General features: G+C 33.1%; 5 protein-coding genes across 9 annotated transcripts; 3 read left to right on the top strand and 2 right to left on the bottom strand.

The window, feature by feature from the left end:
* The first annotated feature begins 11,051 nt into the window (after positions 1 to 11,051).
* On the top strand, positions 11,052 to 18,868 carry LOC134700888 (uncharacterized). Its single transcript, XM_063562040.1, has 3 exons — positions 11,052 to 12,254; positions 12,531 to 17,380; positions 17,991 to 18,868. Exons 1-2 carry the CDS (start codon positions 11,052 to 11,054, stop codon positions 16,377 to 16,379), a joined length of 5,052 nt encoding a protein of 1,683 aa, XP_063418110.1. The 3' UTR covers positions 16,380 to 17,380; positions 17,991 to 18,868.
* Positions 18,869 to 27,368: 8,500 nt separating this feature from the next.
* On the top strand, positions 27,369 to 33,231 carry LOC134700858 (uncharacterized). Of its 3 annotated transcripts, none has more exons than XM_063562016.1 (2): positions 27,369 to 27,562; positions 31,669 to 33,231. In XM_063562016.1, the coding sequence occupies exon 2, from the start codon at positions 31,672 to 31,674 to the stop codon at positions 33,196 to 33,198; it is 1,527 nt and encodes a 508-aa protein (XP_063418086.1). In that variant the 5' UTR covers positions 27,369 to 27,562; positions 31,669 to 31,671; the 3' UTR covers positions 33,199 to 33,231. The 3 variants fall into 3 exon arrangements, with proteins under 3 accessions (XP_063418086.1, XP_063418085.1, XP_063418087.1); XM_063562015.1 differs by lacking the exon at positions 27,369 to 27,562 and adding an exon at positions 27,580 to 28,098; XM_063562017.1 differs by lacking the exon at positions 27,369 to 27,562 and adding an exon at positions 27,581 to 28,155.
* Positions 33,232 to 36,436: 3,205 nt separating this feature from the next.
* On the bottom strand, positions 36,437 to 50,877 carry LOC134700885 (G2/M phase-specific E3 ubiquitin-protein ligase-like). The gene is made up of 8 exons (XM_063562038.1): positions 50,807 to 50,877; positions 49,924 to 50,027; positions 48,051 to 48,134; positions 46,445 to 46,749; positions 45,134 to 45,309; positions 43,936 to 44,108; positions 42,313 to 42,533; positions 36,437 to 37,952 (listed from the first exon to the last, which is right to left on the bottom strand). Exons 3-8 carry the CDS (start codon positions 48,056 to 48,058, stop codon positions 37,711 to 37,713), a joined length of 1,125 nt encoding a protein of 374 aa, XP_063418108.1. The 5' UTR covers positions 48,059 to 48,134; positions 49,924 to 50,027; positions 50,807 to 50,877; the 3' UTR covers positions 36,437 to 37,710.
* Positions 50,878 to 51,362: 485 nt separating this feature from the next.
* LOC134700883 (uncharacterized) lies at positions 51,363 to 57,595 on the bottom strand. Of its 3 annotated transcripts, none has more exons than XM_063562034.1 (2): positions 57,225 to 57,595; positions 51,363 to 54,848 (listed from the first exon to the last, which is right to left on the bottom strand). In XM_063562034.1, the coding sequence occupies exons 1-2, from the start codon at positions 57,504 to 57,506 to the stop codon at positions 52,329 to 52,331; spliced, it is 2,802 nt and encodes a 933-aa protein (XP_063418104.1). In that variant the 5' UTR covers positions 57,507 to 57,595; the 3' UTR covers positions 51,363 to 52,328. The 3 variants fall into 3 exon arrangements, with proteins under 3 accessions (XP_063418104.1, XP_063418105.1, XP_063418106.1); XM_063562035.1 differs by lacking the exon at positions 57,225 to 57,595 and adding an exon at positions 56,865 to 57,015; XM_063562036.1 differs by lacking the exon at positions 57,225 to 57,595 and adding an exon at positions 56,846 to 56,997.
* Positions 57,596 to 57,728: 133 nt separating this feature from the next.
* Positions 57,729 to 62,846, top strand: LOC134700884 (uncharacterized; the record flags this gene model as incomplete). Its single annotated transcript, XM_063562037.1, is given in 5 exon segments — positions 57,729 to 58,091; positions 59,300 to 59,974; positions 61,010 to 61,125; positions 61,799 to 62,005; positions 62,712 to 62,846. Coding segments are annotated over 5 exon segments (1,311 nt in total), but the record flags the coding sequence as incomplete, so codon positions are not given.
* Positions 62,847 to 63,207: the final 361 nt, after the last annotated feature.

Raw genomic sequence — 63,207 nt, 5'->3', positions numbered from 1 at the left:
GGCTACAACAATCTCGGCCTATACATACTCGAGCGGCTTTAAAAATCTCGGCCTATATATACATACTCGAACGGCTTACACAATCTCGGCCTATACACACTCGCACAGCTTTATACAATCTCGGCCCATAATACCCGAACGGCTTTAACAATCTCGGCCTATACATACTCGAACGGCTTTAACAATCCCGGCCTATACATACTCGAACGGCTTTAACAATCTCGGCCATACATACTCGAACGGCTTTAACAATCCCGGCCTATACATACTCGAACGGCTTTAACAATCTCGGCCATACATACTCGAACGGCTTTAACAATCCCGGCCTATAAATACTCGAACGGCTTTAACAATCCCGGCCTATATATACTCGAAAGGCTTTAACAATCTCGTCCCATACATACTCGAACGGCTTTAACAATATCGGCCTTTACATACTCGAACGGCTTTAACAATCTCGGCCTATACATACTCGAACGGCTTTAACAATCTCGGCCTATACACTCTGGAACAGCTTTAACAATCCCGGCCTATACATACTCGAACGGCTTTAACAATCCCGGTCTTTACATACTCAAACGTCTTTAACATTCTCGGCCTATACATGCTCGATATTGGCTTTAACAATCTCGGCCTATACATACTCGAGCGGCTTTAACAATCTCGGCCTATATATACTCGAGCGGCTTTAACAATCTCGGCCTATATATACATACTCGAACGGCTTTAACAATCTCGACCTATACACACTCGAACAGCTTTATACAATCTCGGCCCATAATACCCGAACGGCTTTAACAATCCCGGTCTATACATACTCGAACGGCTTTAACATTCTCGGCCCATACATGCTCGATTGGCTTTAATAATCTCGGCCTATACATACTCGAACGACTTTAACAATCTCGGCCTATACATACTCGAACGGCTTTAACAATCTCGGCCTATACACACCCGAAGAGCTTTAACAATCTCGGCCCATAATAACCGAACGGCTTTAACAATGCCGGCCTATACATACTCGAACGGCGTTAAAAATCTTGGCCTATACACACTCGAACAACTTTAACAATCTCGGCCCACAATGCACGAACAGCTTTAACAATCTCTGCCTAGGCTATACATACTCGAACGGCTTTTACAATCCCGGCCTATACATACTCGAACGGCTTAAACAATCTTGGCCTATACATACTCGAACGACTTTAACAATCTCGGCCTATACATACTCGAACGGCTTTAACAATCTCGGCCTATACACACCCGAAGAGCTTTAACAATCTCGGCCCATAATAACCGAACGGCTTTAACAATGCCGGCCTATACATACTCGAACGGCGTTAAAAATCTTGGCCTATACACACTCGAACAACTTTAACAATCTCGGCCCACAATGCTCGAACAGCTTTAACAATCTCTGCCTAGGCTATACATACTCGAACGGCTTTTACAATCCCGGCCTATACATACTCGAACGGCTTAAACAATCTTGGCCTATACCTACTCGAACGGCTTTAACAATGCCGGCCTATACATACTCGAACGGCGTTAACAATCTCGTCCTATACATACTCGAACGGCTTTAACAATCCCGGCCTATACATACTCGAACGGCTTCAACAATCTCGTCCCATACATACTCGAACGGCTTTAACAATCTCGGCCTTTACATACTCGAACGGCTTTAACAATCTCGGCCTATACATACTCGAACGGCTTTAACAATCTCGGCATATACACTCTGGAACAGCTTTACCAATCCCGGCCTATACATACTCGAACGGCTTTAACAATCCCGGTCTTTACATACTCAAACGTCTTTAAAATTCTCGGCCCATACATGCTCGATATTGGCTTCAACAATCTCGGCCTATACATACTCGAGCGGCTTTAAAAATCTCGGCCTATACATACTCGAGCGGCTTTAACAATCTCGGCCTATACACACTCGAACAGCTTTATACAATCTCGGCCCATAATACCCGAACGGCTTTAACAATCCCGGTCTATACATACTCGAACGGCTTTAACATTCTCGGCCCATACATGCTCGATTGGCTTTAATAATCTCGGCCTATACATACTCGAACGGCTTTAACAATCTCGGCCTATACATACTCGAACGGCTATAACAATCTCGGCCTATACACACTCGAAGAGCTTTAAAAATCTCGGCCCATAATACTCGAACGGCTTTAACAATGCCGGCCTATACATACTCGAACGGCGTTAACAATCTTGGCCTATACACACTCGAACAGCTTTTACAATCTCGGCCCATAATGCTCGAGCAGCTTTAACAATCTCGGCCTAGGCTATACATACTCGAACGGCTTTAACAATCCCGGCCTATACATACTCGAACGGCTCAAACAATCTCGGCCTATACCTACTCGAACGGCTTTAACAATGACGACCTATACATACTCGAACGGCGTTAACAATCTCGGCCTATACATACTCGAACGGCTTTAACAATCTCGGCCCATACATACTCGAACAGCTTTAACAATCTCGGCCATACATGCTCGAACGGCTTTAACAATCTCGGTCTATACATACTCGAACGGCTTTAACAATCCCGGCCTATACATACTCGAACGGCTCTAACAATCCAGGTCTATACATACTTGAACGGCTCTAACAATCCCGGCCTATACATACTCGAACGGCTTTAACAATCTCGGCCTATACATACTCGAACGGCTTTAACAATCTCGGCCATACATGCTCGAACGGCTTTAACAATCTCGGTCTATACATACTCGAACGGCTTTAACAATCTCGGCCCATACATGCTCGAACGGCTTTAACAATCTCGGCCTTTACATACTCGAACGGCTTTAACAATCTCGGCCCATACATACTCGAACGGCTTTAACAATCCCGGCCTATACATGCTCGAACGGCTTTACCAATCCCGGCCTATACATACTCGAACGGCTTTAACAATCCCGGCCTATACATACTCGAACGGCTTTAACAATCTCGGCCATACATACTCTAACGGCTTTAACAATCTCGGCCTAGGCTATACACTCTAGAACAGCTTTAACAATCCCGGCCTATACATACTCGAACGGCTTTAACAATCTCGGCCCATACATGCTCGAACGGCTTTAACAATCTCGGCCTATACATACTCGAACGGCTTTATACAATCTCGGCCTATACATGCTCGAACGGCTTTAACAATCTCGGCCTATACATACTCGAACGGCTTTAACAATCCCGGCCCATACATACTCGAACGGCTTTAACAATCCCGGCCTATACATACTCGAACGACCTTAACAATCCCGGCCTATACATGCTCGAACGGCTTTAACAATCTCGGCCTATACATACTCGAACGGCTTTAACAATCCCGGCCTATACATACTCGAACGACTTTAACAATCTCGGCCTATACACTCTAGAACAGCTTTACCAATCCCGGCCTATCCATACTCAAACGGCTTAAACAATCTCGGCCTACAGTTTCTTATATATAGAAATAAAGATAAATACCCCAAAATTTCCTTAAAATAACTTCAGTTAGCTTAGCCGGACTTACAAGACATCAGTTTTGAAGGAAATAAAATCTAAAGTTGGTTCAAATCAAAGTGCTGCATAGCACCTCTGGAAAGTTTGCAACTGTAGCTGTGTTTAATTCCAAAAAGGTTACAGACAAGTATTATTATAAATATGTATTTCATCACAGCTTTGATGTTTTAAACGAAACCACTGTCTCGTCAGTAATTATCAACAAGAGTGAACACATTGAAATGTTTCGCCTTCTTTACTTATCGTTGATATTATGTTGATATTCCGAAGTAAAATGCTTTGTTAAAAACTGTCACATAAACTTAACATTAACCAAGATAACTAAACAAAGACCAATGAACCTGGGAAATGAGGTAATTGTCAGATGAACCATGCCAAGCACACATGTACAGCTAACAATGCGTCCATACAACAAATACAGTTGACCTATTACTTATAGTTTAGAAAAATAGACCATAACACAAAAACTTAACACTGAGCAATGAACCGTGAAAGTGAGGTCAAGTTCAAATAAAACCTGCGGGACTGACATATAGATCATAAAATATTTCCATACACCAAATATAGTAACCTATAGCATATAATATTAGATAAAAAGACCAAAATTCAAAAACTTAAGTTAAAACTGTGACCATTCAACCATAAAAATGAGGTCAAGGTCAGATGACATCTGCCGCTAGACATGTAGACCTTACAATCATCCATACAAAAAATAAAGTAGAGCTATTGCATAAAGTATGAGAAAAACAGACCAAAACACAAAATCTTAACTTTAACCACTGAACCATGAAAATTAGGCCAGGGTCAGATGACATCTGCCAATTGGACATGTACACCTTACAGTCCTTCAATACACCGAATATACTAGCCCTATTGCTTATAGTATCTGAGATATGGTCTTGACCACCAAAGCTTAAGCTTGTTCACTGATCATTGAAATGAGGTCGAGGTCAAGTGAAAACTGTCTGACAGGCATGAGGACCTTGCAAGTTACGCACATTCCAAATATAATTATCCTATTACTTATAATAGGAGAGAATTCAACATTACTAAAAATCTGAACTTTTTTTCAAGTGGTCACTGAACCATGAAAATGAGGTCAAGGACATTTGACATGTGACTGACGGAATTTTGGTAACATGAGGCATCAATAAACAAAGTATGAAGCATCCAGGTCTTGAACCTTCTAAAATATAATAAAGATTTTAAAAAGTTAGCTAAGGCCGCCGCCGCCGCCGGATCACTATCCCTATGTTGCGCTTTCTGCAACCAAAGTTGCAGGCTCGACAAAAATCCTTTTTTTTATGTTTATCATAAAAAGTTTTGAGATTTTTTATTGCAACCTTAAACTGTAGATCTAAAATAATGAAATATACATGCAGAAAGCTCTGTTAATTTCTTGAAGTACCAATGCCATGTCAACTTCAAAGGCCTGAGAATTAGTATTTTTCTATTGGTTTAGGTCCTTCATATTTGTTTTAAGTAAATTAACAAGTTTTCTTGTTTGAATTGTCCCACATGTTTCATATCGGGGCCTTTTATAGCTTTCTACACGTATAGCATGTATATGGTACAAATATTTCTCATTATTGACGACCTTGTTGTGGCCTATAGTTATTAATACATTTTCCTTCTTTGAACTCTTTTGGATAGCATTCATTTTGATTCTTTGCAAAAACTAATGCATTCTTTTTTTTATATATAAATAAGACAGTTACAGTAACTTAAACCAATACAACTATAAAGAAAGTGAATTTATATTAAAGGCTTTTATTAAAAATAGGGAACATGTCAATGGGATACAAATGATGCCCTCGCTAGCATTAATGTTATAAAGGGTCACAACTCAAGAACTGAAAATGTGACACTACCAAAATTTTCACTTGATCTTAATTATGGGGTACTAAGCATTGTGTATTCATTCTAATAACACAGTATTGCGCAATAGATTTGTAAGATCTTGACATATGGTTTTTTGTCAGAAACCTATATGTTATGTCAAAAATTTGATCGCAATCCAAATCCAGAGTTGTATCAAGCTTAAATGTTGTGTCCATACTTGTCCCAACCGTTCAGGGTTCGACCTCTGCGGTCGTATAAAGATGTGCCCTGCGGAGCATCTGGTTCCATTTGTAACATGGCACAACCCTAGATCAGTAAATACGACTCCACCAAAATTCAAAACTTGATCTTGGTTTTATGGTTAAAAGTATTGTGTATAAGTTTCATAACATTTGGTTGAGAGAACTAAAGTTAGATAACTGAAATGAAAATATTTAGCAATTTTAACATACAATGTATGTAAAGGGGCATAACTCTAGAACGGTATAGCTATCGCCACCAAAATTTGATCAGTGTTTGTTGGTAATGAGAATTGTGTATAAGTTTCATAACATTTGGTTAAGACAAACTAAAGTTAGAAAACAGAAACTAAAATTTCCAGCAACTTTCTATTTGTAAAGTAGCATAAAACGCTAGAATGGTAAAAGTGACGCAACTAATACTTTGTCTATAAATCTATATCGGAATCCATCACAAATTTTTTTTTTCCTTTGTTCGTTTCAACAACTTTTAGGATTTTTTGGTCCTAAATGCTCTTAAACTTTGTACTCTGTTTGGCCTTTTGAGCATTTTCTAATTCAAGCGTCACTGATGAGTCTTTTTCGGACGAAACGCGCGTCTGTCGTATAATATATAAAGTTTTGATCCTGGTTTCTGTGATGAGTTAATTTGTATTTCCATGATGAAAATATATTCAAGCAGGTAAATTTTCGCTAAATGGGTTATCGAAAATACAGGTGAGCGGATTAATCCAGCGCTTAAATGGGCACTAATGCTGGCGCTCAAATGTCCCCTAGTAGTAAAATGTAAAATGTAAAAACCCTTGACACAGTAGGATGTCCATTTGGTTATGAAGCATGTGTGTATAAATTCACATCACAAAGTAGGATGTTCTATTTAATATATCTTTTTCATCTTATTATTAAAATTACAAGGCTCTCTGCATATACCAGGGGTGGATCCAGCCATTTAAAAAAGGGGGATCCCAATCCAGGACCAAAAAAACGGGCCGGCGGCGAGAATTCCAACTATATGTCCCCATTCAAATGCATTGCTCGTCCAAAAAAGGGGGTTCCTTCCCCTGGAACCCTCCCGCTGGATTCGCAACTGTATTAGGACCCATTGCCGAGGTTCGAGCGTACATGTTCACACTCGTCCGCCCGCCCCCTTAATCAACCTTATTTACCTTACCAAGTATCATGATTAAACCCATCAAAACAACTAAAAATACTTTGTCAAGAATCATGATTAAACACATCAAAACAACTAAAAAATACCTTGTCAAGTATCATGATTAAACATGATTAAACAACGGATGTCAAGTTGGTTCAATATTCAACATTCAACATTCAACATTCAATTTTTTATTTTTTTTTTTTAATTTTTTTCTCGTATCCATTTTCAACATTCAACATTCGATTTCAACATTCAACATTCGATTTCAATATTCAACATTCAACATTCAAATTTTTTTTAATTTTTAATATTTTTTTTTTTTTTCTCGTATTCATTTTCAACATTCAACATTCGATTTCAACATTCAACATTCGATTTCAATATTCAACATTCAACATTCAAATTTTTTTTTTTTTTTTTTTTTTTTTTTTTTTTCTCATTTCCTTTTTCAACATTCAACATTCGATTTCAACATTCAACATTCGTTTTCAACATTCAATATTCAAAATTCAATTTTTTTTTTTTTTTTTTTTTTATCATATCCATTTTCAACATTCAACATTCGATTTCAACATTCAACATTCGATTTCAATATTCAACATTCAACATTCAATTTCAATATTCAACATTCAACTTTCATTTTTTTTTTTTTTTTTCTCATATCCATTTTCAACATTCAACATTCGATTTCTACATTCAACATTCGTTTTCAACATTCGATTTTCAACTTTCAACATTCGATTTCAACATTCAACATTCGTTTTCAACGTTCAACATTCATTCTCAACATTCGATTTTCAACTTTCAACATTCGATTTCAACCTTCAACATTCGATTTCAACATTCAACATTCGTTTTCAACATTCAACATTCGTTTTTAACATTCGATTTTCAACTTTCAACATTCGATTTCCACATTCAACATTCGTTTTCAACATTGAACATTCGTTTTCAACATTCGATTTTCAACTTTCAACATTCGATTTCCACATTCAACATTCGTTTTCAACATTCAACATTCGTTTTCAACATTCCATTTTCAACTTTCAACATTCGATTTTCAACATTCAACATTCGTTTTCAATATTCAACATTCAACATTCAAATTTTTTTTTTTTTTTTTTTTTCTCATATCCATTTTCAACATTCAACATTCGATTTCAACATTCAACATTCGATTTCAATATTGAACATTCAACATTCAACTTCAATATTCAACATTCAACTTTCATTTTTTTTTTTTTTCTCATATCCATTTTCAACATTCAACGTTCGATTTCAACATTCAACATTCGTTTTCAACATTCGATTTTCAACTTTCAACATTCGATTTCAACATTCAACATTCGATTTCAACATTCAACATTCGTTTTCAACATTCAACATTCGTTTTCAACATTCAACATTCGTTTTCAACATTCAACATTCGTTTTCAGCATTCAATTTTCAACTTTCAACATTCGATTTCAACATTCAACATTCGTTTTCAACATTCAACATTCGTTTTCAACATTCGATTTTCAACTTTCAACATTCGATTTTCAACATATAACATTCGTTTTCAACATTCAACATTCGTTTTCAACTTTCAACATTCGATTTTCAACTTTCAACATTCGATTTCAACATTCAACATTCGTTTTCAACATTCAACATTCGTTTTCAACATTCGATTTTCAACTTTCAACATTCGTTTTCAACATTCAATTTTCATTTTTCAACATTCGATTTCAACACAACATTCGTTTTCAACATTCGATTTTCAACTTTCAACATTCGATTTCAACATTCAACATTCGTTTTCAACATTTAACATTCGTTTTCAACATTCGATTTTCAACTTTCAACATTCGATATCAACATTCAACATTCGATTTCAACATTCAACATTCGTTTTCAACATTCAACATTCGTTTTCAACATTCGATTTTCAACTTTCAACATTCGATTTCAACATTCAACATTCGTTTTCAACATTCAACATTTGTTTTCAACATTCGATTTTCAACTTTCAACATTCGATTTTCAACATTCAACATTCGTTTTCAACATTCAACATTCGTTTTCAACATTTGATTTTCAACTTTCAACATTCGATTTCAACATTCAACATTCGTTTTCAACATTCAACATTCGTTTTCAACATTTGATTTTCAACTTTCAACATTCGATTTCAACATTCAACATTCGATTTCAACATTCAACATTCGATTTCAACATTCAACATTCGTTTTCAACATTCGATTTTCAACTTTCAACATTCGATTTCAACATTCAACATTCGTTTTCAACATTCGATTTTCAACTTTCAACATTAGATTTCAACATTCAACATTCGTTTTCAACATTCAACATTCGTTTTCAACATTCGATTTTCAACTTTCAACATTCAACATTCGTTTTCAACATTCAACATTCGTTTTCAACATTTGATTTCAACCTTCAACATTCGATTTCAACATTCAACATTCGTTTTCAACATTCAACATTCGTTTTCAACATTCGATTTTCAACTTTCAACATTCGTTTTCAACCTTCAACATTCGTTTTCAACATTCAACATACGTTTTCAACATTCAACATTCGTTTTCAACATTCGATTTTCAACTTTCAACATTAGATTTCAACATTCAACATTCGTTTTCAAAATTCAACATTCGTTTTCAACATTCGATTTTCAACTTTCAACATTCGATTTCAACCTTCAACATTCGTTTTCAACATTCAACATTCGTTTTCAACATTCGATTTTCAATTTTCAACATTCGATATCAAACTTCAACATTCGTTTTCGACATTCAACATACGTTTTCAATATTCAACATTCGTTTTCAACATTCGATTTTCAACTTTCAACATTAGATTTCAACATTCAACATTCGTTTTCAACATTCAACATTTGTTTTCAACATTCGATTCTCAACTTTCAACACTCGAGTTCAACATTCAATATTCGTTTTCAACATTCAACATTAAATTTTCAACTTTCAACATTCCATTTTAAACATTCAATATTCGTTTTCAACATTCGATTTTCACCTTTCAACATTCAACATTCGTTTTCAACATTCAACATTCGTTTTCAACATTCAACATTTGTTTTCAACATTCGATTATCAAAAACATAACATAAAAAACGAGAATGTTTTCATTGTTCGTTTTTGGTTTCTCGAAAACCAAAATGAAAAACGAGTGTTTTCGTTTTTCTTTTTTTTCTTTTTCTAAAACCTAAAAGGATAACGAAAGTGTTTTCAAATTTTGTTTTTTCCCTTCAATAAAACCAATTGAACATGAAACTTACCTTTAAAGCAGCCGGGAAGCCACGGAACGAATCGATCAATCAGATCATTGGATGTCAAAATTCGCGGGCAAAGTGGAGATAATCGGCAATTATCTTATAGGTGGCGCTGTTTCGAAAACAAAACAAATCTCTCGCTAGCGTCAACAGTCGGTAATACGATGATTACACGTTACTACCTTGTAATCGTGCCTGTTTGTACGTGTTTTTTTAAAGATAAATGTCACAGAAACCAGACTGCACAGCTGAAATGTTATTTGTTTTGGAAAACATTGAAATTCAAGTCGTTTTCTCGAGTCAATTTTCCTTTGACTTCTGTGTCTAAATTTATGGCGGGTAAAAACCCAACCTAAATTTAACTGGCACACTTGCATCCCCCTAAACCAATCAAATGGTAGAAGCTAAAAATAAATGAATTATATATAAATGCATCAGGGAAACCTCAAAACTACCCAGCATTCATCCCCAGCTTCCGCAATTTCACCTTCAGAAAGCAGTTTCAAGATTACAGATATTTTCCATTATTGCACCCGTTTTGAACCATTTATAACAGGTTTTTTTAGGTTTCCTTACAGATACAGTTTACCTTAAGATAAATATATAATATATTATTATTTTTAGATGTTTTAAGACAACAAAAAACATTCCCTTACCCATTTATTAGCGAGGTTACCCCACAAACCCGTGGCTGAGGCCGTGAGGGGACGAACTTGATAAAAAGTTAATGTGAATTTTCAGTATTTCAGACCAGCTCCTCACTAATATTTTTTCAATTAAGTGATTTGTTCCTTTCTTACACATGAAAGCACGATGTACAGATTATCTGATGTATTTTTGACTTTCTATATTAGAGTAGCACAGGTTCTGCTGACTAATGATCCTATTTACATTTAGGAATACTTTTTATTTGTTCATCTGTTTTTTTTGGTTGCATATATGTTTTGATGACTTTCTTCATTTACCCATAACCATGTCTGGTCGTAGCAGTTGTAGTAAATTGCACCCAGAGAGAAGACCAGGACCATGTGCCTATTGTAACAATGATCATGTATCAAATAGATATATTCATTTAATTCAGAAAGCGAGTGACTTGCCAGATTTTACCAATTTTGTTTCTTTAAGTTATAAACTTTCTGATTTAGACTGCATATGCAGAAAATGTGAGGGCAAGTTAAAAAAAGCTTTTTCCAGACAACAGAATGATTCCCACACTGTCACTGAACCAGAGGTTTCCCCATTTAAAAAAATATGTACTGAGACTGATAAATGTTTTTTGTCCAATTTTGCAGATGCTGAAGAGTGTACTAGTTCAGATATTCATCATTACACTGAAATCAATGTTCCAGTTTTTGATAAAGCTTTTTCAGTTTCTATCCATACACAGTTTCCAGAATACAGTACCAGTGATACCTTTTTTTCTCATCTTTGTCATTCCCATTATAATAAATTAAACAAATGTATTAACTTAACTGTTGTACAATGTATAGTCTGTGATAAATTTTCTGGAAAAAATACTGGTTCATTTAAAACTGTCAGTGAGGATAAACGGGAGCTATTTACTCGTTACTTTAACTTTGATATGCATGTGGAAAATTTAATTTGTTGTCCATATTGTTACAATAATTTTAATTCATTTTCTAGATCAGATGCTGCAGAGGACCAGTTGTCCAAAACCACTGAATACTTATTCAATTGTTTGGAAAATTTTACCATTATAGACACTGAAAAGGTTACATCAGAAAATATAGATATATTTTCTTTCAGGTCTGTCCTAGAATCTGTAATAAATTCTTTTGTAGAAGAAAAAGCCTTGCTTTTACCAAATTTATTTGAGCAGTACAAATGTATTTTACACAAAAATGCAAACAAATTAGGCTTATGTGTTGAGCAGAAGGTTTTTCATCGTCCACAGTGGTTATTTACCATGTTAAAGTCGTGCCTTGGCAGAGCCCTAGCATATTATGTGCCAAACAAGAAAAATTTAGGGAGGATGATATATAGGAATGGTACTGATATATTTGCTTGTTTACATACACTTGTTGTTGAAAATAGTAAATGCATTGAAGAGAATAAAAGATTAAATAAAGAAAGCATTATCCAAGCAGAAAAATTGGCTTCTACTGTATCAGAGGAAAAAAGAAAAAACAAACAAGAGCAAAGTCTAGAAGATGCTGTAAAAATCTTAAAAAATTATGTCAAAATATATGTTTCAGATAAAATCAAGATGGACGGACTTCCTGACATAGACAATTTTAATTGTAAAGATGAAATTTTGAAAATCCCCCCTATATTATGGAATTTTATTTTTCGAATTTGTTCTACAGATAATGAAGAGAAAGTACTGAAGAAGTCACAGTTTACTTGGAGTTCGCATTATTCTGAACCTCTTTTTAATATTTTCAGAATGATGCCACGTTTGTACATTTTGAGTTGTATTTTTCATTTACAGAATTCTCAGTGTGTGCAACCTTTGCATTTGTTATGTACAGACATAGCTGACAAATTTTCTAATTCATCAAGTACGTTTCTTTCTATTAATGCTAGATTAGGGGCTGGTATCTCTAAGGACTCTCTTAGAAGGTACATCACTAACAGGTGTAGAGAGTTGGAACAAAAACAGAGGTATATTTTATCAGATAGTTTTATTGTAGCCTCATTTGACAATCTTGATAAAAACCAGGCTTACTCTGTAGTATGTGCTGGAAAAGATAGAAGTGGCTTTCATGGAACCACAATACAGACTGTGGTTCCAAAGCCCAGTCAAAAAATTAATATGTTTGATGACTCTAATCTGATTTCTAATCTTAATCATGTTAATCAGACCAACATCGAACATGACATATCTGAAGTTCCCAATTCCAGAGACCGTAAACTGGAAAAAGGAATTATTCAGAAACTTGTCAATCCAGAAGACAAATTTGGACTACCACCTGTTAAAAAGCAAAACAAGTTTTCTGACATGTCACCATCAGATTTAGAAGAAACAGCTGCAGAGATTTCAGCATGGGATGAATTTTATAGAAGTATTACTAAATATGGATTTTCTAAAAACTTTTTTAAGAAAGAAAATATTGTTTTACCAGGTATTAAAACCTTTTTTTCTATTCCTGTTGAATCCACTGAAAAATCAGATTTTTCATCAGTGGCCATATTGGACGAAACAGCAGATAGCAAAGATACAGTATTAAAGGTTTTGAATATTTTATATGATAAATTTCAAGTTGGTCAGTTAACAAATTATGTTATTGTTGTAGGTGATGGAAAGAGTTACGATCATTTGATCAAACTGAAATCTGAATATGGGGAACAAATGGATTGGGTACTTGCCTACCCTGGGGATTGGCATATTTTAAAAAATGTCCTTCCCATATTTGTAAAGATTTATTTTGATGCAGGATTAAAGCAACTTGCTACTAAACATCATCATGGAGCTACATTAAAAGTTTTAACTGAGTGTAGCAAGTTTGCTGTAACTCATAGGTTTTTTATACAAGCTTGGGAAGCAGTTATGAGACATCAAGTGAAATCCTTTTTTGAATACAAATCATGTGAATCACCTTATGATATTCAAATTTCAGATTTAATACTAAATATTATTTCAGATATGTCATTAGATGAAGAAGAAGATGAGGTTTGTAAACCTGATGTCTGGGAGAAGGTATGTGAGAAAAAAAAGGAGATTTTTGCTTTATTTACAGATGAATTATTAGAAGACTATAAAACTTGGCGTCATGAGAACTCCTCAGTCAACCAAACTTTTGCCTTTTGGGACAATTTTGTACATTTAGATTTTATGGCTTATCTTGGTTTGTTCTTCTCCATACGTAGTAGAAACTGGCACTTGCGCAATGTTTCGCTGAAAAAAATTACTTGTCTATTTCATGCTTTTGATAGGCAAAATTATCAGAGACTAATACCATACCATCTTGCTGATCTCCACACCTTTCCAGAACCTGTTATTCAACATTTTACAGCTGGCTGCTTCTCAGTTTCAATTTCAGGTAAACATTTGTATTCTGTAGCATTAGATGAAGCACATGAAATGGAGATTAATTTAAAGTCAAAAAATGCTCTTAACTCTTTCAGCCAGTCTTCTTTAGCTAACCTCACTTTTTATTTACCTTACCGAGCAAAGACATTGCACAACCTTAAATCAGAATTACAACTTGAAAGAGAAGAAGGTTTATATCAGAGAGAAGGTACAATGTCTTATGTTAAAAATGCAGAAAAAACAGTTTGTGAATACATGTGCAATTTAGAAACATCATCTCTGTTTGACATAAACTGTAATGAACATTTACACCATATTTTTACTAGAACTGAAACTGATCATGAACAAACTGACAGTTTGATAAATTACAGAAAGTATGGCGAGGAAGACATGGCTAACTATTTGAAATGCTTTTTATTTAGGACTTATGAAACAGCAGGAAAGCCTCCCTCAAGAAAAAGAAGAAATTTAAAAACTTTTGCCCCTATTAAAATAACTATTCACAAGCAAAAGAAAGAAATTAAAGATCAAAATACAGTGATTTCTTGTTTAAGAAAAAAAATTGCTTTTTCAAAGCATAGTGGTAATGCAGTCAAAGATTTAGACCAGTTTTTACAGTTACCTCGTGCTTTGTGCGATGCAGAAGGAATTCCAGAAAAGGGTCAAAAAGCCACTGCAGCTAATGTCTTTAAAAATATTTATTCTGATGCTTTTTTATTACAGGTTCCTAAGGCTCCAGTATCAAGTAAAACTACTGTCATTATTGATGGTATGTTTATTATTAATACCAGTCCACTTGCCTCACACCAGACCTTTGGTGATTATGGTGATTTTCTTTTTAATAGATGGATTATAAAGTATTATAATCAATATACAGCAAATGAGGTTCATTTACTGTTTGATGATCCAAATAGGAATGGTGTGAGCCCAAAAGACATTGAAAGAACACGAAGGAATACAGTTGTACAGGAACCAGTGGTACGTACATGTATTTCCTCTGACACCCCATTGCTATCAAACTGGAGAAATTTTATTGCAGTTCGGCATCAAAAGCGACTTTTGGTTAACTTTTTGTCTGAATATTTTTTATCTCTTTCATTGACTTATTTCTCTACTAACCAATGTTGTTTTGTTACAGCTGGAGGATTCGACGATGACAGAAAAGACAGAGCAATTTCCATATTAAAGGGTCAGGTGGTAGATTATGACTTGGCATCTGGCAATCATGAAGAGGCAGACACTAGAGTATGGTTACATGCATCAGTAACAACAGCAGATCAAGTCATAATCTACAGCCCTGATACTGATGTATTTTTTATAGGTTTGCCACTTGTACCTGCTTTGAATAAAACTGTATATGTGCAGTTGAGAGATTCACCATACAACAATTCATTTCTTTCCATGGACAAACTGGTAAAGTGTATTACTTTAAATGATTCGCTTTTACAGGGAATTGACAGTGTTTTGATATGTATGCAGTTACTTTTTATCTATAGTGGATGTGATTTTGTGTCATATTTCAGAGGTTGTGGTAAAAAGACATTTTTTGATGTATTTAGAAAGCATGCCTCTTTCATTGTGGGAAATGGAAGCTTTTCAGATGTTCAGGGTAATAATGGCCTTTATTCATTTTACAGGTTGATATGTTCTGTTTATTTTAGTAAACATCGTGCTGCATTTCAGCCTTATTCTACCCCTAAATCATTATTTGATTCTATTTCAGAGGGGGACTTACATGAAAAACATTTATCTTTTATTTCAGCTATCAGAGAAAAGCTGTGGGAAAGAGTGGTCACTGAAGTGGAAATGATGCCAAACCATGAAGCCCTCAAACTACACTGGATGCGGTGTTGCTGGGTGTTTGATTATTGGAGTCAGAGCACCAGCAATACCCATGCACTACCTGATTTGTCAAAATGTGGATGGCAAATCACTGATAATAGATTAGAAATTGTTTGGGACACTGTTTTAAATTTTCAGAAAGTCGAGAAAACTGTAGAATGGTATACTAAAGGGTGTGGATGTAAGACTGGATGCAAAACAAATAGGTGTAAATGTAGAAAGGCACAAAATGAAAACTGTGATGGTTTTTGTGGTCCAGGTTGTAAATGTGTAAACTGTTTTAATGTTCCAGGTAGTGGAGATCAAGTACTAGATATGTCTATTGACCTTGATGATGATGTCATTTTAGATGACACAGAAGAGTTTGAAGATCCAGTTGAGGTTGAACAACCTGAATTAGATGGATTAGTAGAGGAACTTGATCAAACAGATGATTATTGGCTTTTCAGTACTGAAGAGATTTAATTTTTATTCCTTTTCAGACAAAAATACTTAGATGAATGTTTTTCATGGCAAATCTGTTCAGTTTATCACAGACACAGTGCTTTCAGATGAAAAGTGGAATCAAGCTTGAAATATTGTAATAGGTATTCTTTTAATGTTCTGCATATTTAGTTTTTGATGTTCTGGAAATTTGCATTGGTGGGTTTCTGTCAAAATAATCTATATCTAACCAATGCTTTTACTGAAAATGACACTTCTATTTTGAAAGAATGTTTCATTAGAGAAGCCTTGAACCTAAATTTGATAAAAAATTTGCAAGTCTTGAAATCTTGCTTGTCAATATTATTTGAGTCAGTTATCTAACTGCATTTGTATGAAATAATTTGATAAAACTTTGTGTATATAATGTTTAGGATTAAAGTGTTATGTTTTTTTTTATATTTTTGTATATAACTTTCATGTAAATTGATAATATTCACTGATATTTTTTTGATTTTATTAATATTCATTAGTCGTATTGGTCTTGTTTAACAATTGTTTTGTTTTCAAATTCCTATCGCTAAATTTGCAAGTTCCACTGTTCAAATTTGTTATTGTTAATTCTAATTTTGAACCTCATCTTTTTGTGCATTTCAGGTATATTGGGGCTTGATATATTGAAATCTTATCAAAGAGAGATAACTCTTAAAATTTGAGCTATTGGAAAGAACTGCATTAATTATAATCACTATATTTCTTTTAATAGGACTAATGAATGGCTGTTCTTGATGTTTATTTTAACTAGACACCAAAGGAGATTAGCAAATACTTATGTATAATGCTAGATCTGTAATGTACATGTTTTTATGCCTTTTTTTTCAGATAGCATCATCTATTATCATAGATATTTTTCTGTTATTATGTTTGTACCACAAATGATCAAGAACAATTATCTTCACTAATTTGCTTTATGCTTTGTACAAGTTTCAGATCTGTAAATACTGGTTTGAGAAAATTTTATGTTGGATGTACAGATAATAAAGGTATGTATATTATATAAAAATGGAAAGGGCAGATACAGGAGTTTGAAAATACAGTAAAATATGTTATCGCTAATTTTCACGGCAAAGTATATCAACAATGTGAATTATCAGTTGCCTATTAATAGCAACATATAACATTCAAATATATTTGAATGTGGACTTAATCATGTTAATCAGTACAAAGATTAATGCAATTTCACAAATAATTTGACTAGCAACTTTTAGTATTAACAATATTGATTAGAAATACACATTTACTTATTATATGAATTGAATGGACTAAAGATCTGAGTTTTCTAACTTGTTAACAAAATAAGGCCTTGTAAATATATAATTTTAAAAGGATTGAATTGTTATTTCTTGCAATTGAATATCATTGTTCGTATATAAATATGTATATTAGTTACTAGGTTTTACAACTTGTGTAACTTTTACTTTTATGAAGCTAATTTTGAGCAAAAAAACTGATGGAGTTGTTTGATTTAAAATGAAAAAGTTATGAAAGCTAAGCAGTTTATTATATTTGTCTGCATGCTATGATAATAAGAGGGGCATATTGATGCTTGCCTTGCAAAAAGTTATAACATGTGTTTTTTTCTTTTTATTTTAGGTAAGTGAATTGGAATATAGAGATATTGGTTTGCTGTCTTTGAAGGATTTTCCATGGATAGTGAATGAACATTTTAATCAAAAATAAGATATATGATATCTTGCATAGTATTTTTCTCTATATGTTTTTGTAATTTGCCACTTTAAAAAAAATAATTTTAAATTCTTGGATAATCATCTCTGAGAGACAAAATTAAATTAATAAAAATCTGAAGAGGTCCAAATGTGCTCAAAAAATAATTGTGAAAAAGTTTAGTACATTACAAGATATTCTTTGAAAAGTTTAAAGGATAGAAGTTTTTAAAGATTGAATGTTTAGTATAGTTAGCACAAACATGTGTTTACTTAGAAAGATGTGCTTATTACATGTCATTATTATTTCATGTTTTAATGATTCAGGTAATATTTTGTGTTGTCTTATTTGTGAATGCTTGTCATTCTGTATCGTCTTGGGAAAGTTGGTATTGCACCTTTAGTACCTCTATGTGTGAATGCTGGTCATTTTGTATCGTCTTGGGAAAGTTGGTATTGCACCTTTAGTACCTACTGTGAATGCTGGTCATTCAGTCTTTTTTTGTGAATATTACCAGTTCATTATTTATTGATGTAATAATCTTCTTTTCATACATCATACATGTATACATTTGTGACCAGATCTGGCAGATCATCAATTTTCTTTTCAAAAAGAATTTGCTGAAACAGGACAACATACCTTTTTTTGTGTTTTATTCGAAAAATAATAAACCTCTTATTTGGTCCAACAGATATTTGGCGCTTTTTAGGTGATCTTCTGAAAATGTGGCAAGTTGTATAAGATGTGTATAGTACCATGTGTTTCAATTTACAATGTTCTTGTAGTTCAATAAATTGTTCATCAGATATTCTCATTCTTGTTTTCTTTTGTGTATGCATCAATACATACATGTATATTTAATAAATATCCAGCAGTGATTAGAAAATGAGTACACACCAACTTTATATGACAATTGAAGTTAATCTCAGCTACCTGGTAGATATTAAGACTTTGAAATTGGTTTAAAAAGTATTGGCTGCTTTTTTCTGCTTCTTTATTTTAAGATTGGAAAAATCAATTGTAACCTGTTCATTAATGGATGTGAACTATTGCTGTATTTGATATATTTTAATCATAAACCATAGTTTGTGTCTTCTAGAATTTCTTTTGTTCTATAAAAGAAACATTTCTGGTAATTCAGTCTTTTTTGGTGAAATAAAAGGAATTGTGAAGAAACAAATATTTGGTCTATCATAAGAAGAACTTTTTACCATTTCCATCAATTTTATAGATGAAGGTGAATGTGGTATGATTGCCATTGAACAAAAATTCCACCAGAGACCAAAGGATGAGCAGTAAAAAAAGGAAGGCCACTGAACTGCCTTCAACAATAAGCAAAACCCCTACCATATGATTAGCTACACCAGACCAAAGTCTTGCAAATCTTATCATAATACAAGACATTATTCAATTGATGCCTATAACTAGACAGTACAAAACTGGATTTCAAAAGAGACTCACTGGCTTCTGTTTGGTTAACTAGTATGTTATATGACATTCAAGATAATTAATGTCAATGTTGTATGTAAAATCTGACATGATTTATGAGTAAATATTTACATGGTAGCTCTAAAGGTTCTGCCTACTATTGTCTGCTCTTAAGACTACTAAATGGTTGATTTTGGCTGAGACACAGAAAAGAATGTGAGCTGCTGGAATTTTTCTACATTAAAAAGAACCTCAATAAAAAGGTTGTTCCTGAGAAGATATTTCCTAGATCTTCATAATATTATTTATATTTACTAACCAAATATTGCTGTACATGCAAGCATAGAAAAAAAAAACATATTCAAATGACAGATTAATTTCACAGCACCACCCCCTCTCACACACACACATAATATGTACAACATGACAGAACACAAACAAACACAACTTGAATATCAGAGAGTTGGGAAATCAATATGCAAGTGTTCAAATTCTCAGCCTGGGCATAGTTGATACTGATTGTGAATTTGATATAAGAACAAATAAACAATAAAAAAAAAACACCATGTGTGTATTTGTACTAAAAATATGGAATTAATAAAAATTATAATATTCTTATAACTTTTTAAAACTGGTTGTGTCAAAATGTCTTGCTTTAAAAGGAAAATTAAATACCAACAGTTGTCCCAATTTAATTTTGAGTAACTGTGCAGTGCCAAATATGTAACAAAACGCCATAGAAGGTTATTATATTGAAAGAAATTTAAGAAAGGAATAATATTTTTTTCATTTCGGGCATCATTAAGGAAACGTATTTTTCTCACGAGTATTAGGGAAAATCCAGAGGTGTTACGAAGACCTGGATTTCTACCGCTTCGAGTCAAATTCTGACTCTAGGACTGGCACTGATAACTGACACATTTTCATCCCTGAACAAATATCCGTCTTTTATTAACATAAACACAATCTGTAATAATTTTTCTACTGAAAATAAATGAAATACGACCAGCATATCACGATTTAAGGGAATAAATAACTATTTTCTAGGGTGTCAACGCCGGAAAATACTGATTCAAATTTTGTCAGGACATCATTTTTACGTCACATTGTGAATTCTGAGCGGAATCGCTTAAAACGGAGATAAACATTGTTCATATTAAACATTGTGAAGCTTCAATACCAACATAGAATCAACACATGAAGAGAAAAAACGGAAAATTCATTCCCGATTTTGCAGATCAAAAACGTCATTTTGTTTACGTCTAAATCACGTGATCAAAAACGTCTAGAGGAACTCTCCTGCGTCACTGGCTTCCCGGCTGAAAGAGCATGATGTTCTCCCAATGAAGGGCAATGACAACACTCTAGTTCATGTGTACATAATGTAGAGGCAATAAACCGCATGACTTCTGAATTGAAATACGGTGATAAAGTAATCAAAGACTTTCAAATTACCTTGTTTATACCTTTGATAAATAATAAATGATCATTTTTTGAATATTAAACGAATCACAAATTTAAATTGTACAATATAATATTACGATACATAAAGATGGTACAAATAAATAGATTTGTTACAACATGACACTTATAAGGGAGGTAATTACTTTTTAAAACTGACGAGAAAACTAGCCTGGTCGTTAAAGTATACATGCACAGCGGTTGTCAGATCAAATGTCTTTAACAATCTGGAATCGGGAGCGTGAACTTTACTTTTAAGTTTAGAAAGGTCGATCTAAGATTATTAGAATTGATAACCAACGTCCATCTGCCAGTATTTTCAGTACCGTGAACATCGAGGTCGATAATGTGTTTTTCTTGATAGATTGATTAAAAAACAAATTTCAAACCTGGACAAGCATTCAATTATTTGGGAATTCGGAGCCTATAGGGTTTTTGTTTTGCTTGTTTGTGAAGGCTATATATATATGGTGACCTGAACTAGAGGGCGTTGATGGGGAATTATGTAATTGAGAATAGTTGACAAAAAATATAAATAATAGAGACAATGGACCAAGAAATAAATAAAAAAAGCTAGAATAATGGTGTTAAAATAAAAAGAGAAGAGAACAATTGTCAAAAAGTATAGAGAATAGAGAAAAATGGCCTAAAATATCAAAGAATACAGAAATTAAGAACCCTTAATCCAGACCATCATACTAGTTGCCTTTATCAATGTAAGTTTGTCTCTGGGAGATTTGTATTAGTTATCATACCATTTCTCTTTATTTCGATGTCTATTAATTAAGATACGAGCTTTCATTATTTGCCAACATATTACATATCACATTATAACAAAAAAAATATTATTTTTTTGCAAACTACCATAAATTTGCGGGTAATTGTTTTTCATAAAACCACATTGGAGGCCACTTTTTTTTTCAAGTGGACTTCAGCTAGCCACCCTACCTTACCATTACCGAAAATATGATCAAACACATTTCAACGGCCATACTTTTGTCCGCACAATGTGTAAATCGAATGAAAATCGAATGAAAAAAATCAAGGTTGCAAAAATTGTCCGCACTATGCTTGACAGCAGAGGTTTACAGTAGAACAAATCCAGGGTGTTGTTCTGCTTAGTTTTTTTCTTCTAAAGTAGGTCTCAACTTGAGGTCGAATACCCAACCCAACCCTTACCGGATAGTTGATAAAAGCAATTCTGCGGCAATACTTTTATCTGCACTAGGCGAAAACGTAAGCTAGAGATATAGAGCCTACTTGATCAGAATTAAAAATTTGGGTATAACTAGGATTATTTTTTTTAATCCAAATAATAATTTTCTTGTCCACCATACTTTGAATACAAAATATAAACCTTTGGTCTAGTCATAATTAAGCGAATCCACTATTCCGGGGTAGAATGTTTTGTAAAATCAGTTTTGTGTGGCCTAAACAAGTTAAAAGCAAGAGTGCAACTTTCTTTTCTTCTAATGCAGAACAATTATTACTGTTCATGAACTATTTTACAGGATGCCGAGAATATGGAATTTCCAAAAGCTTTGTATTTCACAGAATAGAGCAATTTGTCATAATTTAAAAATAATCATAACTATTTACAATTCTATAAACACACACAATTGTTGACTCTTTAAAATGTAAAGCGTGCTGCACGTTGTATAATACTAGTATATTGAAAGCGGTTTCTATTGCCTGCATATGACTAATGAACCATAAATGAAATTTAAAAAAAATCATTAAATGGTGTCTTTTTTTGAAGTACGTTTGAGTCTTATGCAAAATTTATGCTTATATATATTTGAAAGCTGGATGCTGCCGACGGGCTGCTTGAGCCTAGTCTTACAAACTCCGCATTTTCATTACAGCCGATTGCATTGAATGTGAAGACAAAGGTAATATCATTTGTTACCTTTCTTGTTAAACCGTGAAGTCATTTTTAGGTAAGGTATACTACCCTTGTGTGGAATTAGCCTAGTCCTACAGACAGTTTGATTGGTTATATGTCGATAGTTATCAAAAGTACCAGGATTATAATTTTATACGCCAGACGCGCGTTTCGTCTACATAAGACTCATCAGTGACGCTCAGATCAAAATAGTTAAAACCAGTCTACTTTTAATGGAGGGTAGTTTACCTAACCTAATATTGACTTCACCATACAGCTAGCAAGCAATTTGACCAAGAATACCACATTTGCCTACACACTCACTGAATCGGCTGTAAAGTCTTTACACTACATGTTGCAACACCTTGCAAAATTATTGGGCTACAATAAATGTTTGGTAAATTGGGTCAATAGGCTTTCCCAAAGGGTTTTATGCAGAACATTTTCCCGGAAATCTATAATGGTAGTTTGTAAAAACAATGTCGAATTCAAATGTCAAAGAAGTTACATACATTAAAAAAGGTTGAGTTTTTTGGTTTTTTTTTAATTTAATTCTAAGGCAAAAGTAAATTTAGAGTTTTATTGGTCAAATGATCAGGACTTTTGTTTGTAGTACAATGAGCAAATCAATCAATCAATCAATCAATCAATCAATCAATCAATCAATCAATCAATCAATTATTCAATTAATACAACTGAGAATGAAAACACCATAAAATAACTAACAAAGGTTAGAGTCTCCTGACTTGGGACAGGCGCAAAAATTGAGGCGGGGTTAAACATACTTTGTGAGATCTAAATCCTCCTACTATACAACTTTACAACTATACAACTATAGCTAGCCAACGTAGAATAAACAAACACACAGCAATTGCACAGAAACACTCAGTTTAAAAGAAATCCTAGTCCGTTGTCGGAATAGGTACCAACAAAAAAACTACGCAAAATGAAACTGATTCATAGATTAAACTACTAGCAGTAACTGACATGCCAGCTGAAGACCCCAATTAAACCGACCAAAAGATTATATAGATATAAGAAGGTGTGTTATGAGTGCCAATGAGACAACTCTCCATCCAAGTCACAATTTGTAATATGGAATATGTGTGCTGTGTTTCAATTCGACTGTAACTTCATCAAAAACTACCTTTATCAAAAACTTTAACCTGAAGCGAAACAGACGGATAAACGGTAGAACTAACGGACGCACAGAACGAACAGCATAATTTAAAAGTCCATAAATGGAACGTAAAAAATGTGCTGAAATTGAATGAAGATCTGGTAAATCTCAATGAGACCATAATCGGCATATCCAAATAAATTTCCCTAAGGTCACAAACAACATGTTTCACTTAAAGATATATTGCCACTACTTCTGCAATATAGTATTAATCAATAGATATGTAAAAGAAAGTGTATGCATGCCAATTAAAAAAGAATGGGGCAGCAAACTTAGCAGTCCTTTCAATACCAATCAAACACTGTAAAAATATTTTTGAATATTGTTCTCATTGGTATAAATAGTAATTTTGTTATCTGTAACTTAAAACCATATTAAATATTATTGTTTTACACATCAAAATACTACAATGTGTTGTTACCTATGCTTTGGCATTGCATGAGGTGTGTTTTTCATTTATTGTTAATAACGTCTTTATACTAAATCCACTGGATTTGGATTTGCACTGATTGACATTTTGGTCTTAGATTTAATTTATGATTTTTGTATTTGTTTTTATTGGCCTTGAACTAGCTGTCAGTAACTGCGATTACTCTCGGGTCTGTACTTGTTTGTCCCTTTTACAGCAGATGACCGTGAAGTCATTCCGATGTATTGTTGCGAGAGAGCTTTCCTTTACGTAACTTGCGTGTTGGACTTGTAACCGATCTATAATCTATAAATTCGTGGAAACCAGAGCTCACACCGTGTTGGTTGTTAGTTGATGACTATATGGTAAGCTCAGGATGTTTTTTTCAAATATTGCATACGGTGACTTGGTGATGTCTTCATTCCATGCATTGTCCCATTACTTTATATAGACAGCTTATCAGTCAACCTGATCTATTAGTTAAAAAGATCAAATTCACTCAAAAAGCCTTTATTCATTGCTTATTAGTAGTCAATTAAAGCACCAAAAACAAACAAAAATGTTATTCTAATATATCTTCTTGATATACGAATCTTGTTGTCCAAACAGAGTTAATACTATTTATTTTCTTTTAACAGTACAACTATTTTTGGCACTGTTGTGGTAAAATCCTGTTTTTTTTCTGTTACATGTTCCACTCCCTTTTCACTTTGTATACATTTTACTTTTTCCTACTTACTTTTTTTTATCAGTCATCCACGTCCTACTATTCCTATCAGCTGTCGTCAGTCACTGTTGCCTCCAACACACGATCCGATTATAACCATTATTATACTATAAGCACACTAAGCCCCCACGCGTGTCCTATATTACACAAAGTATCTACTATAATAATACCGTTATGTCAAACGTTGACCTAATTACATATAGGGCACGCGTTGGGTCAAATTACTCGCGGTCTACTCGATTGCCTAAGCATCTACGCCTAACTATAGATCAACTTGTGTTATTACTGATCATAACAAAGTACAAATCTTTTGGTGTACATTTATATGTCCTATGTCGAATAATATGTAACATTGAAATAACAATGTTATTTTATGCTTTACTTAATGTTAGATTAAACTATTACTCAAAACAAAAACATAAACTTGATGATTTTCAGAATATGAATTTGAGTGTATTGTCGTCGTTGGTGATTTTACTGACCATCTTAATTATTGCCACGTGTTTATGGTTGTTTTATCTCATGTATAGAGCTGGTGATATAGAAAAAAATCCCGGTCCAATCTCTAATTCTACAAGTAGTCCAAGTATCTGTTCAACACATTCCGACTCCTGGCTCACTGGTAGTCAGTTCCTAACTTTTACATGTTTAAATACACAAAGTTTCCTAGCGAAACGAGACTTAATTGAAGCTGAGCTTAGCGACAGAGATGTTTTGTTATTTACCGAAACCTGGTTTAATACACACACTGATGACAGCAATATCAAATTGGAATCTTTTAAAAAACCATACAGAAATGATAGAAATCATAAAGCAGGAGGGGGTGTGGCTATTTATGTGAAAGAAAATATTTTTAGTGAAGAAAAACCTGAATTTAAAATAAACGGATTGGAATGTGTTTGGGTCAAAATACATGTTAAAGGAACAAATATATTATTTGGGAATTTTTATAGACCGCCAGATTCAGATAACCAAACGTGGGAAAAAATAAACTATTCAATAGATCTTGCCATAAATTCGAATGCAGATAAAATTATAATTTGCGGTGATTTTAATGATGACCAACTTAATCATAGCAAACAAAATCTTAGAGAAATTTGCAACCAAAATAGCTTATATCAAATAATTACTGATGCTACATATGTAACATATTTTTGCGAAAAGTCAGTGTCGCTACTTGATCTCATTATGGTAAATGATCCGGATGTAATACTGTACTCAGAAGTTGGTGAAAACATCCTCGAAAATTCTGTACGTTATCATTGCCCTATAAGTGCAGTAATAAATATCGAAAAACAATTAACCAAATCCTTTAAAAGACAAATTTGGCAATACCACTTAGGCGATTATGACTTGTTTAAAAACGAACTCCTTAAAATTAACCGGGATTCTCTAATTGATAATCACAACATTAATACCGCGGCAGTAAATGTTACGAAAAAAATTCTCGAAGCGGCAGCAAAATCAATCCCGAATAAAATGGTTCAGGTTAGGAAAAATGATCCACCTTGGATGAATTCGAATATAAGAAAAATGATTCGGAAGCGTAAAAGATTAAATAAAAAGGCAAAAATAACAAACGATGAAATTGATTGGTCAAATTTTCGACGTATAAGAAATAAATGCATAAACTATGTTCGATCAAGTAAAAACAAATTCTTAGAAAAGCAAATAAGTAAAGTTGATAGTATTCACACATTAAGCACTAAACAATGGTGGAAAACCATAAAAAATTTGATCGGACTACCAAACAAAAAATCAGCATATCCAACTTTAATTTTCAATAACCAATATATAGAAAGTGATTACGACTATGGCATGGTATTGGTTGCAAAAATTTGATATTTTTCATTCAAATGCAATATTTTTCATTTAATTGGTATATTTTTTCATTTATATGCAATATTTTTTCATTTATATGCAATATTTTTTCATTTGTATGGTATATTTTTTCATTTATATGCAATATTTTTTCATTTATATGCAATATTTTTTCATTTATATGCAATATTTTTCATTTGTATGGTATATTTTTTCATTTATAAATGGTATAATTTTTCATTTATATGCAATATTTTTTATTTTAATGGTATAATTTTTCATTCAAATGGTATAATTTGTCATTCAAATGCAATATTTTTTATTCAATTTGTATAACTTGTCATTGTAATGCAATATTTTTCATTCAATTGGTATAATTGTCGTTTTTTTATTTATATGCAATAATTTTTATTTATATGCAATAATTGCATTATGGGAAATTGTTTGACGTCACAAGGTCAAATTTGCAACAACGTTTGTGATTGGTCGATATAGTCGGGCAGCCCCTGCTTGACTCACATGTTGAAGTTGGCACGTTCTCTATGAACTCCCCTGGTTTGATTAGCTGTTGATATCTATATATGAGAAGGTAACGTTTTGTATAACTGTTTGCATTCCCCCTTTCTTTCTCAACACGAATGCATGACCAAGAATTAAAAAAACGCGTCGCCCCACTAACTAAATCTTGCGTTCATGCGAGTCCGGCATTGCAGGCTGATACTGTTAGTGTTACTGTTAGGATTATGTACCCTTGTGTTGATTCAATACTAAACATATGGAAAGTTTATAGAAAATCCATAGTCCAAATAATTATGACGTCTGGCAAGGCTATTTTGATTTTTTTTCTTGGACGCCTTCCTGCGACCAAAATAGCCTTGCCAGACGTCATAATTATTTAGACTAGAACATGGATCCACAGCCTTTTCTTTTTAATCTTGTTCCCTCAAATAAGGCAATTTAATAACTGATAGATATCGGAGTATTGCTCGAAATTTCCTCAAAACAAGTTTATTACTGTAGTTATAATAATGGTTAAAACAAATAAAAAATGAGCTCAAATTAAGTACACCTTTTAGGGTGCACTTGACTGGCTCAGCACCACTCCAGATGTTTGGGAATTTACAGGTTGCTTATATTTTTTTGTAAACAATTAATAAACACAAGCAAATTTTCGAAAAGCAAGTGAGTAATCTATGTTTGAAATTTTATAACAAAAATCTCTGTATTGAAGGCTGTGGATTTTCTATAAAATCTTGGTTTATTTGCCACAAAGTACTCGCTTTGTTTATAAAAAATCCGTAAACCAGAACTGGAAGTTGACAGCAGGTTCATCAGATGGAAACACTTGTTGGAAACAGTTGGGGTACATCTAATAACCAATGTAAAAAAGTGCCGAAATATGCACCACAATGGCCGTTTATGGAAAAATTGGAATGTGTTCTAGTTCCCATCTCTGAATCCCCGAATTAGATTTTTTTTCAACGTCCCACTGTAGTTAATAATTACTATATGTCTTCGCATATTTCAAAACATATTTTTCTTCAGGAATTGTTAGCTCTCTAGAACTTTTATTTGTCAGCATATTTTGTTCATATTTATACACATAATGCAAGCTATATATATTCATAGCCTCTCATACACCTTGTATCATCTTACAGCGAATATAGGTACTATCCAAGCAGGCGTGAGCGATTTTGATCTTACACGGTAACGACAAATCTTTCTTTTGTTCACATAATATCAATGTGACTACTTCAATCTAAACATAATTGCTGTTTTAAGAAATGATTTGATCGTAGCTTGACTAATTAGAGATGTCTCATTATTTTCCCAAAACAAGAGGGATTACTAAAAGCATGTGCAAATACTTGTAAAAGAAGTTGGCCCTCGTCTCATCCGATAGAATGTCAATGTGTGTGTATAATAAGTATAGCTGTTTCAATAATTGGCACTGAAATCTTTTCGATATTTTATCCCTAAAGAAGCCTTGTGTATGGTGTTTGGCTGACCACATACATCCTTATGTACGGTGCATAGTTAAGTTGTTGTACACCGTACACAAAAACTTTATTTTCATACTCGTTTATTACCCAAACAGTTTCAAAGAATGAGTAATCACAGGTAGCTTTATGATTGGTAACCATTACTGTTACCCTGTAATAGGTTTCTTTCAGATAAAACATGTAAATGTCTCAACAACTGTATCGAAATTGAAAGTGGGTGTTGACTTTCACAACTATTTGCGCATGTTATTTGTTCTTATTTGAATATCAAAGTTTTTTTATGAATAGGAAAAAATCGATGCAAAAATTATTTGGGAGCAGGAATTTCAAATGTTGAGAAATGTACATTGAATAATGAAAAAGCAAAACAAAGATTTCCGTTACCTTGTAAGGTCAAAATTGATCATGCCCGCTTGGTTAGTACCTATTTCCAGTGTACTGATGATACACGGTGTCATAGGACAATTTCGAATTTCGGCCAGATTCACTTTTATTTCAAGGAGAAATTGCCCTTTAATTATATGAATGGAAATTTGTTGTTTCCAACTTGTTAGCACTGACTAGAATAATGCTAAGTAACATAAAACTAAGATTAAGTTCAAATTCAGGTGGTGTCACTTTGACTGTTTCTGAGTTATGTCTTTTCCAATTTGCACTTGTTCACCACCTATTTAAGCATGACAATCAATCCATTTTGCCAGTGGAGGATCCATGTCATCAGACACAATCTTGTTTTATTATGCGACCACAAAAATATATTTAGGATCATAATAATGGTATGATGAAGTAATTGTTGTCCATGTTGTCTGCGTCGTTGTCCTTAGACACATTACGTTTCTAGACAATAACCATGATAACTTTAGTTTAAGTGTGGATCTAGATATGATTTTTTTTTAGAAGGTTCAATACCACAAGGTTGGGATTAATTTTGGATGATGGTCCCAACGGTTTTGGAATTCAGACTCAAAGGGGGCCAAAATAAGCATTTTTCTTTAAGTTATTACCATGAACTTAGAAAAATGCATAATATATATAAGATAAACACATAACAAATCAAAAACAAACAAACTGTGCGCATCAATGAATACATTTTATGATTTATAATCACCAGAGCATGAAATGAAGTACTATGCAAGCTTCCAAGTCATGCAAGTAATTCCAAAGTGTCCCATGTAAAAAGCATTATCGCTATTTTAGGAAATTTTCCTTTGATCTTGCTGACTGGTGATTTCCTTTCTCAGCAGGAGTCAAGACAAGTGATATGAACAATGATGGCAAGAAACTAAATTAAATGAGGCACATGGATCCTAATGAAACTGACAATGTCGTCATAGTTACAAATAGCGATCAACAAATTATCATTGCAATTGGTCATCTCAACTGGATTGCTTTTCTCATTTTAGCCATATCATCTCAGGCGAGAAAATCAATCTTGTTGAGATGATCAATGATAATCTGTAAGAACATGTATCTAAATTATATGCCTTTTAAAGCTAACTAAAGCCTTTTCCTATTGATTTAGTATGGTTCATCAAAAATGATTTACTTTAATTAGAAAATGAGTTATTCAGTCCATGTATTCAGTTTCTGCGCAAAGTTTCAAAAATTCTCAAGTGCCTAATTAATATAAAAAGTAAAATATTAAATATTTGGTCAACAAATAACAAACATGTGTTACTAAACTATTAGGAATAAAAAGAGAGGAGACAACTCGCGAAAGCATGTGTAATCACACTGTGTGAGAAATTAACTAAGTTTCCACATCCCATGTCAGAATCTTTCATAATAAAGGTTGCAGTCTTGAAATTGACTGCTCCATAGGCTAACATGCAAAACAGCTGATCTTTGAAAACAAAAAAATAAAAAAATAAAAAATGCTAGCCTAATTTTGCTATATATAAAAAAAAATTCATGTTCATATCATGTATGTACTAATGTGAAATTGTGATTTAATCGAAAAAAAGGGGGTTCTTGCCACGAAGAATAAAAAGTGACGCAATCCTGAAGTCAAAACATTTTTTTCCTACTTTCTGTTTGCTATTTTTACTAGGCCGCACCACTTCCAGTAAACATGATATCCTTCCACTTTCATGGATTGATATCCCCAAAAGATGCAAGTCTATATATATGTTTCAATTCAGCATAAACCTACATGTATAATCAAACAGAAAAAATTGAGTTCAGAAAAAAATTCAGAAAAAAATGCACTATTTTGTTCCCCTCCATGTTTTGACATGCACCCGAAACTGGAGTTGTAATACAAGACTGCTACCTAAAGGTTAATACAGTCAAAAATTAAATACAATACTGACTGCCAATCCTGCCTAAAGTTTTTAAAATCTGACAAAGTCAAAGATGAAGCTTAGTAAGTTGCAAAAATTACATCCTTGGTCCCTTGCTATTACACATTGGTGGGTTTTCATATAGCGCTCAAAAGTGACTAAAGCCCTCAAAATCCTAGCTTAGATCCAGATTCACACATGCATGTTTATTTCTCTGAAATGAAAATATTTAAGTTATACCCTTGACTGTTCAGAGTGTAAAATATCACTGATTTATACATAGAAATCTGATAAATTGCAGAATACTATACATGCTGTAGCTACAAATGCAACACCATGGATATTAGCTGTGAAATATTGGCTCATGTGATAGGTTTGATGGCTTAATGACATTCTTCTTTTTTTTGCAGAAGATGGCAACATACCCAGATCATGAACATGATGAAGAGCAAGAAGAGTCTATTTTTGAAATTTTTTTCCAAGACTTGGACGAAACGTTATCATATTGTGAAAATATCCCAGATAACCCTCCAAATTGTGACATAGAATACTTTCGCAACAGATTGAAAAGTGCAGTGGATGGCTTAAATTGTTTAGAATTTAATTTAGTTATAAATAGAGCTGATCAGAGCTTAATTGAGAAAATTCAAACCCTATTATCTTGTCTTCAGCCCCTGAGAGAACATTGGAGCACGATAGATTTTTCTATGCCATCTAGTTTCTTGAGCATTGGTGATGGAGCAGGATGTATTTCAGCGACTGATAGGCTGGGAAGGCCTCCTGCTTTTATATGCACCGACCAAGTGGAATATTTGTTTAAAATTGGTTTTAAGATAGGTGAAATAGCCAGAATGTTCTTAGTGCACAGAACAACACTATGGAGACGACTTAAATATGAGGAGAAGAATCTGGTTAGACATACTATGATAAATGATTCAGAATTGATGTCAGTGATGCGAGAAATCGTTAACAGTCAACCACATACTGGTGTGAGTATGATGATTGGCCACTTAAAAGCAAAAGGTATAAGTGTGCAACAGTCACGTGTAAGGAGAACTCTGCGTGATATTGATCCAGGAAGCACCTTGATACGATGGGGCTTAACTGCAGTTCGCAGGAAATACTCAGTTGCAGGGCCTAATGACCTATGGCATATTGATGGACACCATGCGCTGATCCGCTGGAAATTAGTAACACATGGAGGTATTGATGGTTTTTCGCGATTAATAGTGTTCTTAAAATGCTCGAACAACAACTTGGCGGTCACTGTTTTGAACTCGTTTTTGAAAGCAGTTGAATCGTACTCATTACCATCTCGAGTCAGAGGTGATCAAGGAAGTGAAAATGTTTTAGTTGCTAGATATATGGAAGAAAGGCGAGGCTCTGATCGTGGTAGTTTTATAGCAGGAAAATCTGTGCACAATAGCAGAATTGAAAGGCTTTGGAGAGATGTTTATTATGCTGTAATTCAAACATTCTATTCATTGTTTTACTATCTAGAAGGAAATGATCTGCTAGATGTTGATAATCAAAAGGATCTGCTGTGTTTACATTATGTGTTTATACCTCGTATCAACGAAGCACTCTCTCAATTCGTAGTGGCATATAATAGTCATGGGTTAAGAACAGAACGTTGTTGGTCACCACAAAAGATCTGGGTGAACAGCATGATTCAAAAAAACATTCATTCAGCTGAACTGAATAGTGAAAATATTTTAATTGATGGAATTGAGCAGTATGGAATAGACCCTCAAGTTAATGATGTTCAAACACATGGTGAAGATATTGGCTCATTGGACATGCTGAATATGCAACCAGATCATGTAATTGTAGATGTGGATAACTTGTTGAGTCAGGTTGACCCTCTTATTCCAAGTAATGAACATGGAGTTGATGTTTATCTTGCTGCAAGAGAGATTGTACGACATGATGATGTGTAGAATTAGATAAAAATAAAACTCTGTTTTTTTTTATTTTCACTGGTACATGTAGATTATTGTACACTGACCCTGTACTTGCCCATGTTAAGATGATGTTATTCATGTTAAATTATATTTGTGAAGTCAAAATTACTTTAAATGTATAACATACATGTACATTTGAATACATTGTATGAGACAACAAACCTTTACAAAATGTGAAATAAAAAGATAAATACAAAACATAAAATGTACAACAAGAGATATACACACTGAAACGTCTCACCTGCTTTACTTTTCACTGATATTATGTTGAAAGTCCTAAATATAAAGCTTAACTATAACTATCACACATGATCCAAGAAAATGAGGTCATATAAACCAATCAAGAAATACAGCTGAAGGATGTCTCCGGCTGTGGGAATTTCTCTCTACATTGAAGACCTGTTGGTGACCTGCTGTTGTTTTTTCTATGGTCGGGTTGTTGTCTCTTTGACACATTCCCCATTTCCATTCTCATTTTTAGCTCACCTTTCCTGAAAGGAAATGTGAGCTTTTGCCATTACTTGGCGTCCGTCGTCGTTGTCCGTCGTCGTCCGTTGTCCGTCGTCGTCGTAAACTATTTCAAAGATCTTCTTCTCTGAAACTACTGAACCAATTCCAACCGATCCTTAGGGTATCTAGAATAAAATTTGTGTTTTATTTTCCATTTCTTCAAAAAACATGGCCGCTATGGCTAAAAATAGAACATAGGGGTAAAATGCAGTTTTTGGCTTATATCTCAAAAACTAAAGCATTTAGAGCAAATCTGACATGGGGTAAAATTGTTCATCAGGTCAAGATTTATCAGCCCTGAAATTTTCAGAGGAATAAAAAAACCCATTGTTGGGTTGCTGCCACTTAATTGGTAATTTTAAGGAAATTTTGCAGTTTTTGGTCATTATCTTGAATATTATTATAGATAAAGAGAAACTGTAAACAGTAAAAATGTTCAGCAAAGTAAGATCTACAAATAAGTCAATTTGACCAAAATTGTCAATTGACCCCTTAAGGAGTTATTGTCCTTTAAAGAAAATTTTACACAATTTGTTCATCATATTTGCTAACTTTAAAAAATCTTCTCCTCTGAAACTACTGAACCAATTTCAACCAAACTTAAGGTAAATGATCATTAGGGTGTCTAGAATAAAGTTTGTGTTTTATTTTCTGTTTCCTCAAAAAAGATGGCCGTCATGGCTAAAAATAGAACATAGGGTAAAATGCAGTTTTTGGCTTATATCTCAAAAACTAAAGCATAAAGAGCAAATCTGACATTGGGTGAATTTGTTCATTAGGTCAAGATCTATCAGCCCTGAAATGTTCAGAGGAATCAAACAACCTATTGTTGGGTTGATGCCACTTAATAGGTAATTTTAAGGAAATTTTGCAGTTTTTGCTCATTATCTTGAATATTATTATAGATAAAGAGAAACTGTAAACAGCAAAACTGTTAAGCAAAGTAAGATCTACAAATAAGTCAATATGACCAAAATTGTCAATTGACCTTTAAAGGACTTATTGCCCTTTAAAGACATTTTACTTAATTTGTTTTACTTGTTAGCTTACTTTAAAAAATCTTCTCCTTTGAAACTGCTGAATCAATTTCACCAAACTTAGGCTGAATGAGTTTCAGAGTATCAAGTATAAATTTTATATTTTATTTCCTTGTACGTCAAGAAAGCCTGTATGGCTAAAATAGAACATAGGGGTAAAATGCATTTTTTTGCTTTTGAAGAAGATATGACCAGATTCAAGAATATTTATATAAATTGAAAAGCCAAAATAATCATTGATGAAAGATTTAAGCAAATAATTTAAGGTGAGCGATTCAGGCTCTTGAGAGCCTCTTGTTATGTCGTGTACATGTTACAATCATTCTATACACTAAATATAGTAAGTTGACCTATTGCTTATAAATAGCTTCAAAGAAACAGACTGAACTATGGAAACTAAACAATGAACGATGAAAATGAGGTCAAGGTCACATGAACGATACTTGGCAGACAATTACAGCCTACTATACTTCCATACAACAGACATATTTGACCTATTGCTTATAGTTTTACACCAAAACACCTTGCAATGAACAGTGAAAATGAGGTAAAGGTCAAATAAAACCTGTGAGACCGACACATAGATCATAAAATATTTCTATGCATCAAATATAGTTGACCTATTGCATATACAATTAAATATTACAAAAAGACTAAAACTAAAAAATAATAATTTTTTTTATCTCTGAGCCATGAAAATGAGGTAAAAGTCAGATGACACCTTACAATCATTCCATATAGTAAAAGAAAAAAGACAACAAAAAAATAACAACTGAACCATGAAAATAAGGTCAAGATCAGATTGTCAGTTTTCCTATCGAAGGTCGGTGGTTTTCTCCAGGCACTCCGGCTTCCTCCACCAATAAAAACTGACCGCCACGAAATAGTCCAAAAGGGGTGCTTAAAAAAGGCGTAAAAACACCAAAAAAAAAAAAAAAAAAAAAAGGACAGATGACACTTGCCAGTTGTACATTTTCACCTTTACAGTACTTCCGTACCAGAGAAAAACGAAGACCATTTGTTCAGGACATGTCATAGATCATGACTCTTAAGTTTCAAGATTTTTGAAAATCGGAGGCTCACAATGACCCTGCATGTGTAGCCCTTTTGGCAATCCTTTTTTGGTCTATCTTAAGAGCTTTATAATATTCAAATATATGTATGGTTTAATTTGTTCATATATCAGCTACTTTGTACTTGAGAAATTGGAAAAATATGATTTCCCGTAGGGTTTCTATGTAAACTTTGAACCCTGGCTGTGGCCATTTTTCGTCAGACCAGAACAAAATAAGGATTTATGTAAAGTTTCAAACCATTTTGTCTAGTAGTTTCAGAGACAATCTTTGAAAATTGGCCAAACAGAATCTAAGATTTGCTCTAGCGGACATGTTTTTCATTGGACTAGAACAAAGTAGGGTCATTTGTTAAGGACCTTGCACTGACCATTCATGCGATTTTTACTTAAAATCTGTCAAGAGGTTTCAGAGAATGAAAATGTGAAAACTTTATGACAAATGATGGTCATAACTTGATGGCAATTGGACTTTTACTTAGGTGAGCTAAAAAGTGTTTATGAAAATCTTCAAAATTTATTATAAATTTCCAAAAACATACATGTAAGAATGTGGGTTTTTGCATTTGGACCTATATATACACATAACACATACTTTAATAAAACATTTTAATGAAAATAAACCTGACAGTTATGTTCTCCATAAATTGCAAAACAAAAGTTCATAGTATTATGATAACATTAGATCTAAATATTTTATTTTCAACAACTCATCAGTTTCCCTAACTGTTATACATGTTTTACAAAATAATCAAACTCAGATGTCTGTGCAGTTTGAGTCAAACAACAATTTAACATATAAAGCACCCAAGTTTCTTTTTGGAACTTGTTCAAAACTATAACATAATAAAATGTTTGGCAGGGCACAGCTTGACACGACCGCAGAAGTGGAACCCTGAAAATGGGGAGCAAATATGGACACAACATTCGAGTTTCATACAGCTCTGAATTTGGATTGTGATTAAAAAGTTGACACTGCATAGGTTTCTGACACAGAATGAATGGGGTCTAAAAGCTGAAAAGTTTTAAATTGGACATTCACTTTTTATGGTCCATTTTCCAAAATTTAAATACATGGTTAGATTCAGCGTATCAAAGAACCACAAGAACTCAATTTTTGATGAAATCAAATAAAGTTCCAATTTTGGACCCTTTAGACCATAATGTGGACCAATTTGATAATGGGGACCAAATATCAAAAATCTAAATACATGGTTAGATTGAGCATGTCAAAGAACGAACCCCTTATATTCAATTTTGGTTGAAATCAAACAAAAGTTTAATTTGAACCCCTATTTGGACCAACTTGAAAACTGGGCCCATAATAAAAATTCATACATTTTCAGATTCAGCATATCAAACAACCCCAAGAATTATTTTTTTGTTAAAATCAACTAAGTTCAATTTTGGACCCTTTGGATCTTAATGTAGACCAATTTGAAAACAGGACCAAAAATTAAGAATCCAAATACACGATTAGAATAGACATATCAAAGAACCCAAATAATTCAATTTTTGATGAAATCAATAAAAAAAAAAAAAAAGAGTTAACATTTTACCCTTTTGGCCTCTTCCTCCTAAACTGTTAGGACCAAACTCCAAATATCAATCCCAACCTTCCTTTTGTGGTAAAAAAAACATGTGTTTAAATTTCATAGACTTTTATTTACTTATACTTAAGTTATTGTGTGAAAACCAAATGTCTATGGACAACGACAACATGATACCATTTGTATAAGAATTTATATAATCAATATATTTATACAGAAATATTCAAATTTGTATTTGTAACAACCTTTGTACCAGGCAAGACAAAAAATGAAGATGAAGTATGGAAGAGTATTAAAATTAAAGACTCCCATGAATGGTTTATGCCAGTCCAAAGCCTGGTGAGTTTGCAATTCCAAAAGTCATGTTTTTTTTGAATGTATTAAAATCTTCTGAAACTGGAAGCTTCAACTCCATTGAGCATGTGTTTGCTTTTGGAAACAATCCTGAGTCATGAAGAAAAGTAATAGATGGTGATGGATCAAATCCTAATGGAGGTACACAGTCTGCTCCAGTTGCAAATGATAAAACATCACCTAAGGTAATTTCACCATCCTCATCTTCTGAAATAAGACAAATATTAAAACTTTATACAAAATGTTGACTTCAGTTGAGGTTTACTCATGTTTATACAAACCAGGTAAGTAATTGATCGACCAAAACCAACAGCCAAGCTGGTAGTAGATTGATCACAGGGAATGTCCATATAGTCATAATTATACAAAAATCAAAGAGGATAACTGATTCATTAAATGTTATGTAACAAAGTTGAACTTTAGTTGGCTATAAAAGCTAAACAACCTCACTCAATAAACTTTCATATTACTACATGAACAATATTTTTTATGCTTCACATCTCAATGAGGTCCCAATATGAAATCAAAGCCTTAAAGGCTGTAAAAGCAATTGCTGTATACTAGTAGTAGTTAACATTTTTTTAAACATCTTATTGACAGTTTCCTTGTTTTAGCAGTGGCGGATCCAGAATTTTTCATAAAGGGGGGAGCTCCAGTCATGCTTCAGTGATTCCCTATATAATCAACCAAATGTTTCCCACGAAAGGGGGGCCGGACCTCCAGGGTCCCTCCCTGGATCCGCCTATGTTTAGCTAATTGTTTACGTCCACGTACGACTTCGGACCGTGCGTCAAAGTTACTGTGACAGAGTTTTGAACGTGCCCCGATCGCAACTTCTCCTTTCTCGTGAAGAAATTGCAATGTTCTTTTATGCATAGAAAAAAAACACATTAAGCTCCAACTGTCTGTGTCAACTACATTTCACATTCCGTTGTCGGCTAAGTTTTGCAAAGGCATAATTGAGGGTTTGGATGGGGTTAAATGATTATAGAATAATGCCCTTAAAAAATGAAGATTAGAGAATAACGGGCAAAAAAATGAAGATTAGAGAAATGTGTGGTCTAAAAATATAATGAATATTGAATAATTAATAAAAGAAAACGCTAAAAGTTAAGTGTTTACAGAATTTTCCCTTCTTAAAATTTAAAGAAATTTGTAAAAATATAAAAGTGAAAACAAACTCTGTAAACTTTTTTTGGTTTCGTGATAACAGACTATAGGATTCAGTCAATGTGAACTGGTTTCCGATACTTCTATCAAAGAAAACTGGGGAAAAAATTAGAGAATAATGCGTAAAAAAATCACTTTTGAAGAATAGACTAATTTTTTGAAGATTAGAGAAAAAAAGGGTAAAAATTAAATGTTTACAGAATAACAGACCACCCCCCCCCCCCCCCCCCCCAATTTCAAGTTGCAGGATGTCCCTTGCGTCTCATTTGATTGGAATTCGTAATTTCACCACGAATTCCAATCAAATGAGACGCAAGGGACATCCTGCAACTTGAAATTCGTCCACCAAAATCAGGGTTTGATATATTTCCGACGTGCAAACAGAGGATTCATTTCAAAATCTCGGCAAATCGGTGATTCACAGATCTATGATGAAAGCGGTCTCACTAATTAGAAACAAAAAGCGTCAACAAGCGACTAAAAAGGCGATTTTTGAAATTAAAAAAATGGCGACAAGGAAATTAAATTAGCGATACCAAAGGGGAAAATAAGCAACAAGAAATCAAATCAAGGGTCAATCGAGTTGAAAATATGTTTGCAATCTTGTAACTTATTTCCATTTTCTTGTCGCCAATTTCATTTCATTGTTGCTTATTTGCCCTTCCTAGTCGCTTGTTGACGCTTCTTGTCTCTAATTAGTGAGACCGTGTTAATCTATTTATATTTTCGTGGGAGTTGATTTGAACAAAATCGTGTTTTGGGGCTATTTTAACGACCCCTAAGATGAAATTGAACAATTAGGTTAGTAAATTCAGTGTCAATGTAATCAAAACGGGAACATTGTGCTTCTTTAACAGTGAATAACCATCGGTTTCTTTACTATAACGTGCGTAATAATTTAAAACAATTTTATGAATGAACCATAGTTTTATGAATGAAAAAGAGAAAATTTACTACATGCAAATAAAAACACGAAACAATCAAAATAAAATCGTATAAGGAATAATTCATTGAAATAATCAATATTAACTCAACAACAAAAATGATTTAAAATTTATATGAAACATAATGAGAACGAAATATCAGGGGTAAAAACCGCACTTTTTCCATGCGGACTTTCAAAATAATTAGAGAAAACAAATGGCAACTTAAATGTTAAAATGCATCTTCATGAAAATATTTTGTAACTTCACAAAACAACGGTTGTTTGTCTATGTTTGTCTTTATGTATGTAAGAAGAAGACAAGTAGGATTTTGTCAGAATATTTAATGAAAAATCTGTTTAAAATTTGGCTTGATCTTGATCTTGATAGGCTTGATTATACGGGATTATACTATGTAATGTAGGTCAAAATGGCTATGTCCCATAAGGGCTGTTCCAGAAAATACTATGTCCCCCCCCAGGGAAGGCAATTTTTTTAAATATTATGTGGGTGGTTGTATTTGAAATACCTAAATGCAAAGGGAGTGCTGTTCTAATTAAATTTTATTTCTGTGGGTGATGGGGGTAAAAAAAAAGTGCCGTCCCTGGGGGGGACATAGTATTTTCTGGAACAGCCCTAAGAATAAAGCAACTTGCCTGGCAATTGCTTTAAAAAAACAAAGTCTGTCTTTACATGGTTTATTATATCACTGGTCCCTAATTTTTTTAAAGATAAAAACAATGACAAGAATGTGTCCTAAGTACAGGGATGCCCTACTCGCATTATCATTTTCCATGTTCAATGGACTGTGAAATTGGTGAAGTTTCAAAGTTGAAGGCACATAATTTCAGTCAAATCAGCAGAGCAGAAAGAATGGTATACTTTTATCTGCAAATTTTTGAAAAAAAGTTGGGATTGACTGTGGACAAGTCAAAAACATCATTTCCTTCGCAACTTGGTTGCCTTCGGTATATTAACATGCATTGTGAGATAGAGGCTGAATTTGGATTTTAATTAAATATTTGACACATAATAGTTTTCTGTCACAGAATAAATGTAGTCAAAGAACTTAAAATTGGTTAAATGATTTGAATTTATTTTCAATTGAAGATTTCATGCTGTTGCGCAATACAATTTGCTGTTGCGCAATACACTGCTGTTGTGCAATACCTGTGTTTAGACTATAGACAAAAAAAAAGCAAAATAAATTGTGAGAAATCCTAAAATTAAAAAAAAAAAATTGCCCACCCCCCCCCCCCAAATTTTTTTTCCAAAAAAAGGGTAATTTCGTTAATCTTGAAGAAAAAAAAATCCCCCCCCCCCAAATATTTTTTTTTTACCCCCCCCCCACCCCCCCACAAAAAAAAAATGTTAAGAAATTTTATTTTTGTAAAATGTGGTACAATTTCAGAGATATCCATAAACTTTAACACAAGTTAGTCTGAAAACTAGAAAAATACTTGATTTGGGCCCCTTTTTGGCCCTTCATTCCTAAACGGTTTTGGCAAATACCCCCAAAATCAATCCCAACCTTCTACTTGTGGTATTGAACCTTGTGGTACAATTTCAGAGCAATCAAAAATTTATTCACAAGTTATTGTCCGGAAACTAGAAAAATGCTTGTTTTTGGCCCATAATTCCTGAACGGTTGGGATCATTACCCCCAAAAACAATCCCAACCTTCCTTTTGTGGTATTGAACCTTTTGGTTAAGTTTCACAGAGATCCATTCACTTAAACTGAAGTTATTGTCCGGAAACCAATCTGTCTACGGACGACGACAACGACGACGAAGACGTGATAGCAATATACGAACGCAAATTTTTTGCAGTCGTATAAAAATCAAAAGGGAGCACATGTGAATAGAATTAAACAGTTTCTAGTAAGTTGGTGATTTTTTTTTCAAGTTCTTGTCCAAAAACTGGAAAATCACCCCTTTAGTAAAACTCCCAATACTTGGAAAACGTAAATTTGAAATTTGTAAAAAACCAAAAGGGAGCTCAAATCAAAAGATATAACAATTCAATACAGTTTTATGCATAGTGGTTAAAGCGTATTTGAGATAATGTCGGAAATGTTGAAGACGGACGGTAAACGTTATACCATAAGTCTTGTAAAAGGGCATACATGTATAGAAAATATAAGAATGCTATTCAGTCCTTTTGGGTAGTTTTACCCTATATATCCAAACAAACAATATTTACTTTCTTCTGTTTCTGATAATGCTTGGTTTCATAAGTTTCTTTCTAATGACTGTCCCTTACAATATTGCAATGCAGGAAACTCTAATTTTGGTTAAGAATTAAAATATACATGTATTAAAGATCAAGAGCATTCTTATGTTTTAAATTAAGCCTTCATATAGAAAAATTAAAATTCCAGATCAGAATATGTGCTTCCAGAAGTGGTGGTGTTGAATCAAATTTTATGTTTATATAATAAAAAGAAGATGTGAGGCATATATTTTACAAGTACCTTGCAAGTCAATTAAAAAATCTCTCCAATATCCAACAATGTTCTCCTCGTCCCGTCTTCTGTTGCTGCCTGGAACTGACATTTTGATATCCATAAACACCACCTCCATCATTTCAGCGGTCAATTTTTCATTTCCTTGACAGACAAACAAATCCTTAAATGCTTTATAATGCTCTTGAATGTACGTTAATACATCAAGTGTCTGTAACCCATCACGCAACCTGTAATTGTATACCAGTTTATTAAACACCAACATATCAACCATGTAAACATATTTAAGATATGCATTGTATTCAGCTGAATTAAACAAAAATAGAACCTATTAGAAGAATAATATTTGTGATAATCTTTAAATGGCAATCTTGAGAATGATAAGTGAAAGACACGACAGACAATTCACCTCATCTCACTATTTGTTTGGTGGAAGAAAATGCATATATCCCTTTTGTGTTGCACTTGAAGATGTTGGGGACATAAATAGACTTCATTTAATTATTTGACCTTAAAGTCAAAGGTCAAGGTCACTAATTTTTTTAAATTAGGTGATATATACTCACATACAAAATACCAAAAGCCTATAGCCTAGACAAATTTTTGAATGTATTTGACTTCGAGGTCAAAGGTTACTGTGATTCGTTACTGACTCTAGTTAGCAACACATGTCCTCGACATGATGCACCCATGTACCAAATTATAGATATCTACTTCAAAAGAGAAACAAGAATGTGTCCCCAGTACACGGATGCCCCATCCGCACTATCATTTTCTATGTTCAGTGTACCGTTAAAATGGGGGATAATTGCTAATTTTGCATTAAAATTAGAAAGATCATATCATAAGGACTTCAACTTCATCAAAAACTACCTCGACCAAAAACTTTAACCAAAACTTTAACCTGAAGTGGGACAAACGGACAGATGCACAAACGAACGAATGAACAAATGCACAGACCAGAAAACATGGGGCATAAAAAGTCATGACATGGATAAAATTTTGTATGAGGAATTCACACTTAAATAATATGTCTTCATTCTTTGAAAGAGAGACATCTATATTAACTGTTCACAAAAGAATTACACATTATATCCTGCAACAAGACTTTAATGTTGTTGAAAAAACCTAAGTTAAAAGTTTCATAATAGCTATATAGTTTACAAACATCTTCAGGTCACCATTTCCATTTTCAGCAGGGTCTTTTAGATGAAACAGGTTATCAGGTTAAGGATGCTTTGTAATACATTCAAGTTCAACAGAAATGATTGCATGTGAAAAACTTCTCATTGATGACTTTTAAAAAGAGTTTATACTTAATACCCTCCACTTTTCATGTCATTGCATGTATTGATGACATTTTCCTTTAAGGAGATATTAATCTATAATTTACCCACTCAGTCCAGAGTATTTCATTTTCTGTTGAATGGAAGTGTCAGTCCTGTCTCTCTAATACCATACAATACTTAGGAAGATGATGTATGAGTGCCAATGACATAACCAACTGATAACTCTTCATCCAAATAACAATTTAAAAAAGTAAACCGTTAGAGGTCAATGTACACCCTTCAACACGGAACAATAACCTATAAAGGGCCCCAGTTTTCCAATCAAAAATAAAATATTACTCACTGGTGAAGAGGAGTACTGGTTCTTTCCAGGACCAAAAATCTGACAATATCCATGATTAATTTATCTTTTTGTTGCATGTTCAATATAGGCCTGAAACATCCCGCTGTTATCAACAGGGTTGACATTGCATTCATTTGTTTGTTCAAGTCTTGCAAACTTGATGCATCTTTTAACTAAAAAAGAAAAACAGGTTATTAAAACTCTATCAACAATCTAAGTGTCAGGTGACATTTAGCACATAGGTATATAGCCAGCAAGAACTACATATATATATATTTAGAAAATAGAATTATCTGCTAATTTGTTTAAATTGGGTTAAAACAGGCATTCTGTGAGTATTGCATGACATTATACAGTCAGTTAAAAATTCATTTTATTGGAACAATATGCGATCATGATCTATAACTTGTAACAGTGTAAAGTATATAACAAGCATCAAGTCAAATTCTTCAAGCTTGAAGAATAAAAAAGTTTAAACTATCCAACGACCATAACTGTGCTCAACATCTCATCAAACCAGAACAACATTTGATCTTGATCTGTAACCAATAATCAAATCAATATCTTCAAGCTAATTAACAAAACTAGAGGCTCTAATGAGCCTGTGTCGCTCACCTTGGTCTATGTGAATATTAAACAAAGGAAGCAGATGAATTCATGGCAAAATTGCATTTTGGTGATGGTGATGTGTTTGTACATCTTACTTTACTGAACATTCTTGCTGCTTACAATTATCTCTATCTATAATGAACTTGGCCCAAGTAGTTTCAGTGGAAAATGTTATTAAAAATTTATAAATTTTATGAAAATTGTTAAAAATTGACTATAAAGGACAGTAAGTCCTTATGGGGTCAATTGACCATGTTGGTCAAATGTTGCCTTATTTCTAGCCTTCGAGGTCTTACTTAGCTGTACATTATTGCTGTTTACAGTTTATCTCTATCTATAATAATATTCAAGATTATAACAAAAAACGGCAAAATTTCCTTAAATGACCAATTCAGGGGCAGCAACCCAACAACCGGTTGTCCGATCCATCTGAAAATTTCAGGGAGATAGATCTTAACCTAATTAACAATTTAATCTCGTCAGATTTGCTCTAAATGCTTTGGTTTTTGAGTTATAAGCCAAAAACTGCATTCTACCCCTATTTTCTATAACAATTCTTATTATCAATCCAATACTTTCTAAATACTACCTTTTGAACTTCTCCTCTCAAGTCACCATCTGCTATATCTTCAATATTCCTTTCTCCAGCTTGTCCTACCAACGCATTGTACATAACTGGAGAAAGGAATTTTGGTGATGGTCCTCCGTGTACAATGGATAGGGAAAAGAATAATCCAACATCTCTGTACAGATTGTCTTCTAGGGCTTCAATAAAACAAAACTAAATATTTTGCTAAAATGTGATAAAAGATTTAAGATATATTAAATTTAACATTTAGAGGCCTTAATAGACTTGATAGATGTCAAAGAATAAATTTTACTATTCATAACTATATATTATCAATCCCTGATTCAGTGATATAATATATATCATGTTTGTTTTGTGTTTCACAGACCTTCCAGAAATCAGAACCAAAATGAGGGAAACAAGAATGTGTCCCTAATACATGGATGCACCATCTGCATTATAATTTTCTGTCTAGTGGACCGTGAAAATGGGGTAAAAACTCTTATTTGGCATTAACATTTGAAAGATAATATCATAAGGTACAAGTATACTAAGTTTCCTCAACTTCATCAAAAACTAACTCAACCAAAAACTTTAACCTGAAGCCGGACAGACAGACGGAAGAACAAATGAACGAACAGACCAGAAAACATAATGCCCATAAATGAGGCATAAAAATGGTCCTTCCCTTTAAAACCGTAACAAGTGTCTAGATCCCCAAAGTGTCCCCTATTGTAAATGGTGTGAGGGTTATTGTGAGAGATGGGTCAAGATCCCTAATGCACCAGCTCTAGATGAGGAACCCCAAGTAATGTGTACAAGAAATCTCTGTGTATTGATATTGGACATGTTTCTATTTTTTACAAATGATTGAGCTTAACCATTTGTGGTGATAAGGAAAGTAGAGGGACATAGAATAAATGTGTAAAAACTATGGAGCTATTAAAAGTTCAAAGAACTTATTGTGTTAAAACAGGGATTTTTGACCACAAGGAACCGCATCACAAAAGAATACTCTGGGTTTGCTAATTTACAGAAAAAGTAATCTCACTTCGTACCCTGAAAATTTAACCACAAATAAGAAATTCTCAGCTTCAAAACGAGCCATCATATATATCCAAGTTAACGATATGGACTGAGCAACAGAAGAAAACGTTACCATTACGGCCTATGGAGAAACAATTGCAAACCTTCACCCAGATGACTGATAATTAAACATGACAAAATACCTCTCCATCCCTATAAAGTGGGAGACATAAAAATGTAACTGTATAGAGAATACATGAAATTCCTTTTTTAATCTTTCACCAAGATGAGACAATATAAATTCACCTGATGTACTATAGGCCAAAATTCTTCTGTTTTCAGGACCTTCAAAAATGTGCAGGTATTGGATCTTTTTCATCAGCATTCTCAAGAACTCTCTTTTTGGTCCACCTTCATCTACGGCACCTTCTGCGATTCCTACATCGTCCGTAAACTTCACACTTATCTTGCTTTTAGCACAGAAGGATTTCCTTTTGATGGCTCTCCGAGCACCATCTAAAACAAGGTTTCTGTTGATATTGAATTTCGTTATCTTCTCCAGGTCAACCTGTGACTGTAACTTTATTAATAACTCTGGCAAACTGATATCACTAAAATGAACAAAAAAGTATCACCAATGAAAGGGATAACCAGATGCTCCGCAGGGCGCAGCTTTATACGACTGCACAGTTCGAACCCTGAACATTGGGGCAAGTATGGACACAACATTCAAGCTTGATACAGCTCTGAATTTGGATTCTGATTAAATAGTTGACACAACAGAGGTTTCTGACACATAATGAATGTGGTCTAAGAACTTAAACTTAAAAACTTTAAATTGGACATTACCTATTATGGTCCAATATCCAAAATCAAAATACATGGTTAGATTCAGCATATCAAAGGACCCCAAGAATTCAATTTTTCACGAAATCAAATAAAGTTCAATTTTGGACCCTTTAGACCTCAATGTGGACCAGTTTGATAACCGGGCCCAAACATCAAAAATCTAAATACATGGTTAGATTAAGCATATATCAAAGAACCCCATATATACAGTTTTTGTTGAAATCAAACAAAGATTAATTTTGGACCCCAATTTGGACCAACTTGAAAATTTGGCCTAAAATCAAAAATTTAATACATGTTTAGGTTCAGCATATCAAAGAACCCCAGGGATTCAATTTTTGTTGATATCAAACAAAGTTAAATTTTGGACCACAATTTGAACCAACTTGAAAACTGGGCCCATAATAGAAAATCTAAGTACATTTTTAGATTCAGCATATATCAAATAACCCCAAGGATTCATTTTTTGTTAAAATCAAACTTAGTTTAATTTTGGACCCGTTGGACCTTAATGTAGACCAATTTGAAAACAGGACCAAAAATTAAGAATCTACATACACAGTTAGATTAGGCATATCAAAGAACACCAATTATTTAATTTTTGATGAAATCAAACAAAGTTTAATTTTGGACCCTTTGGGCCCTTTATTCCTAAACTGTTGGGACCAAAACTCCCAAAGTCAATCCCAACCTTCCTTTTGTGGTCATAAACCTTGTGTTTAAATTTCATAGATTTCTATTTACTTATACTAAAGTTATTGTGCGAAAACCAAGATAAATGCTTATTTGGGCCCCTTTTTGGCCCCTAATTCCTAAACTGTTGGGACCAAAACTCCCAAACTCATCCCAACCTTTCTTTTGTGGTCATAAACCTTGTATCAAAATTTCATAGATTTCTATTTACTTAAACTTAAATTATAGTGCGAAAATAAAAAAATATGCTTATTTGGGCCCTTTTTAGCCCCCAATTCCTAAACTGTTGGGACCAAAACTCCCAAAATCAATCCCAATTTTAGTGCAATTTAAGTATACATAAATAAACATGAAATCTTCAAATACGTACCCATCCATTGGTATGGTTTTGTCACCTTCATCATCGGAGTCATCAACTGTTACTATTTCAGTTTCAAACAGCTGGACATATGACCTAAGTAATAAATAAATCTTGGTTTGATTAACCTATTATTCATTCTGTTTTCCTTTTTACTCAATGCTATTTTTTATGTCTGTAATGTTTATATGAAGTTAGACATTTATGACACAACTTACGTTGAAACCTCCAGGTTAGGTACTTGTCACCAATACGGATATTCAATTGAAAAAATACATATAAAGTATGCTGGATTTTTGTATCAAATCTTTGACAAAAATATAAATAATCAACTATCACTTAGTTTGTCTTGTTCTTAATATTGTCTGAGTGTTCAACTGCGAAACACATGACTTTGCCTAGATGATAATCTACTATCTAGGATGCATGCAAATACAAGGTTAGATGAATCTACCATGTATAGTTATAACACTTCACATACACAAATTTTTCTTACGATTGCTTACGAATCTCAAAACTTTACCAGATTCATAAAACTTTCACAAGCTGCTGATAGGGCATTAAACCTTAACCAATCAATCAAACCTAAATCTTAAATCAATATCAAATACATTTGCAAAGTACTCGAATATATCCCAAAACAATCGGAAATGTATATTCATATACATCAAGAAAGTATTTAAATTTATTCCTAAACTTGTGGCCAACCAATTATAAACTATACTCAATCATTTGTAATTGATTCATAAAGCAATCGTATTCAATTACACACAAAAGACTTTTCACCATTCTTTAAGAATAGTGTTTGTGTTGTTACATTAAGTTAACAATGCTTTACAAATGACTAAGACTGGATGGCGAGCTATTTACGAATGAAGTTATCTAAAAACAATCAGCCATTTGTTGAAAATTATTTGACATGTCAAATCAGGGATCAGCAGAATGTATAAGAGTTGTTTTAAGAGTTAAATTCCAATGCTTGCTGTGAATGACAAAAAATTTGTAGATTTGTGAGCATTTATAAGAAAAAAATTCTGTATGTGAATTGGTATTACTAAGAAAGATGTGAACTTTGAAGTAAACTTAAATGTAAGTCAGTCAACAGTCAGGGGTATGACTCAAACAAGTGATTTCATTATCGCTTATTTCAGTGATTTTCAAATTTCAGTAATCACTTATTTAAGTGATTTTGGTGTTTTCTTTGATCTTCAAATGCTGATTTCACTAATTTTCCATAAAATGGCAATTTTTTCTGTAATTTGTCTACATAGATCAAATATCTTAATCTTGATATATCAATTTCATCAGTGCGCTGGGGCAGTAAGTTAGTGTGCTGAAGCTTTTAAAAGAACCCTTGGGAATTTTTCTGTAATCAAATTTTCATTAACTACTCTATCAATAACATAAAAGTCAACACATTTATGTAACCTGATTTGTTTTCTTTATAATTAGAATGATTTACTTCAAGGTTTTGACCTTATCTACAGATTATTCCAGTTTAAGCATAATCCAAATAAATTGTTAAAACTGACATACTAATTTAGCAAAAGAGCATTTTTGTATGTATTCAGTTGTTTTTTCAATAGAATAGTTGATTTTTAAACCCAATGTAGATCTAGCTTGTGGATAAATTATCAAGAAAATGTTATAATCACTTTCATAAGTGATTTAATGTTTACATCTCAAATCACTTATTTCAGTGATTTTAAAAAGTCTGTTTCTAATTTTGTAAACATTTTTCATTTTTCAATAGCGAAATCACTTTTAAAGGTGATCCTGAAATCACTTGTTTAAGAAGTAGCCCTGACTGGTCAAGTAAAAAATATAGGTAACAGTGATTCATTATATCAAGAAATTGTGTCCAGATTATCTACAAATAAAATACCTGTAAGTTGAAGGACATGCCAGAGCATCATTACCAGTAGATGACCGCAAGCTTAATCGAGATCTACGCTCTCTACGTTCTAAGCACGATGGATGAAATGTTATCTATAAAACAGGGTAATCCGTCTTAAAATTAACCAATTTCAAATTGTAAAACAATTGCAGAGTATTCTTGGTCAGCACATATAGCATTTCAACGTATCATACATGCATGTTATTTTAATTCATTTTGATTTTTTAACAAATGTATACTGCTTGTCATCTAAATCAGGTTTCACTTTCTAAGACCTACTGCTCACTATTTACAGATTCAGTTAATACTGCCATTTTTCTGAAATGAAATCTCCCTAGCCACTTTTGTTTTCTTTTTGACATTTCTTTAATAATAGTTTCGGCAGGCATTGAAATATCTGAATTGTCCATTACTAAAGATTACAGAAACTCAGTTCAGAACTGATACTGGTAGATTTAAATCAAAATTGATCACCTGTGGCGTAAAGAGCTATTTAGAACAAGAGATTGAAATAAATTTGGGGCCTTTCTTTTAATGCAATAACAAATTTTCAGTACTTGTTGTATGTAAAATGCAAATTTTGTAATAGTGCCTCCTAGAACATGTAGAATACTCTGTAACTAGTTTAATCAAAGTCCATTGAAATATATTAAATCCACAGTGCTCACAAGGATGAAACAAACTGAAAATTTTGAAGTTCTGTTTGCATATGAAAATCAATCTAGGATCTTAAAAAAGCAATAACATTTGAGGTCATGATAAAGACTTATAATGTAATGAGTTTGTTAAAAAGATGCATGACACACATTTCATAATAAAACCTTTTCACATCCATTCTAATGGAATAGCTAAGTTACATGTAAATACTAACTGTCGGTGTGCCTGTATCTTCCGGATCACCTTCCACTATATCTTGACTTTGCACAGTTTTGGTGATGTCTGTTTGTGCCCGTATGAACAAACCAGGCGTAATACACCCGTCAAGTAGGCGTAATCCACCTGGTTTCCGCCTGTAAACTTAAAACGACGCCTGTAGATGGCCAGGAATTGGAATATTTATAAAATGACGCCTGGAAGAAATATAATTCCAGGCGTAAAAAAATTATTTCTGGGCGTAAAATTTTTATTTCTGGGCGTCAAATGGCAGAAATTTTATTTGAATAAAATTACGCCTTGATAGTGACCAGGAATTTTTTCACTGTTTTTTTTTCAATAGCAATATGAGGCGTAAAATTTATATACTGAGTTGCAAATTCTTAATTCAACTAAGTCTGAGGCGTAATTTTGTACTTAAGTATTTTTATTAAAAGTTATACAGGCGTCAAACCTGTAGAAAAGTAGTCTTGTAATTTATTTAATCCTCCCTCTCCTCCTCCTCTGAATTATGAAAGCATTTCTTTACTATAAATAAGACAAAACTTGAAAAATAGGTTTGGTTGCTTGCATAAACTATTTCTTTTCTCTTGCAAACAATGTTTAATTACATAATATTATAAAATAAATGAATTACACTTATTATCAAATTGACATGCATACAAGAAAATAAAATGTCCAAAACATTATTATTACCGTACATGCTATATAAATTAACTCAACTCTATATGATCCATAATCATCATAACCATGTATATGTGACAATAAACTGTACTTTGTAGTTACTGCAAGTTCTTTTAATGAACTGAAACCTCAAACATTTTGTATAAAAAATAACGGAACCCAAGCCTTTAAACCACCTAAGGATTTCATGTGCATATATAACTAATGTATTTAAATCCATAATAACAATAACTAGTTTTACTATTACAACTAAGCGTTTGGATATATATATGTATAACTTATACATGTTACTAGTTCACACCAGTCAATCTCTATTGTCAAACAAAAAGAAATATAAAATATTATACCTTATACTTATAGTTATATATGTACAATGTATCTATTTTATCTATTATCTTTGATAAAACAACTTTGAATGAAATTGTTACATTTGTACATGACAAATATCGGAGACTAACCATCATGACCATCTTCATGATCTCCTTTACAAAACTTGCATTGCCATTTGAATAATAAAAAAAATAAACTTGTCATATACATTTTGTATTTTTCTTAAATTCTTTCATATGAGCTTTCCACACTACAAATGAATGAGGGTATAAGCTTCATGCCTTAGCTTAGCCTTAGCCAAAAATAGACAATGGAACAAAAATATCTACATGGTCATGATTAAAAATCATGCAAAAAGTCTTACATGTAAGATATTTTTTTAATTTCCAACATGAACATTATGTACATACGTACAAGAAATATAAAAATAAACTGTCCATGATAATTAGTGATGAAGCCATGTTACAAAATATTAATATATGTACATTAAATTATTTAAATAAATATCAGTCAGACTCTAGCCTATTTGGAAAGCGACAAATATAAGATGTTTTTGAACCCTCAGGTGATACATACATACAACTCTCAATAATGTTAGCAATAGGTACACATTGCGTTATTTCAGTCTTCTTGACGGACAAAATACCACTATGGTCAGAATAATTTACACACTTTAAACATTCAGTATATGCTACAACTGTGTTTGCTCTCTGCTCTATACAATCTAGTCTTATAAAAAAGCACACTCTTCCAAAACATACTTTTCCATTGTGTTTAAACATAATGGCTGAATTATCTCTTTTAGTCATTCTTGCATATTCCATACCATAAACTAAGTTATCATTCATTTCAATTCGCCTAAAGGTTGCAAAATAATCATTTGGCGGTGCAAAATCCAAATATTTACATAATGCATCTAATGCATGTTTTGTTAGTGTTCTCATTTTAATACTGCCCAAAATATAAATTCCTTGTGTTATCATTTCCCCTCTTTTTAAGATATTTGGGGATTCAATTGACTTGTACAATTTGTCCAATTCAGTTCCCTCTACAATGAATTTTAGCTTTAGTTCAGGAATTTTTTGCACAAATGACACACCAGTAATGATTTGATTATCAATATTTTGAGTTCCACGAATCATTTTTAACAAGTAACCATTTTTATCTTCAAAGGAAAAACAACTATGAGTATACAATGGTCCTAGACATTTAACACTATCTGCCAGATGGACAAGCTGATGAACATTTAAAGTCATATAACATATATCATACAATTGTTCAAAATAAGAATTAAATTCCATCAAGAATGATTCAGCTCTCATAATTTCATTTTTAGTTGAACCATTCTTTAATAGAATATGTATAGCATTTACAAGAAGAGCAAAATGATTAAATCTAGTATTGTCAAGTGTACCATGTAAGACAGGAAGGCTATAATACAATAAAAATGATCTATATTCATTAGCTTTCCAGTATTTCAAATCATTTTCAATAGACCTAGGTAAACGAGTTATATTCAATGTTGGGCGAATACTTTGCAGTTTTTTATCAACGTCAGCAATATGATTATGAATACTGAAAACCTTGTTCTTGAGTTGTGGGGAAAACCATAATTTTAGCATTAATTTCATTACACCTAACAATACACCGTGCATATAATCTATAGCTATTCCATCTATTATATTAAACAATGGGAAAAATGTTAGCCACGATGGACCTTTAATTCCATTCACTGCAATGACTTTTGATTTGTTTTCCATATTTTGTAAAGCATTTCTCGAATCTTCGATGACATTTTCTCTGCATCTTTGTGGACCTTTGGGATTGTCTTGAATGAAGGGAAAAACATGTGCATGTCCTTTCCCACTTTTTGCTGTCTCACCTTTCTGCATACATTTCCAACATGAATAACTTCCATTGTATTGTACACCATTACATAACATGCACCTTGCAGGTAGGTCAGCAGTACCACATAATAAATAAGCTTTGCTTATAAAGTTTCCTCGCTCTGGAGAGAAACAATTAATGCCATTGTTTAACTTCTTGAATGAATCTAAGAAAGGTGAGAGGAAAGTGCTCATGGATGGCTTTTGGTTACCAAACCAAAGACCAGCTAAAATCATGTTTTCTTTCATCATCCGTAGTTTGTATGGAAGTTCATTGATTACCATAAATAATGGCCAAACAGAAACTTTACTACTTTTAAAGACTGGAGCACCATCAGTGTTAAAGGTAAAGGAAATATTTTCTGGCTGACTTAAGGGTCCATCATTTTCAGTGTATAATTGATATAAATATCCATCTGATATGTCTTTGTAAGTGGCACTATCAGTTGTCTCAGAACTAGTAAAACGATTCTGTAATTTGTTATAGAATCCTTGTTGTGAAAAAAGGTTTTGTGCTTGTGATTCAACTGGTATCTCAATAAAATAACTCTTCATATCTTTAGTTAATGTTTTGTTGCATCCTGGATAAGGACAAACCAGCACATTTTCGTTTACGATAATTCCAAGACAATGATTGCAATAAAAATGTTTGCATATAGGATTTTTGAGATTCTGAAAATACTTCTTGTATTCATGAAGACTTGTACAAAGTTGATGTCCAGGGGGAAGAATGAAAGCTATTATATTTAGAAGCTGTAAAATGCCATCTCCAACAAGATTATGCTTCATGCAAAAAATAGTTATCAGCAGCATAAATGCACCAACTGTAACAGATGATCCAGGATACAAAGGCTCCATATCTTCGTCAAAAGTATCTGAATTCTCTATATTTCCATATTCGGAAGAATCATTACCTATAGTATTGTCTATTTCAATGTCAGAATCATCACTATAAAAATGCATTTCTTCTTCATCATTGATGCTTATAAAATTATCAAAATCATTGTCTGATTGGATTAATGTCAGGTCAGACATATCTTCTTCTGGATTGCAAGATGCCCTCTCTGATTTGAGTACATCTTCTTCTTGAAATTCAATTGTATGAGCGTCCCGGGTAACATCATTAGAGTCACTACAGACCTACAAACAAAACAAGTATTTTAGTACTACAAAAAATAAAGTGGATATTTCTGAATACATAAGAACAATAACCATTTTCAAGACCCATGTATGATAAGGGGACGGACAAGGGTAAAACCAGATTCCCCCTCAGCAACGAAAAAAGGGGGGTGGGTTGGTAATGAAAAAATCTGTGGTAGATGGTTTATTTTAAAGAGACAATTATCCACATGAGACTATAAAAACATTTTTTGACTGGACGATATGTTACAGGTACTCAGCTAAATGTACTTTTGCATAGGTACTATTTCTGTACTAAAATATATAGTACTGGAAATTTACTTTTAATATTTAGTACTATTTTTTTACGTTAAAATTATTGTAGTATTTAGGTACCTGTATTTTACAGTACTTCATTTGTACTAAATATTTTGGTACAGAAATAATTCAATATTCCATGTTTGAAAATCATAATTTTAAGAGATTTGAAATAGAAAAACTTTCAAAATGCTGAAAATGTAACGTACATTTTTTTTTTGTAAACGGTAGTAACCATAAAACTGTAGTACCTAAATTTCAAGTACAAATAAAGTACTGTAAAAATACAGGTACCTACCTTAATATTACAATAATTTTAAAGTAACAAAATAGTACTGAATATTAAAAGTAAATTTCCAGTACTACAGATTTTTAGTACAGAAATAGTACCTATGCAAAAGCAGCTGTGTAGACCTTCAACAATGAGCAAAACCAAATTGTCACATATGTCCCTATACATGTATATATATGCTTAAATTATGCAGGCACTTATTTATAATTATGTTCATTACTTTCCCTGTTTGAAATAAAACACCAAAGATTTTACTGTCTGTAAATAAAGGCAACAGTAGTATACAGATGTTCTTTAATGGGACCACAAAGTTTTGTCCTTGGCTAGATAAAATAAATTAAATGAATAGTTGGTCCAATTTGTCCCATCACAGGTGTCCACAGGCCAACTGTCATATTTTGTGGGACATGAAATATGTAACCATACATTTATTAAATTAGTGACCGCTAAAGGGTTAAAATGCTACATGTATATGGGGAATGTCAAAGAGACGTTACATCCCAACCAAAGAGCAGAAAACAGCAGAGGCCTGAGCAATTGGTCTACAATACAGCGAGAAAATCATGCACCCTGATGCATCCTTTAGCTGGGCCCTAAACAAAAATATGAATGTAGTTCAGTGATACTGGATGTCATACTTAACTCTGAAATGTATCTATATATATATATAAGAAACTCAAATCAAAATCATACAAGACCCTCAAGAGTCAAGACTAACAATGGCCAGAGGCTCCTGACTTGGGACAGGCGCAAACATGTGACGGGGTTAAACATGTTGTTTTTTTTAGCTCTCAGTGACAACCCTTCTCCTTAAGCTTAATACCATGTACAATGTATACTGTACATGTATACATTGTACATTTTGTAACACGTTAAACAGGCTGGTCATGGTAGAAAAAAAAAAAACAATGAACCGCAACATGTACAGTAAAACATAGTTTAAATTAAGTGACATGCTTTATGATATGAGCACTCCCCAAATACACCTTATCGCTATTCCCGGCTGACCCGTCCGCTTGAACTTTTGACGTCAACAACAATCACGTTTCCATTGTGGCGTCAGACATTTTGTTTTATGACGTCAAAATTTTACGGGAACCTGTGTGATTTCCAGCAATGGCGGACAAATAGCGATAAGGTGTATGACATCAGACCCAGGTTACATTAATGTAGGTTTGAAGAGTTTAAAATTTGATAAAATCGAGATTTGAATATCTATCTGTCTATCTTGATATTTCCGCACTCAGTCACAATTTTGCTATTACGTGCCGTTGCATGCATTGCTTATTTACAATTTAAAAGAAATAAATGCAGTAATATTACGTTATATTGCATTGGTATCTCGTGTGTGTTTTTGTTGTATTCTGACACTAGATTATATATATCTATTGTTGTGAAAGGATCTTACGATGTTCAATATTCCTTACTTAAATGTTTGCAAATATGATTTGCACGGGCTATTTTTTCTCTCAACAATTCCATTCACGAGCCAAGATTTCCAGGTTTGCATTATTTTGCTTATTTTGACAATCGAACAATTTCTTACTTCCGGTCATATACAATATTCGGAACAGCAGCGGTGAAATATTTCCGGATATATTTATGCTTTTTTAAAAAAAATCGTGTTCTTTGAGGTAAATATTATTCGCAAGTGGACAGAGACAGCAAGTAACACAAAAACAAATCTGTTGAAATATAGAACTTCAAACTTTTGAATGCCTGAAAGGAATAAATATTATGTAAAGAATTTAAAAATACTTTCTAGATATATAAAAAAGTTTTCTCACCATTTCAAATCTTTCGTTTTCATTTTGTTTGTGTAAGTGTAGTTCAGAGACTTCCTCAGCCTTTTCTTCTTTATCGTGTTTGTCCTGCATAGTCTCTGGAGCCATAAAAACATCAGCATCAAGACTAAGGGTTAAATTATCATCATCACCATTGTTCTGATCATATTCCAGACGAAACTCGAGATTTTCCACGGCAGCATTTTCCTCAAATGACAAATTTGAAACATCGTCTTTCCTGTAAGGCCCCCTTTTTCTTCTTTTCTTGATTTCGTTAGATGCCATGTTTGTTTTAATATGTATATTATAATGATCCTGTTAGGAAAGTCCGACACAGCATGATACATTGACCTCTTCGTCTGTTTTAACCAAGGTACCAGAGAGTTAATTATAAGAAATAATCGTATTTTGAAAGACCTTTATCCCTTATGTAACTACGGAAAATCCTGTTTTGAAATGTATTTAATTTCTTAAATTTATCATGCTTAAAATTTTTCATACATTTATCAGTCAGCAATTTTATAATTTACACATTACAAAATTATAAAAATATTAATCTCAGATGCTGTACCCTCAATGGACCTCACACGTCCGAAGAGGTCGCTTGTTATCTGATATCCCACGCCATTCAAATTTTTGCATTGGAAGCTGCATTTATCGTTTGAGAAGAAATTTAAAGTTATATTCTGAAGATGTACGCGTGTGTATTTTTTGAAGAGGATAGTAGTTTGAGCGTTATTTGGAAGGAAGATCGGGATTTAAGTCTGATTGAAGACTTTAAAGAACACCATAAAGTGGAAATGAAATGGTTACTGAGACCTGGAACCCCCAAAACATTATATCACGGAATCATTGTGAAAGTTAGCGAGGGTAAGTTTAATATCATAAATGTTTTATTATTGAAAATATGGTATTACCGAAGTCGAGTTCGAAACCATGTATGACAGTTATGAGTTAGAGGGATCTTAGTATTATAGTTTTTAATTTAGTAGGTTTCAGAAGGGTTCGATCTCGCGTAAATTGAAACATACAAATGTAGGACATGGAAAAATTATTTTTTGGGCGATTTACTCTCTGTAAAGAAAGATCGTATAAACAAGCAGTGTGTAAATACGAAATTTTCTCCACTCGGTTTTGTACCGATCTCGGGATTGTTACATCGTCCATATATCTATATTATGTCACAAATCAAACGTATATAAAACACGAACATTTATAAAAGGCATTTTTTTTAATATTGTTTGAACACATCTATATATATTATATGAATATCTGAGTATAAAACGGCATATTTATTATTCTTTGAACAATTTGTTTCTGATCTTGATATGACCACAGATATGTCTCTGGACCAGCACTGGCTACTGTCAGAAGTTTGACCCAAAAAAAAAATCGATTTTCTAAACCTGATACATTTAACTGTAATAACGATGTAGGTCTTTGGGATTTTTATTATTATTTTTTTTTTTAATATGCATTGATCACCATGGGTTACTAAGGGGGTTGAGGTGAGGAAAAATGTTATGTATTAGTCACTTTGCAATTATTATTGAAATATATATTATATATGGAGATGTGGAATAATTACTTCAATGAGACAGCAACCGTTCAACAAAAAAGTGACATCTTGAGGACTGTATCAGTGGCGGATCCAGAACTTTTCCTAAGGGGGGGGGGGGGGGGGCTGACTGACCTAAGAGGGGGTCACTCCAGTCATGCTTCAATGATTTCCTATATAATCAACAAAATTTTTCCCACAAAAGGGGGGGGGGGGCAGCCCCCCTGGATCCGCCTATGTCAGTATAATTACTGGTTTTTTTAACAGTTAATCACTGGCGGATCTAAAATTTTTCATAAGTGGGGACCCACTGACTGCCTAAAAGGGGGGTGCTCCAGTCACGCTTCAGTGATTCCCTATATAAGCAACCAAATATTTTCCCAAAAAGGAGGGCCTAGGCCCCCTGGGACCCCCGCTTAAATTCGCCTCTTTTAATATGTCAAGCTGTAAATACTTGTAAAAGCACAAAGTATAAACTAATTTATATTAGCACTAAGTGAAAAAAATATTTTACATTCAGATAAAGCATATTTGGACACATTTGCTAATAAAGCCTATACTGCCATTATAAAAGACAAACTGCCAGTTCAAGGAGACAACCAGGGCCCACCAGAAGAACTTTTCACTTTTGATTTGGGTGACAATGTCAAAGGAAAAAGGAAAAGAACTAAAACCGACAGAGTAGTACAAAGTGAACAACAGGATGAGGAATTAAGTCCAAAGAAAAAGAAAAAGGATAAGGCAGAAAAAGAAAAACTTAATGAAGAATTAAGTCCTAAGAAAAAAAAGAAGGATAAGGTAGAAAAAGAAAAAAAAGACAAGGACCAGACAAAAAAGAAAACAGTTGAGAAAACAACAAAGAAAAAAAGTGAAACGGCCACCCTGCAGCAAGTTGGGCAGCTAATAATGAAAGAAGCCGGTTCTGACTTGATGAATCAGTTTTCTGTGGATGACAGCAATAGTAATGGAGAAGCAGAGAATGCACCAATACCATTGCCAGACTTACCAACAGCATTACCAAGTGACGTCTTGGATAAAAACAATGAAGACGATCAACATGATAAACCAAATATCATCCTGCCTGTCCATGTTGATTTAACATCAACATGGAAAGTATGTACAAATGCCATGGATGCTGTTCATGATGAGATTCCTGCACATGATGCAACTGTTACAAATACATGTGTAATCCCAGGTAATTAATCTTAACGATTAAAATAAACTTAAAACTTAATATAAAAAACAATTTAATATTTCAAATGTAATTATAAATATGTTAAATAATGCCTGGCAGCCAAGTGCTTTGAGGAGAAGCAAAAGTCTTTGGTTTGAACTTGCTGGTTAAAATTATAACTATGCTGCATGCTGCATGTAATTTCTATATGTGAACTTAATTATTTATCCATATTGAAACATTTTATTACGAATTACGGTATTCATTGTAATTGTATATTACACAATTTAGATATCTAGTTAAATATTAATTTAAGGAGATAGTTGCTTGCTACTAATTTGAATTTACAGTGGCGGATCCAAAACTTTTGATAAGGGGGGCCTACTCCAGATGTGGCTCAGTGATTTCCTAAATAATCAACTAATTTTTTTCCCACAAATAAAAGGGGGGGGGGGGCTTGGGCCCCCATGCCCTCCCTTGATCTGATCCACCTACGTGTATGGTTTATATCATTACAAAATGTACCAAAAAAGATAATTAGATCTCAAGAGGTGGATTAAGAGGGTTGTTTAAGTTGTTCCCCCCTTTTCAGGAAAATAATTGGTTGATTATATATAGGGAAACACTGAAGTATGACTGAAGCAGGTCCCCTCTTAGGCAGTCAGTGGGTCCCCTCTTATGGCTGATGTTTTGCATGGACAAATGTTGAACTTTATCAATACATATATTATACATTAATGTAAGCTAATGATTACTATCATAGATACATACCCCTATCAATATAAATGCCAAAACAATAAAAGTGATGAACTATTTTCAAATCTTCATTTTCATTTGAGTGACTCAATACATTACTGACCCCATTACTGACATGTCAATGTGTCATTATAAACAAGAAATATTGCATCAATAAATGAGTTGTGTTGGTCAGACCTATTGTACATATATGCTACTTTATTTAGGAGTAAAATAAAAAATTATATGGCATGCAATAAGGGTTTAAAAAATGATGTCTGAAACTATTTAATCCAATACACTGCTTCAATTTCATTTTAGTGCCATCAGCTGAAGTTTTAACAGTAATAAAAGGCTTGTTAAGAAATGATGTGCAGGACTATCTGAAAGCAGTGATAGCTTGGTCTGCAAGACAGCATCCATGTAGTGAAAGAAAGGTACATGATTGTATATTTATCACACAATTTGTTATTAAAGAAATATTTGCTGATTCTTTTATTGTCAATTCTATGAAAATTGTCAATTAATTTAATGAAAAGTATTGGCTACCATAGTAATTATTAGATTTGGATTCTGATATCTGATATTTATGGTTAAAATATGGAGATATAAACATGATAAAGGTGTCAATTTGAAAAGTCTTAAAATTTCCATTATTTGCTATATTTTTTTTGAAAATCATCAGGAAAATAAAAGAATTAACAGATTGAAATCAAAACCTCTAAGGAAATAATGTGATTGAGAAAAGGAGGAGGGGCAAAAGAAAGTCTAATGGATGTTTAAATGAGCTTGTAAATGCGAAGATATAAGAAGATGTGGTATGATCATTGCCAATGAGACTCTGAAGTCACACTTTTGTAAAATAAAACAATTATAGTCTACTATCTGTATTTATAGTGGTAATAATTGATTTGAAAGACTAAATAACTCTAAATAACTAGCAATTACAATGAATCACAAAACACCAGCAATAGTGATTTTCTTTTTACAGTTCTCAAAATGTTGTGCCAGATTATGATAATCTTACTCAAAAGTATTTTGACTGCAAAAACAGATTTTCCTGGAAAGATGAAGATGACATAATCATTGTGTTGTTTTAATATTTTATAGGAATACATAAACTTGAGTGGTACATGTACTGTTGATGACAGACAAAACAATCTCGAAACAATGAATGAGGAAAACTTGCCATCAGCTACTAACTTTTTAGATGATAGCTTTAATTATACCAGTGCCCTAAATGAATCCGATATTAATCCGTTAGTAAGACGTTCTCCGAGAAAGCCCAACAGACCAACAGAAGGAGAGAGACAAAATGTAAATAAATACTTGTTAAATTTAAGTCTAATACTATAAAATTCAATATCTAAATCTATTACATGAAGTAATAAATGTGCATCCTTTAAAACTAAAACACTTTATTCTGTTTCTATGATCTTTTATTGGAGTGATAACTTTCTGTATAGAGATGTTCATATATATATATACACACAAGTTACTTTGTCCCATGTTTAAAAAGGGGAGATAATTGACATTTCTTTTGTTACCTGTAACAACTTTTCCTAATAGACATATACGGTAAATCAAATGAAACTTTAACTATGCAGTACACCGAAAATACATGTATATATATATATATCAGTATATCAAATAGTGTATAAAATATAATTCTGTATATAGATAAAGGAAGATGTGGTATGAGTGCCAATGAGACAACTGATCTCCGTCCAAATAACAACTTATAAAAGTAAACCATTATAGGTAATCACTTTTCATTTTTCAGATTGAATTTTTTACATTAAGTGGGACAGAGGTATCAATGCATATACATTCTCCGGGTGCGGTGTGGCGACCTTCTGCTGTTGTCTGTTACATGGTTGGGTTGTTGTCTCTTTGACACATTCCCCATTTCCATTCTCAATTATATCTCTAAATTGTATTTCTTTTCAAAAATGAGTCTAGGTAAAATAAATGTATTCAAGCTTAATCAAATTCAACTGTGTTTGTTAATTTATTTATCCAGATATACCCAATAGAAACAGCTTCATGTAGTTATGAAAGTCAGCCTTCAAAGTCAGCAGTAGCAGAGACACTGAGAAGATCTCCAAGAAAAAACAACTTAACTGAAACACAGAAGAAAAGTAGTGAAAGGCAACAGGTATGTCTTTTAATTTAAATCATCTTTTAAGAATACATTTTGCACTTTGACAATTATTTGTTTTTCATGTATAAGTCTCAGATTTTTTACCCATGGTTTTGTAATGATGCTTGTGTGTGGCATAATATTAAATTATGGCAACATTTTGTATAGATTTACTTTCAAATTTTCAGTTAGACAATTTTTTTTAGAGATTATTTAATGGAACGATTGTGTTGGTCAAACACTCACTTAACTTTCACATGATTGACCATTATAATAAAACATATTATAAGATACTTATAGAAAATAAGTACCCAAATGATCATGATGATAAAACATATTTATTCATTAAATTTGGTTTTCATAATAGACCTCTTAT

Source organism: Mytilus trossulus, unplaced genomic scaffold (genome assembly GCF_036588685.1).
Source record: "Mytilus trossulus isolate FHL-02 unplaced genomic scaffold, PNRI_Mtr1.1.1.hap1 h1tg000187l__unscaffolded, whole genome shotgun sequence".
Taxonomy (NCBI): domain Eukaryota; kingdom Metazoa; phylum Mollusca; class Bivalvia; order Mytilida; family Mytilidae; genus Mytilus; species Mytilus trossulus.
This window is presented reverse-complemented; position numbering and strand designations above follow the sequence as displayed.

Excerpts from the sequence above, each read along its gene's own strand:
- LOC134700883 (XM_063562034.1), bottom strand. The coding sequence starts at position 57,506 with ATGGCATCTAACGAAATCAAGAAAAGAAGAAAAAGGGGGCCTTACAGG. Across the intron at positions 54,849-57,224 it reads AAAACGAAAGATTTGAAATG|GTCTGTAGTGACTCTAATGA; the intron begins GTGAGAAAACTT and ends TTTTGTTTGTAG.
- LOC134700888 (XM_063562040.1), top strand. The coding sequence starts at position 11,052 with ATGTCTGGTCGTAGCAGTTGTAGTAAATTGCACCCAGAGAGAAGACCA. Across the intron at positions 12,255-12,530 it reads AGCAAAGTCTAGAAGATGCT|AATTCTCAGTGTGTGCAACC; the intron begins GTAAAAATCTTA and ends TTTCATTTACAG.
- LOC134700885 (XM_063562038.1), bottom strand. Across the intron at positions 45,310-46,444 it reads TTTGGCCTATAGTACATCAG|CCCTAGAAGACAATCTGTAC; the intron begins GTGAATTTATAT and ends GTTTTATTGAAG. Across the intron at positions 37,953-42,312 it reads TTTTTTAATTGACTTGCAAG|AAGATGAGGATGGTGAAATT; the intron begins GTACTTGTAAAA and ends GTCTTATTTCAG.